The 72,089-nt window shown below is 25.4% G+C and overlaps 3 protein-coding genes across 7 annotated transcripts in view; 2 read left to right on the plus strand and 1 right to left on the minus strand.

The window, feature by feature from the left end:
• Positions 1 to 33,063: 33,063 nt before the first annotated feature.
• LOC112599411 (TATA-binding protein-associated factor 172) lies at positions 33,064 to 50,661 on the plus strand. Of its 4 annotated transcripts, none has more exons than XM_025346315.1 (33): positions 33,087 to 33,417; positions 34,754 to 34,804; positions 35,264 to 35,508; positions 35,579 to 35,725; positions 37,251 to 37,381; positions 38,344 to 38,535; positions 39,505 to 39,666; positions 39,726 to 39,861; positions 39,942 to 40,078; positions 40,428 to 40,693; positions 40,750 to 40,978; positions 41,047 to 41,202; positions 41,303 to 41,438; positions 41,503 to 41,846; positions 42,123 to 42,289; positions 42,364 to 42,481; positions 42,549 to 42,677; positions 43,882 to 43,938; positions 44,009 to 44,113; positions 44,426 to 44,585; positions 44,679 to 44,785; positions 46,113 to 46,380; positions 46,467 to 46,840; positions 46,903 to 47,054; positions 47,182 to 47,531; positions 48,985 to 49,085; positions 49,141 to 49,275; positions 49,343 to 49,491; positions 49,548 to 49,673; positions 49,739 to 49,901; positions 49,970 to 50,106; positions 50,185 to 50,266; positions 50,332 to 50,661. In XM_025346315.1, the coding sequence occupies exons 2-33, from the start codon at positions 34,794 to 34,796 to the stop codon at positions 50,500 to 50,502; spliced, it is 5,343 nt and encodes a 1,780-aa protein (XP_025202100.1). In that variant the 5' UTR covers positions 33,087 to 33,417; positions 34,754 to 34,793; the 3' UTR covers positions 50,503 to 50,661. The 4 variants fall into 4 exon arrangements, with proteins under 4 accessions (XP_025202102.1, XP_025202101.1, XP_025202100.1 ...); XM_025346314.1 differs by having other exon boundaries at positions 33,087 to 33,388; XM_025346316.1 differs by lacking the exons at positions 50,185 to 50,266; positions 50,332 to 50,661 and having other exon boundaries at positions 33,079 to 33,388; positions 49,983 to 50,090.
• A 1,112-nt stretch (positions 50,662 to 51,773) lies between these two features.
• LOC112599314 (zinc finger protein on ecdysone puffs-like) lies at positions 51,774 to 58,377 on the plus strand. The gene is made up of 9 exons (XM_025346162.1): positions 51,774 to 51,951; positions 53,130 to 53,476; positions 53,634 to 53,702; positions 54,146 to 54,249; positions 56,044 to 56,089; positions 56,153 to 56,230; positions 56,292 to 56,543; positions 56,933 to 57,628; positions 57,716 to 58,377. The coding sequence occupies exons 2-9, from the start codon at positions 53,135 to 53,137 to the stop codon at positions 58,193 to 58,195; spliced, it is 2,067 nt and encodes a 688-aa protein (XP_025201947.1). The 5' UTR covers positions 51,774 to 51,951; positions 53,130 to 53,134; the 3' UTR covers positions 58,196 to 58,377.
• Positions 58,378 to 63,267: 4,890 nt separating this feature from the next.
• Positions 63,268 to 72,089, minus strand: part of LOC112599300 (failed axon connections) — a 9,878-nt gene continuing 1,056 nt past the window's right edge. For both annotated transcript variants that reach the window (XM_025346133.1, XM_025346132.1), the window contains exons 3-7: positions 65,110 to 65,312; positions 64,909 to 65,044; positions 64,689 to 64,826; positions 64,309 to 64,599; positions 63,268 to 64,185 (exon numbers count right to left, since the gene is read on the minus strand). In XM_025346133.1, coding sequence (XP_025201918.1) covers positions 64,141 to 64,185; positions 64,309 to 64,599; positions 64,689 to 64,826; positions 64,909 to 65,044; positions 65,110 to 65,312 — 813 coding nt within the window. In that variant the 3' untranslated portion in view covers positions 63,268 to 64,140. The remainder of the gene's footprint in view (positions 64,186 to 64,308; positions 64,600 to 64,688; positions 64,827 to 64,908; positions 65,045 to 65,109; positions 65,313 to 72,089) is intronic.

Here is a 72,089-nt window from a genome sequence, read left to right on the forward strand (position 1 = left end):
ATATATTCGTTTACATCAAAAGTATTATTTATTAATAATGTAATTCACTAACTATTTAATATTTAATTATGTTTTATTCAATTCATATATATGTATATATCAGTTCATTATATTTAACAAAAAATAAGTGAATTTAAAGAGAAAAAAACTACAATAAAATAGAAAAAATGTTGATGATTTTTTTTTTTTAAGCATCCAATAGGATAAATAAACAGGAAAACTATATTAAATCATAATGTAATAAAACTTTGATCGGCTACACAATCATTAGTCGTTATACATTTAAAAAATAACACAATAAATCATTAAATAAAAGCAAATGCGTGAATACGTATAATTTAAAATTATAATTTAATTTATAAAAAATAAATACCTGGGTTGGTTGAGCTATGTAATTAAATTAGTTTTGTTTTATTATATCTTTTCTAAAATATACTTTTTTAACTTAATTAAAATTAGTGTTTCATAAATCGATTTATTTGTACGTTTAATAATATAGAGTTTTATAATTATCTTTTATTTTATTTCTATGAACAATTTTTTTGTATCCAAACAAACATTAATTTAAATAATAATAATAATTATTATTATTATTATTATTATTATAATTCATGTATATTTTAAAAACCATTAAATTTAAGTAAAAATACACGATGATTTTTTTCAACATAAATATTTAATATGTAAGTAATAATAAATTATAATATTATGGTATCTATAATCTATATGTACCTAGGTATACTAAAATTTTCTTTTTTGGCATTTTTCTTTGATTTAGATGGGTATATAAGATTTTATAATTAAAATAATATTTATTTTCTATTATTGCACACCTACAATAAAAAAAAAAAAAAAATTTTAATAGTTTGTATTACCATTCTAGCTTTTGATTTTACAATTTAGCATATTATTAAGAACCTAACATAATGTAAGGAATATTTTTTAAAATTCTTAAAAAAATATTATAAAGTAAAAAAGTCATTACATGGCCACTTTTCGTTCGAGCTTAAAATTATCGTACCCTATAATGAATCTGTGTAACTATACGTATACACGCATGGCCGAGTGTCAACCCAAAAAATAAATACATGTTTATATATATATATATTAAATTACATAAATTCAGTGTAATATTTCCACAGGGAAAAAATAAATAAAATACGCACGGTAACGTACACGCTATACATCGACCGTCAATCAAAATCCTAAATGCATACCTGTATATAGCACTATATAATCTGCATGTTGTTATCGTCATTCGTTCATTTTACGTTTATGGTCCGCTTGTGTGCGCACTGGTACACGATGACATTGGCTTGTTAATTTCAAATGTTGACCTATCCTATAGATGAGAAAGGGACGAAAGGATTTACCTCCGTAATTTTACTATGCTAAACGAAATGTATCCGTAGAGCGTTTTTTTTCCGTATAAGTAGCTGCGGTGGCGGTAATACATGATTCTCAGAATCTACAAATTGAGATGGCATGTACATCGTCACGAATGGCAGAGTTTGGGTCGTGGTACGAGGAGAAGTTAATTGTCCGTTCATTAGAGACCCAATTATAACGCCGCCGCCACAGTCTGCCTAAGTAAACGGACCGTCAGCATTGGAATGGAAATCTCGGGAAAGTTACTTTTACCTTTCGTCCAGTACCACGTGATCATTGGTTAAAGCAAGATAAAACACTAGTTTGTGTTTTATAAGGTGATTTTTTTTTTTTTTACTTAAATGTATGAAACTCATTACCTAGGTCGATTTTTACATATTTTATGAAGAGTGAATGTTTTTAAATAATTTGATTATGAATTATAAAATAAACGGTAGGTACACATATTGCATACACGAGTTTGATAACTTAACATAAGACACTTATAAAATAAATAATATATTATGTACCTTACATTATATTTACTTAGAAATTTTCACCAAACAAATATTTGAGAACACATTTGGTAATGTAGTGTATATCGTATGTGTATCACAAAAGGTTAATTTGTTAATTGGTTAAAAAAAATGTATGATAATATTATAAACGGCGTCATTAAAAATTATTTTAACTACTGAAAACAAAACTATTTTATGGGTAAACAGCATGATTCGCAATTACTTATAAGTTAGTATCAGCAGCATAGCTGTAAATACTGAAATGATACTTAAAATCTTGTAAAAAATTGAATTTAAAATAAAACATAATTTTATTTAGGTATTTATTAACTAAAAACAATTTTCAATTCCTGTATAATATACGTTACCTACAGTAAAAATACAAATACCAGTTCAATCTGTAATAAACCGATTGGTTTTTGTAGTTCGAACTTTTTTAAACGACATTTGATAAATTAATATCATAAGTTTAGCAATCAGTGTTAGTAAAAGTCCAAAACTTTTAACAAATTGTGACAATTTTTTCCGTTGTTTTATACTCGTACATAATTACAATATTATACGTTAATTTTTTTTAAAAAAAAGAAAGAAAAATATACATATAGGAAAAAATCTAACGAATTACGTTTGAAACAGTATCTTATTCTATTATTTTCATTTTTATTATTTTTATGATCAGCTGTTAGGTATAAATGAATATTCGTTTAGATCATGGTGTAATTATTATGATAATATTTCTCAGAGCGAAATTTAATATAATATTACACAAGTAAACTTAAGCTTTTTATTGGTAGGCTTGTGTACAATGTCAGATGAACAACAATATAACCACTGCATAGTCTCTGATGAGGATAAATCGACATAAAACTAACATACTTCAACTAAAATAAATTTTAAGGTTGAATAAATGTTTCCTGATTTAACAATCCCGTAATACTGAATTTGTACAGAATCATCGAGTGTCGTGTGTTTTATATGCCTGTTAAAAATTGAATCGTGTCGTAAACTTATAGTACTGTTATAAACATATGATAATTTCAATTAAAAATATATAATTTTATTATAATACATATAATAAATATATTTTAAATATAATTATAGATGTGTAATGCGCATATTATTATGGTTTTATATACTTTATAGTTAAATTTTTATAAAAACTATGTTATGATAAATTCAATTAATATTATTATACAACAATTGAATACTCCAGTTATTAACAGAAGGGTACATAACTTAAGAAAAAATAACTAAATAGTGAAATGTCATCTGTCTCTCCGCTTTGGCCACGCTGTGTTTACGATAATATAACACTGCATCTCAAAGAATGTGTATGTATACACGATAAGCGAATAGTACACACGCGTGACGTGATGGTGACAAAGAATTTACAGTCCGAAAACCCGACGATCATCGTATATAATAATATTAGCTAGGTACCATCTAAACGACATAAAGGCGTATACTATTATTATTATTATTATTATATATATGTATAAATAGAGAGGGAAATAGTGGTATATGTGACATAGAAAGTCCACGTTCGTAATATTGCGTATCTTCTCCGCAAACAGCACACAAAGGGCACACTCCGCGCAAAGCCACCGAAAACAATATTACGCATTCTGCGCAGACAACTCACTATAACACTCTTTATATATATATATATATATAATAATATACATACGAAACAATATTAATATATAATACGATATAATATACTTGGTGGCGCATGTTTGCTAACCTACCTATAGGCTGCAGTGGTGGTTCTTTGGCAAAGAGCAGTAGGCTATTTTCAGCACGGTCGGGCACACCCAGCTGCGATGATTATTTACACGAGACATACCCGAATACCTCCGCCGCCTCCGCCACCGCCACTACGCCCGGGTTTTGACTTTAACGACACGGATAACCGTCCTGTGCTATAGCGCGCACGCACTACCACAAGAGGTGGAGATTCGGGTCCTCCAGTGGTGGTGACTACTATAGCGGGTGTTACACTTCGCGGTACGTCGACTATATAGGTACGCGTATCGTATAACGAATATAAAGCGAAATTCTGTATAACGATATTATGAACGTTGAATAAAATAAAACATAATATAATATTATGGTGCATCGTGTGAAACTTAATATCGAAAAAATGTACACAAATGGAGAGACGACGCGACGATTTAGAGGCTGTTGTTGTCTACATCATCGGAGACGTCTCGAAAGAGATGCCTTGAGTTTTGCCATTTTTTTCCCCATTCTAGTACAGTATTATTTTCAAATAATTATACTTTAACTTAAATAATGAGATTGAGAAAGTGTAAACAATACATGATCTGATATTTTTAATAAGGTACCTATAATTTGTGAAGAAGTAGTAATGTGTGTGTGCTTTAAACAGTATATATATATCCGTATTAATTGTAAAATATAATTAAGAATAAATTATATAAAAATATATTATGTAGAATGTAATTATTGTTTATTTTATGAAAAATTTTATGAAAGAGAAAAAACTTCTAAATTTAAACTTCTGTGCATTGGAGTAAAAAATACATTCACAATCAAATAATTTATAACTAATAATTAGACAGTAAGCACATATTATATTCATAAAATAGATAAATAATATTAGAAATATGTAAACTTTTAAAAATTCTATAATACTACATAAAATTAACAAATACTTAAATTTTAAATCTTATGTACACGCAAAACATAAAAACTATAAATCAATCATCGTTTTCTATTTCATAAAATGGTAATAAAGAAGAGTTTTCTCTTGAAGTCTGGACACATTTGGGATACATGCGTTAATATTAATTTGAACGTACTATATATTATTTATAAATTAAAAATATTAATAATAACTATACTATAATGTGTTATATATTGTCACAACTATAAACTATATCGATCTATTTAAAAAAATAAATAAGATTTAATTGTTGTAGAACATTATGATATAGGTATAAACTACCTACCTACATCAAAAACAAGACCGGTTTTAGGACTGTCGTGCAATAAACCTACAGATAAAGCAAAAAAACGTTAAAATGACATTCGGGACTTTCCATGATTAAAATGATATTATTATTATTATTATTATTATTATATACGTAAAATATACTAACAAACTGAAAGGAAATAGTTCAACGAAACTACCCAGTACCTACCATGATAGCTGTGAACTAAAATGTCAAAAATAATAATAATACGTCGACGTCGCTAAACCTAGCCACGGGACATTTTTCTTGGACCACGGGTGGCCGCAGGTGAACACGCACAAGAACGTTAAACCGGCAGTGATTGGTGTTTCAGGCACAGCTGGTCTGAACAAATCCAACAACTTCCGAGAAGTCACGATTGCAGTCAAACGCGATACTATCGAACATATCCTACACCGCGATTTATAATAATTTGCGTTGAGCGTCCAAGCGATGTTTCCAATCGGTGCAAAAACGCACTATAGGCCAGGCCTCTACCGTTATAGCAATAGGTGTACGTAATCATGAGGTCTCTGTGCGTCCAATTGACGGTGAACCCTTTTTCTGTTGCCGACGCTCATCCGGCTGTGGTTACGTTACTCGGGAATAATAAGTATTTATTTATTTATTTTCTATCATGAGTTAAAATATCTATTTTGTTTCCGGTTACTTGATATTTTCGCTGAAAAATGACGAGCTTTTGAATATGCTTCTATTCGCCCAGTTTTAATGTATACATAAAATATTATATAACATCAAATTATTATTTTTGTAACGTTCTGTAATATATATTATAATAACAACATTTTACTAAGATAACTATTATTTTATTAAATGTATAAAACTATATTATTTTATTGGTTATTGTTGTTTTGATGTGTATTTGTTAAATTCATTTTATTCTCAAATATTTGAAAATTTGTATGCAGTTATAAAATTATATACTAAATAAATAAATACTCTATATTTTAATTATTTAAAAGCCACGAGATATGTTGAGTGCGATATCTTAGGATGTTTTTTGTCGTTTTAATTGAATGTCCGGTAAGCTTGTGTGCCTATAACACCATAAAATTTTAAAAGGTTTTATCTTATATTTGTAGTTTATTATAACCGATAACCGTAAAACAAAAGAAGAAAAAAAATTATTTTTGCATTTTGTTTACAATATCATCGTTTTTACGATATTTCTAATACTGAAGAACGTTTTTAAATTTTTTTTTTTTTTTATCTCTGTAAAAATTAAATCATAATTTTTTTTCCTCACTATACTATTCCGGTGACTTAGACGTACTATTTAAGTTAAAACGTAGTCGTTGTTTTCTTTTTAATCTTATTTACAAACAATTATAATTTAATAAATAACAAACATAGAAATTATACCTTAACAAATTTTTATACATATAAATTATTTTATAATTCATTTACAATGTTTAAATCCAGTAATGCATTTGAAATATTGTTTTTATTATTATCATTTCTTTAATTATATTTTTTCATCTGCATTAAAAATATTAAAGATTATAAAAAAATTATATTCATTTTTATAACAATTTATAAGGGCCTTCACATAATTAACCAATTAATTTTCTGTTTACTTTAATTATTTCAACTTTCCAGTTATAAATCTAAAAGATTTATTCTAACGCATAATAAAAACTAATTAATTTATAATTTCTTTAATTCAATGGTTAAGAACAAATAAATTTTGTGTTACAGAATATTTTTTTTTTTTTTATGAAACTGATAAATTATTGTCTTTACTTATATAATCTAATAAATCAAAACTATTTTATTGTTTCAATTATATATTATTTACTGTAATTTAAGTCTATATTATTATTACTATTATTATTATTATTATTACTAATAAGCTTTTCGATTATATTTGCATTTTAAATAAACACTAATATTTAATATTATTAATTATTAGTTACGACTTACAATATTTAGTAAATCATTTTCGAAATATAGTTACATGCCTATTCCAAATACGGTGAAAATTACACTAAAAATTCAAAAATATTAAATTTATTTTAATAGAAATGTTAAAAAAAAATTTCAGAATAAAACATGGAGAAGTATCGACCACAAAATATACATATGTTAATTTAAACAATTTTTAGACTTTATTATTTTATTTATAATTATAATAAAAATAAAAAATATTGCGATTTGAGACTTACTTTATTTTAAGTGACATTCTTAATAATAGAATATTATATTATTTATATTTTATATATTCATTCTACATGTTACATACATATATATATATATATATATAATATATATATACAGCATCGGATCTAGACAATCCGAGGCACGTGCCCCGGGCATTAGTCATAAAGAGACGCAAATTTCTAACTATATAATAAGTAAAAAAAAAAAAGGTTATTGATATAAAAGGGCGCCAATTTCATATTTTGCCTTGGGTTAAAAAAATGTTAGATCCGGCACTGTATATATATATATATATATATATAATAAATAAATAATAACTAATCAAAAAAGTTCCAGCAGAATCGAAAGGAGTAAATCATGAAGAACAACAACCGCCTTTAGCGACAAAGGTTGACTCAAGGTGTATTCTTGTGACATTCTCTAGATACGGCAGCGATCGCCGACGACCACAATAAACGTTATCGGTGGTGGATATTTCCATTGGCCGCGGCGCTGGATATTTCCTCAACGATCAAAAATGTCTCTGTACAGTGTTGGATTAGATTAGCTTAGATTTACTTAGGTCAATACGGATACAAAGTGCAAACTCAGTTAGTACACATGTGGTTCTGCAATGACCAACAACTACCACAAACCGAAAATTAATAAACACAATAGTAAAAAATTATAGCCCTCTCAGCATCAAGAGCTCATCGGAAAAATACCCACGTGACACCTGATTGGCTCTAGGTGCCAATTATGTAAATCATAAACTACAAGCTATCGTATTAACGTCACTGTAATCGAGGATTTTTTTCAGCTGAATGCCTATAATGGCACTCAGTCATCGTCAATAAATAGCCATTTTACTCTATTACAATTGTCATAAAATGTCAACAGGTACATTATTATACATAGTTTTAAAATATTTTAATTTATAAAATAACCATTATATACTTAACTGACATTACATTAATTAAATATATATAGCGTTTTATTAAATATTGTATATCATTACAATGTTTAATTTAGTATAAAAGTTCTTAAATGATTATGTTCTAGCAAAATATTTGTAAATCGAGTTTATTGTATTTGCTTAAAAACCTTCAGTAATATGTTGACATATCTATCAACCTATTTTTTAAACGGAGTTTAAAATTCATTTTAAGACAGTAAAAAATATTTTTACTATAGGTATAAAAAAAAGATTATGAATAAAAGGCATATTTAATAATCACTTTTAATTTCTATATATTAAATTTATACGCAGATTAAAAGAGTTAACAGATAATAACTTAGTATCTAATAATAGATACTTGAACGTAAAAAAAAATATTTATTCGTTGATCAAATTTCTTCTATATAAATAATTTTATACATTTAGTAATATGTTTATCGCTAAATTTTTATCAACTTTTTAAAATCTAAAATACTTATAAAACTTACATAATATAATATACTATATTACTATTACAAAATATAAATAGTTTAATAATAATAAAGAACATTTATATTCTAAATCAAATACAAAACATTATTAAAATAATAACAAAAACAATGTATATAAAATATGGTATATAGAAAGCATGCCTTTTGAACTTCTGTTATTCAAACAGGTATCTCCACAATTTTCATGCTAGAAATATTCATGTTTGGATGTAGTCAGATGCTTATGTACTTAGGTATTTAGTTTTATATTATTTTTGAATCTAAAAACTTCATTAATAAATATATACATCAAACAATTATTAACATTGACACAAACTTTAAAACAAATGAACATAGAGTATTATCAATTTTAAACTTTGTTTATTTTTCATTCAACTCCTATAATTATAGATAAAATTAACAAATAATAAAACAAATTAACTAATCAATTGTACAAATTATAAAGACCAAAGTAAATATAAAATATGATATATATATATATATATATATATATCAAAAAAATAATAAATCAATTATTAATTAAACTAAAATAATTTTTAAAAATATAAATTTTAAATGAACATTATTCCCATATAGTTTTTAATCAAGACCATAAATTAAATGATTACCAATAATACCGTAAAATTTAATTAATATTTTATTTTTTTGAAAAATTCTAAAATACTTTTAGTTTAAAATTAAGGCAAAACCATAAGATAGAAATGTGTATTTTTATAAAGGTATCTATTAACCTTATTTTCTGAGGATAGTATTCTGGCTATATAAATGAAACTTGTTTATTTTAAACTTGCACTCAAAACCCAAATTATTAAAATGGTTTTAAATCGTAAATAGCGATGAGAGCAATTGAAAATAAAGTGTAATCTTATTATGTCGTAAGAAAAAAAAATATTCTGTAACCGACACAATTCATCATTTCCATCCAGGCGAGAAAAAGACAAATCAACGGTAAAACATTTTAAGCCTGCAATGTCTTTAGGGAATATAGTTTAGCTAACTTTTTCTATATAAAATATTATTTTTTTTAAATAAAAAGTAAAATAATTCAAAATAAAATTACGTAAAAGTAATGAAATATATAATAATATTATTAATTATCGTTATTTCGTTATGTTTATAATAAAAGTAATAATTAACATTGTTTAAAAAATAACTCCGTTGATTTTTAAACAAACCATCAATATATTCATGATTAAAACATAGCTATAAAATAAAAAGTTACAATTATTTCATTGACTAATAATCATAAAATGTTTAATATTTTAAATGTGCTTATTGTTCTTATATCTATGAACTATAACTATAGTATGTAATCATAAAATCGTACTTAATTCTTGATGTAATTTAATAACTTTTAATTCGTGCAAATGGAAAAAATTAAATCAGTAGGACTAAAACCACATTTTGTTTTGTCAAAACATATTAAAATCTAAACTCTATTTCTCTGCTAGCATTTTATCTAATCATCTGTAAAACTCGACCAAAAGTATTTTCTATATCAAGTATAATAAAAGCTTTAGACAAAAATAATTATGTCAAAAAAAGAAAGAAAAAACACGTCTAGATAGTTTAATATTATAGTTATGAATGTTATGATTTTTTCTCGATCATATAATATGTTATTTTTATTTCCTATTACATAGTCTAAGTTAAATTATTATTTAAATTTGTTATGAATCAAAAAACTGTGAAAATAAAGATTTGTGTTAAGATGACATTTCCATAAGTTCATTTCTGGAAAAACAAAAATATTTATAATGCCTAAGTTGTATAATCAAATTTTCGTGATAAGTAATGACATTTAACAAAATTCATTTCACGACATTGCTGTTATTAAATTTACTTATATCCCAACAATGTGTTGTAACCTGCTAGTAATAGTATAAATAATTATGTTCTAAAGATTAAATATTTAATTAAAGTACATAATAATTCAGTAACTATTTTAAACAGTTTGTTTATTTAACTGTTCTATAAAAAAATATTTTATAATTTTAATATTCTTAGTGGAGCTAAAAAAGATAACTGACGAGGTACACTCGAGAACTACTATACAGCAGTACAACTTAACCGATTTTTATTTATGTACCTTACACATAGACATCAAATTTTTTTTTATCAATCTAAAAAATATTGGTAACTATGCCATGTATTTTTACATTGAACAATCATTTAATTTAAATAATAAAATTCCTAAATAGTAAATATATTATAGAACTCTCAATACTTAAAAAATATTTATCAAATAAATCATTTTTTTAAGTTATACAACGTTCAAACTCATATTAATAAATAATACATATACGATTTGTATCAACACTATAAATGCCTTTAAAATTTTAGTCATAGAAATAAAATCAAAACAATACTTGTTTTGTTGTATTAAATAACATTAAAAAAAAAACCATTTATTTATATTAAATTCATTATAATCTTCTTCGGCAAAAAAAAAAATATATCATTATTATCCATGGGCACTGAACTGTGCAAAGCGAATTCCTATTATATTTGTAATATACAATAAATAAATTGCATTATTTTATCTCTCGTTAATAGTTTGTCATGAATACTTCGTACAACAAGATCAAACGAAGGCATAAGGTATATAAACCTATACTCGTACATATAATTATCATGTACGAACTGTATGTTTCTCTGCTATTCGATTAAATTATACTTTATACTTGCATTTATTATTGTACATCACCTATATTATAATGCGCGTCGAGCCTTCGAGCATCAATGGAGCATCCTATCATGGGGAGGAGGTCCATTAATATAGCTTAGGCTCTAGTAAACGACTTTGCCGCGTTAAAGCCCCATTCGTCTCTCGCGCCCGTGCGCCGGTGTATAGACGCCGCCACTGCTAAGGAGTCACGATGAGCGTACAGACGAACAAGGGTATCCCATTAGACGTTTAAGCGCACTCAGTGATTACGATTAGACACTACAGTATATACTATATTACTTTTCGGCGGCATCGCGCCTTGGCTGCAGCCAGGACGGAAGCGGCAGCGGTGTGTCCTCTTTTAGCACGGAATCGCTATCTATTTGTTTCATTCCACATCGCCGACGTCATCGTCGTCGAACACTTTTTAATAGGATCATCAGCTCAAGTCTACAAATTTTATAGAACAAGAAATTACGTGACAATATTATATTTTGTACGTATAATATCAAAATATATATATATATATCCGTTCTTTGTCTTCTAAGATTTTTTTTTTACGCAAAAATAATTTAATTATTTTTTATGTTACTATATGTATGCGTATACGTACATGTCTTATAATATGTAACACAAACACCATAAACAAATATTTGCCGATACCGAAAACATATTTATCTATAAGCGAATTGAAACTGAGCTAGTATTGAGTTTACCGATGGTTGGGATGATTATGATGATGATTGATGACAATGCATGGCGATATTTATGTGTTTTTTACATATTAATATGTAAACTAGAAAAAATAAATTCGAATAAGTGTCAAATGTGTTAGCGTAGTAAATCCTACCGAGCTGTGAAAAGCTAAAATTCTCCGTTATATTTTAGATTATTCCCCTCCCTTCATCCATAAACGCATTAAATTATACAGTTTCATGTTTAAAAACAAAAAGTTCTATTTAATAGGGTTTTAAGTTTTAGGAGTAAGTTCCATCGTAAAAACATTTCCTTCCGGTGATTAAATGTCCATCAAAACTATTCATAATGTTACAATTTTCTAAAATTACTAAATAATATATTATTCTCGTAATAATTTTTATATTTTGATAGAGGCATTTTAAAATACAGTGAAATTTTCATATAACAAAGTCTCACGAGGTATAAAAACAATTTGTTATATAAAATAATTCGTTAAATAGAATAACATATCTTTGATATTTACATAATTACATATTTTATATTCTATATTGAGTTAAAAATAAATATCAAATATCATATTATAAATTTATGCCATACATATTATTTTTTTTTTTCATCTTAACTTAAAAAAAAAATAATTAATAAATTTTGTTTGCTTATTATTTTTATTAATTGCACTTTTTTCATAAAATTTTTCGATTTTATTAAGTTTAAAAAAATGTTAACAAGAATATTTTCTTGTTGTCAAAAACCATTTCTTACAACAAAAAAAACATTTAGTAATTCTTTTTCTGTGAGCTCGTGTAATTCTTCTATATATTTTCTTTCGTTTTCTTCTTCTTCTTCTTCTTCTTCTTTGTTTTCACCAGAATTTTTTTTTTTAACCTCTTCCACATTACTATTGATGGTCGGTGATTCATAAACAACAATTTCTTCTTCAATATTCAAATAATCTTTTAAAGTAACACCATCACAGTAAACTAACTCCCATTCTTGTTCAAAATTTTGTATTTCTACATCAGTTTCAATAATTTTACTTTTAAATCCAACTTTGGAGAACCATTTTTCTATCGTTTTAGATTTACACGTCACGTCATTGCTTCAAGCTTTCAATACCTCAGAAATACAATCCCTTAGAGTAATTACTGTTTTCTTTTCGATAACTTTGTTCAGTATACCTGTATACGTTTTCGATAATACACTTTTAGATTATTTATTATTCCTTAGTATATAAGTTAGAGCTTACTTATTGTTTTCAGTAGAAAATATGTAAGTTTAACATATTTTAACTTTAAAGAAACTGAAAAAGAATAAATAGTACAATTATCTATAAATAAAATTATTTTTCGTTTATCTTGACTCATTTTGTAATCAGTATCAAATAACAATTTTTTTTAAATATCTGATGTCATCCACGTCTTCTTATTAAAATTATGACTTGATTCAAGTGATTTTATTCCTTAACACTTATAAATATATAACTTATTCTATAACACTTTGGATATTTGCTATTTCTAATGATTAAAAATTTTAATTTTTCTGTTCCAGTCATGTTAGAACACACCATTATAGTAATTCACTCTTTACTATGATTACCAACGAAATATCTTTCATGTTTAACAATTTTATTCAACTAAGATTTTCTACTAACATAAATGGCTATTTAACCGATTCATGTATGCAAATCTATTAATCATAGCACAGTTTTTATTATATATTTGATAAGTATTTATGATATAAAATAACAATTTATAAATATTAAATAACTAAAAAATCAATTAAAAATAATATGTTTTCAAGTCAATCAGTCATAGTTTTTATAATTTGAATAAATACTAAAATATCTTGCTTATACCCAATTATTTAATCATCTGTTTGTTGAATTTTATAATGAAAGCTTTGAAATTTAAATTAAAAAATAGTTATGAATAAATAAAATTAATAGATATAAATTTAAAATAATAATATACAAATTAATTAATTAATTATTTCTATTAGGAAAACAAAAATCGTTTAACATTGCATCATCATCCCATCAGTCATTATACATTGTAAAATGTTCATTTTACAGATTATATTATTAAATATTTCACCGTTTTAAATCAAGACATATATTATAATTGGATGAATACCAAAATGCAAGTAGGTTAAAATTAAAATACTTTTTATTACATAAAAAATGAGGTACTGGCAAAGGAGAACATAATCGCTTCTTGTTTCTTAAACCCATATGCCCTTTCCTCCTCTAAGTTCCGTCACACTAAACAGTACGATTGCTACGATAGAAAACGAACCAAGTGAATAATATTAAAGTTTTACGTTTAACGTAATTAAAACCGCTACGCCAGTTTCAGAAACAGGAAGTGTAATGGAAAGGGAATGTTATGATCAGTACAATGCGTAATATGGTCTGCAAACAGCTCGAAAACATCTGCGAGATTTACCGAACAGTTTTAATGCATTTTGTTAGTAATGAAAAATTCTTAATACGACTGGCTTTCTCAAAACATTTAAAGATATGTATTATTTTTTTTAGACAAACGATTTACGTAAGTTCATTTACGAAATACATTTTATTTTCCATGCACATTTTTCTGTATTTATTTCTGTATATTTTATAAATAAATGCAAAACTATTACACAGTAAATATAAAAAATTAGAGAAGTTACTTTAATGTATATGGTTTATTATGAGTGTATCTCGCCATTAAGAAATAGGTAGGTAACTATAATGAACATGTCAAATTTAAATTTAATGATAAATCATTTTATACGAAAAATTTGGATTACAATATTTACGCCAAAAAAAATAACATATTTGAAAATCAGAACTAAACTTCAATATGATTTACATTGTTATTTATTTTATTTTATAATTTAAAATCTCTATGGTTGTTCATTTTCAAATAAGAAAATCTATTATATCAAAAATTGACGTTAGCTAAATATTGCCACTTTTCGAAATTTTTTTAGTAATTTTAATCTCTCCTCTCCTTAAAATAACAACTAGATCCAATTTTGTACTGTAAACTACTTTCAAAATTAAAGATTAAAGTATTTTATTGCACCGAAAATTGAAAACACACACATCGTAATATAACTAAAACTCTAAAATCTAAAATTGAAAGTATATGTGTAATGATTACACATTAATGTAATGAAAAATATCTATATTTATTTTTCGTTAACGAACACAGGGTAACATACCTATTAAATTTATGATCAAAGACATTTTTAACTGAATCAGAAATCTGATGAAAAATTTAAGTATGATTCAAAGCATCTACACTAGAATGTAAAGACAATCCATTTTTAATTATTATATAATGATATATAAATACACAAATCAAATGCACTTTACCATTAATCATTAATTGATTCGTAATTATAATGGTTCACGCAATATGTTTAAGACAAAGTAGTGTTTTTATATTATAAATAAATACTTTAATATCTGACATACTCATAAATATGGATAACATATTAAATTGAACAACCGATTGTTTATTAAAAACGTATTGGCAATAAATACATTATTCTAACATAATAATAATATTATGTACAATCTAATTCAATGCTACTATTATTTTACATTTTATAAATCTATTTTTTTATTGTATGTGAATTTCTTCATTATGTGTAAAGGTTTTAAAGATATTACATTTACCAATGTCTTACAATACCATAGTACCCTCCCCCTCCAAAAAAAAAAAAAAACAATTAATATTTCTATTACATAAAAAAAATAGATAATTTATTTTCCACATATTATATTATTAATTATTTTAAATTACAGATATTAAATTTTAAAAAGCAAAGAATCGCATGTGAATCCACTGGGACGTTCTTAACTTTCCAGAGGTTTGGTAAAAAAATCAAGCATGCAGCAGAGGAACAAAGCATCCAAGAAATATATAAAAAATAACATCATGAATATTGACATATTTGATTACTATTATTCATATTTTAATATTATAATTTTTTAAATAAGCATTTTAATACAACATCCTAGGGGGTTTATCATTTTATCGTGAATATTATACTATACATTTCCATGACAAAACCTAGGGTAGTTGGTAAGTGGAGCAAACACCAAGATTAGAGTCATCTAGTTATAAAATAAATATTATTTTAAAATGTAATTAGTGTCATTTTAATTAATTAAGAATAACATTAAAAGCTTCTACAATAATTAATTCAACCCTCAAGAAGCTCCTTCACACTTTAAATTAAATATGAAAACTATTAATTTAGTACTTAACTTTAGCAAAAAATTATACGATCCATCATATCATATTATTATATTTATTCATATATATATAAATGTAGTATATATATAAAAACGCAAATCCTAAACAACATAATACACACATGATATACTGATTAACCGAATAATAATTATAAAAATAGGCCAAGTTACGCACTTGTCATTACACTACAATAAAATATTCATATTATATTATAAATATTTTATTAACTATAGAGGCGCATCAAAAAAATATTATAGTTTGAATTTTAAGCCTACATTTTTAATAGAACTAGGGTGTACTGTGCTATTACTACCTCCTCTTGTAAAACCTTAGTGGTAGTATATTTTTAAGACATTTTTTTTTTTAGCCAAATTTAATTATTTTTAATAATATAATAAAATATTATGTAAATACTTTTTTGATTTATATTAAATTGTCGATTTTTAAGTGGAAATAAAAAATGTTAATAGCAGAAATTTTCTATGAGGTATTCACTCAAATCAATTTTTATACCAACGATTTCTTGGAAAACTGATTATGGCATTACGCAGAATGTACCCCACAGCTGACGTAGTTAGTAATAGTTGAAACTTGTTATAATATTACAAATTATGATAAAATACCACCACCGTGACACCCATGTTTAATGCAATAAAATATATTATGAGAATTTCAAAATATTTAACTTTTAAGTAATTTTGTTTTCGTTTTTTTTTTTTAAACTACTGATCTAAATTTTAAATACAAAAATTAGATAAAAAAATTTTTTGATAAGTTTACCAAATTTATAGTAAAAAAAAATGGTAAAATCGATCGATTTTAATTCTAAATTATTTATTTTTAATGAAGTTTTATCATAATTTTCATATTACTTACTTTTTTTCATTAGTAGATTATTCGTATCATTAATAAGTTTATTAGTTGAAACGTACAGACCTAATAATAATTGAACAAAAACTTACAACAATTTTTTCAAACAATATCAACAGTATATTTTTAAATAGCTATTCAAAATAATATATTTATATAGTTGAGAAATAATAAGCCATCATATTTATCACATTAGATTAATAAGTTTATCATTTTTATTTTTCACTAAAAATCTCGATTTATATTATCAAACTTTTATAGTAATGCATATTACACAGAAATTAAATGGTCAATATTTACTCGATTTTTAGAATGGTAAATAAATGTAATGTGTAGGTACATTTTATTTGGATAATTTACCTTATTACTAAAATATTACGTAGCGAATTCATAAAAGTCACATTGCCGATTTAAACAATGAATAAGTCTAATACATTTATATTACTTAAAATCAATTAATGTTCATATTACAAATACATAGGTACCTAAATAAGTATATTTTTATAAAAATAATAAATAATTTATAAAAGTTAATTAAATTATAATATTTGTTATATTTTTTAATTTCTTTCACAAATTGATCATTTAAAATAAAAACTATTGTTAATTTTACAATTTTTATCATTCAACTTATTAATTAGTCACGTATAGACAAAATTGAATAATTTTATCTCACTTATTTTAATATTTTACTCTTGTGTTTTATACTATATACGCTATATTCTATTCTTAACAAACCATACTTATGAAATTATTAATAATAAAGCACCAAGAAAACTACTGCAGTAGTGTAGCTGAAATGCCTACTCATTGTGCCGTGTTACCATAACTAATATTAATAAAAACATAATCATATTATTAACAATTTCATCCTAATAATATTCGGAAAAAACGAATTACATGATAGCGATAATTATAGCTATTATATTATTTTAAATTAAATAATACATAATATTTGTATATCATATTATATTATTAAATAATGATATAAATTTTTATAAAATTAATCAGATAAAATAACATTAGCTATATGGTCTTAAATATTGGTATCTGTAACACTTATATGGATAATATAATTTACAGCTCTTTTGGTATCACCTTAATTATTACATCAAAAAAAAATGTAAATTATCTGATTTTTGTTCAAAATATCACTACGAGGCTCAAAAATAATATTCTCATAGTCTCATATAAACAAGTACTTGTATTAAATGTATATAAATGTATTTATAGGAAAAGCAATAAACCATCGAGTAGATGCTCTTTATATATCTACATAGTACATATATTTATATATATACATATATTTAAGCATACATCTGATGTTACTATTATCCCACTATGAGCATAAACCACGGTTATTAATATTCACAGCGCTAAACTGTCTACGGTATACGGATATAGACTCTACACGCTATACTATAATACTGAAGCCTTAATTATTTAAGCTAAGTAGAAACAGTTGCAGCCACTAAGTTAAGACTATATTAATTTGTTGAAGGTTGTCATTATCAAAATATTTCAAAAACTGTAGTTTAATATATTTACGTAGTATGAATATAATATGCAAATATAAAAAAAAGTCTAACATAAGTTTATATATTATAACAATAAAATTATAAGATATGTAAATAAGAAACCAATATTATATTTGTACAATTTGTTCATTACAATCTAGCTAACTAATTTAATATTTTATCTGACTATGTATATACATCAAATTATTTTTAATTTTATATGCAATTTAAAACAAAATTTACAGTACAGTGTTATTTTTTAAGAAATTTTTAACAGTAAAAAAATTTCCTTTTTACATTAAAAATTGATACTAATTTTTGAGGTTATTTTGCAAATTATAAATAATCTCAGATGTTAAGAAACTTGTTTAATTAAATTTAAAAGTTATGATCTTTGAAACTTTTTGATTGTGGATTTAAGTGTTATTTACAAAATTTTTAAAAAACAACTGAAACATATTGTATTTAAACTTTGATCGATTATTTATATATATTATATAAATTATAAAAGTAAAATATTTTATTTTTCAATCGTTTTATAAGAGTAAACAAATTTAATTACTGTATGCTAAGCAAAAATCTATTTTTATATAAACCTCGACAATTCATGGTTAAATATCGATCTCAACTCTAAATTGTTTAACAGATACATTTATTAATTCTTTCAATTGATATAAAAGGTTCTAGAGACTCCAAAATCTTACTGAACCTAAATTCACACATGAACACGGTTTTTAACAGTGTATTGCTTAAATACAAAACATGGTTCTAAAAGTTATTTACCACAACATTTCAAATAATACAATGTTTAGACCTAATTTTTCAATATAAATTAGTATTTAAATATTTAATTTTTATTAAACGAATCGTTAACTATGCTGGCCAAAATATTTAGTTGCATTTAAAATGTACATGCATGTAGCATCATTAATAATAATGTTAATTCGTGACTTTTATATTCATCACTATAACTAAAATTATTTTAATATATCATACCCTTATATTATAATATATGAAACCATCGAAACAAATTATAAAGATATTCATTTAATAACTAAAACATGTCTAATCAAAAATTCTTCGTGAAATTACTGAAGCACTTTTTACGCCTATCTCAATTTACACATTACACTCTCTATAAATAACACTTGATTCCAATCTTATAAAATGTAGTGAAAACTTTCTACAAATATTTTGTTTAACTAAAAAATAAATGCAATAAATACAAATATAATTACTTAAGTAATAAACTAAATACTCTAATCACCAGCATACATAAGTCAATATTACTTCAATATAAAAATTACTAATACACCTATGCTGATGAATTTTACAAAAGAAAAATAACCACTAAAGCATGATGTAACTAAAGCTATTAATTAGCTTATTTAACTATCTTTATTAAGTTATGAAAATTTAATTTTTTAAATCAAGAATCAGTATTTGTCAGTTGTATTTAGATCAAACAAAGTCAATTGAAAACTTTTTCTTTAAATTTTCTTTTAAAATTTTAAAATGATTTGTTTTTAATTGTAAATATTAAATTAAAATAGATCCTTAAAAGGAACAAATTCTAATCAATATTCAAAACTGATAGTAAAATTAAAATGTATACACTTAATAACATAAATACATCGTTATCCCTATAAAAATTAATTTATAATTATGACAACAGCAGCATGATTGATAGCATTTTTATCTTTAAGAACCAGTAGACAATGACGATGGTTTTTTCTTTTAAAAATCATTAAACATAAACATTAAACATATTTAAAATATAATACATACTTTTAGTAAATAACACATAAATTTTAAATCAACGCAATTTATAATAAAGTTATAAAAAAAATTGAACAGTTTAGTTTTAATAAAAAAAACTAAAATAATAAGACAGTGTAATACAAAAAAAAAATTATTTTTAAATTTTACTAGTTTTTGTAGATAAAATTTCATATAAAAAATAAACTTCATATTCAAATTTTATTTTACTACTTTTTATCAGTAATAAAAAAAACAATCATGATTTATTTATTTTTAATAATTGTTCTTAACAAAATATTCGTAGATTTATACTTAATACTAATGACTTCATCCATTAACTGAAATTTCAATAATGAATTTAAAAATAATTAGTTTAACAGTTATATTTAGATATGATTTTATAACTTATACATGAGTATATAACGAATCAATTAATAATAGTGTATTATTGTAATTATTCTACATTTTCCGAAATTGCACACGCAGTTCTTGCAAAAAAATAATAAAATCACATATAGGTCTCCACATTAATTTAATATTACATTACAAATATTTTTTACTCATTAGCATATAACATAAATGGTTATTTTTTATTTTAAAATTTTTAAAGTAATTAATATTTTACTCTATTAGATTTCTCAAATTTTTTCTCTTAATTTTAAGTTGCTCATACATACAATTGTATAGTATTTATGTATTTCTTAGTTTAATAATATTAACTTTTAAATTAATTTTGATAATATCATTAACTTTATTTTGAAATAACGATGATCAACTGCGACCCGCAATAATTTATTAACTGGCCCACCACCAAAGTATTAAAATTAAATTTAGAAAAATAACTTCCAATTTTAAAAATTTAAAAAAAAATTAATTCAGATTAACCAAAAAAGTAACGTTTGTAAAATTTAATATAAATTAATATTTTTTATTTTTCATCGTGAATTATATTTAGTTAATCAGACAACATTTTGTCGCAGCCTTATCGTTTTACATTATCTAAATATAAACAACATTGTATTTATCGTTTTGCATGTTTATCTATATATAATTTTATACGCTATGAGAGAAAATTCTTTATTCCCAGATATTTTAACTTTCATTTGGAATTGTTTTACTGGTGGTAAAAAATATTTGAGGATAAGTATTATTAACTTATGACACTAACAATGTGTAAGAAACCATCATCATTCATCGTCAATAGTTCATAGTTTTAAAAACGGTATTGACCATTAACCACTAGTACAAATACACAATAATTAAAACACGGTGGACTTAAAAAATTGACTGTTGTGAAATTAACCAGAAGATCATATGAAAATATAAAAGTAGATAAATAATAATTAATTTAGTTTTAATATGTAACTTTATGAATAAATCACAAAAATTGAATGATGATTAATAATAATAATTCCTAACAAATGCATACCTCATAATATTAGACATCTTTTAGATAGATTTTTTTTTAATTTAATTATGCTAGTTCCTTATCTTATTTAAATATTTGTTTCAGAAATAATTGGTAGATAACATAATTTGTATTTAAATTTAATTTAGATTTCTATATAGCTAATTTAAATAATTTATTTCTGATGTCAATAATATCGTTGCAAAAACACAAATTAAATAATCATTTTGTTTTATAAACTACGGTAATAATTACTAATTAGATAAACACCTACAATTCACCAACAATCAACATGTTATATTATGTCAAAAAAAAGTCATTTTTTAAATAATGTTTTAAGCTAGACAATCGTCTTATAATTTTTTTCTTTTACTAAAAATTATTTGTACTTCAATATTGATAAAATAATTGTTGACAATTTTTTTTTTAAACAATATAGTGAATTTATAGTTTTATTAAAACCCAAATACAATTATAGATATATCAATATCATTATAGACATTTTTCTTCCTATACCTCTGTATTAATCAGAACACTAAATGAATGTCTAATAAAAGTTCCATCGACAAACACAATGTTCCCCGGAAAATACCTTGTTAATAATTTCTTGTCATGTGCCAGTTAGTTTTTGCACGGTATCTAAAACATGTTGTGTAACTTTACTTTGATGTCTACAAAGTATAGTACAGTAGAACAACATTATGCTTTAAATGAAAACCCCATTGAAAATACAACGTGTAGAAGAGAAAGGGATAAGCATTAAATTTACATGTATGTATAATAACTCATATTATGTTGTTTATGTTTAAGTTTAAACTTTACATTTGTACAATTTATAGCCACATACAGGTAGTCCTCAAAATATAAATACAATTTATAAAACTACTTCTTTTTGTATAGGTATATTTTGATATAATTTTGTGAAATTACCAATTACATTTTTTTTTTTTATATTTATATGATTTATTTATGCGTGTTGAAAATATCAATTAGATACATTATACAATATTTTATTAATGCTAAATATCATAATTTTGAATAGCATAATTTTATACGTTGTGTGCTATGAAAATTATAGATTATTTTTTCTAATCGTTGTAATATATGAAAACTCTACAATTACGTATCGTTTTAGTAAAATAATAAAATAATTTTAAAGATAGGTCTATATATAATATTATAGATACATATATAATCTATATAATATTACGTAAATATAAATGTTTTATAAATTATAATAATGTGATCTTAGATAAGTACACATAACTATGTATACATTATTACGAGAAAAAACTCACAATTAAGTAATGAGGTGCTCTACATCAATATATGAACAAATTTTGAATGACATGCTTGTATTCAAAGTGCCACAAATTGTATATCAATAATTAATTTAATCCAAATGAAAATAAAAATGAAAATACAAAAATGTAATATACCATTGAATAAACTTTACACAATAGTTGTGTATAGACGTATAGTTGATTCTATAAAAAAGTATTTAATTTTCATTGATACGTTTGCTGAAAATGACAACAATTCAAAAGGTTTTTATTAAAATTATCGATCATAAAATAAACTATTATTAAGAGCATATTTATTTTTTTCACTTCCATCAGTAAAACTTAGTGTTACCCATAAATACAATATCAACAATAATGTAGTATTTTAGAGCTTATTTTTATTTTTAATAACCGCTATTATTATTCTGTTTTAACATCAGGTGTAACTAATTTTCGGAAATAAACACAACTATGTTGTCTGTAAAACGTATAAAATGTTTATATACTTAAACAATACGAAACGTTCTAAATAAATGAATATGCAAAATCACATATAATTATAAATGAAGAGAAATGACCTTATTTAGAAATAAGTGTTTAAACGTAGAACACATTTCTTTCATTTCTTGTAACTACACGAATAAAATAAACGACTTAACTATACGATTTATACGATAATAAATGTCATCCATAATATATAGTTTACACAAGAAAAAAGATGATAGGTGATGCAGTCCCGAGATCAATATCCAGAGGTGAACTCGATACATAATATAAGCTACTATTATTTATAGCTATATAAAAAAAAGATCATTGAACCCACTCTTCCTGAAATGGACGAATTAGTTCCTTAATTTCATTCCTAAGACCCCTGAATAGAAGAAAAAAGCTCAGTTATTACTACATAAATAATTGACACATAATAAGACGTATACCTACGTATACCTATTAAAATCATACGTATAATGTAATTATTTATAGAAAGACTAGTACTATGTATGTATTATATACAACGCATTAAAGTACAATTTCGTTGCACACCCTGTGTGCAAAATATAATCTCTGAGACGTTACATAGTCCTCTCACTAAGCAGTGAGATGTTCAAATTTAGAGCCTAGAGATGTCTCAGAGACTCTTATGTGATGCTTAATGTCCAGACACGCGAAGTTACTGCATGCGATGTCGCAAAACAATGGTCTATGTGTGGTCACACTAACTTCCATAGGTCATCTTGTTGAGATACATTGAACAACCCAATTTCATCGCATCGACTTCATATAGAACTCACAAAATTGATGTTCATGAAAAAAAAAACCAATGTCGGGCGCGCGCGTTCGCGGATGGTTTTTGTTATTTTTTGCATCCGGACGGATTCGAAACCTAGACCCCTGACACTTCTAACCTACGCCTAACCTACTGGGACACCTTAACACGATTTATCGGTGCTAACATTTTAGTGTATTTAATACCTATCATTTATAATTGTAAATATTTCTGTAGTTTATACTTGGTGTAAATAAGTACTTAAACATTAAAATAGAAATACATTTTACTATTTACGTGCGAAAAGCATTACCCCCTAATATAAATGAATAAATTGTTTCATTTCATATTACCTATTCATATTAATTGTCAACTAGGTATACATACTAATTAATAATTAATATACAATCATACTTATTACCTACTTAATCAATACCTAGGTATTTTAAAAATAAAATCGTTAATTACAAATTTTCATAAAAATATTAATTTTACTTCAATGAGTAGGTAATAATGGTTGAACATAATAAAACTGACACAGAGTTTTTAAAGCATTTTAAGTAAGTTAATACCTAATTACTGTTTACAAAATATAGGTAATTATTAGGTAGGTACTATACCTACTACCTAGGTATATTATATATGTTATATTATATTATATATTTATATAACCATTTTAATGGGACCTATAAGTCCCATAACTATTATACCTAACTATATGTAAATAAATAAAATAAAACAAATCATGAACAATTTAATTTGGACTCAAATATTAATATATTTACATACTTATAATAATATAGGTGGTAGTATACCTACTTACTAATTAAACACAATAAATATCATAATACAATAAAATACATTTTGTTTGATAAGTAAATAATTTATTAGATATACCTACTAATTATTAAAAAATTCAAGCACCTATTTAAATGTACCTATAGTTATAAATAAGATACCTTCTTGAAATTTAAAACATTTTGTCATATTTATGTATTAAAATTAATATTGGTAGGTATGTAATAAATTATATTTGATAATATAGGTAGGTACCTATAGCTAACTATATTATTATAAAAAAAAAAAATAGACAACAAATTATTTGGATAATTGTATTATAGGTAATATATTATAAGAACATGTTATTATATATATAATAAAATAGAAGTAGACAATACCTTTTATGTAGGTATACAATGCAAATACAATTGATCATAAAAAAAAAATACATTTAAATGTACCTAATTATAATATATATAATATATATGTTATAATTATTTAAGTATATTATACTATTTTAAGTTATAACTTATACCTTCAACTTGGGTAAAATAATTAATGAGACTATGATTCTATTAGTTGATAGGTATGTAGGTATGACAATTTTTTTTTGATTTTTAAGTTATAATTATATAAAATATATTATGATGAGTGTAGTAATGCGATAGCTATATATTTACAATTACCTATTGGTGTCACAAAGCATTTATGTTTTAAACTGTTTATGTTGATTAAAACTGGTTGAATTTTTGGAATAATTTCTTTGATATAAAATATTTTTGTAATATCTGAGGTAAATGGATAATCAAACATGGGTGAATAATCAAATTTAGTTGCTTCAATTTTAATCTGACCATTATAATATTTTATTATTTTGGTAACTTCGACTATATCATTATTTTGCAACATAAAATATTTATCTTTAGCATTTTTTGAACTCACCAAAAATTTTTCTAATACAACTTCTTCATACATAGTTTCAGTTAATGAATTATTTGAATTAGTATTAAATGTTGACTCTCGTTTCAATGTAGGATATATTATTGGAGATATAATTTTATTAATTTGAATTTCAATATTTTCCATGATGCGGTTATATGCATCTTGGAGAGGAAATCTATCATTTTTACAACTTTTTTTTAAAAACTGTAAATAGTTTTCATACTTGAATGCGCTAAATAAATCCAAATGGCCATGTATCAAAACAAAATCAGCTAGATGTATCAGACCATGAACATTATATCTCTACAATATCTCAGAGACCTCGCATTGAATCAATTTAAAATTATAATATTGTTACATCTATAAGTAATCGCATAGTACAACTATCCCAGTAATTGCATGACAACAATTTCTTTGTAATATTACAAATGACAGTCACATGGAATTCTATTTGCGACGTCGCTCAGTTTAAACTATACAACTAATATTTTTATATAGTCTCATAAACATATCATAGAAGTATAATTGTAATATCACACTTGAGATTACTAAAATACAATCGCATAGAAGTCAAAATCACATTATTGCACACAGGGCAACTATGAGCGTAATATATTATGTGACAATATTAAACAAATTTCCTCACTAAGTATAGTAACTACGCAGCCGGGTATCCGCTCCAAAAATATCGTGAACAGTTGAACGATCCTTCTAAACCTACACACTACCTAGCACCAAAATTTATAACAGATATAAAATTAAGCGACTTTCGAACACGATTTTTTACATATTTGAAACTATTAAAAAATTTTAATAATATATACTTACGTATATTTTATGTGATCATTGTGATAATAACAAAATTAAATGTCAAAGAAATTTCGTATTTTTCAAAATAATTTTATTTTTTTTATTTAAATAGTGCTACTACCCTGTTTATAGTTAGAAAAAATTAACAATATATTTTATAAATAAAATAATAATAATAGATTACTAAATAAATGCACAGCATTAATTTAAATATTTTAACTTCTACCATACCAAAGTACAATATGATTAATATATATGCTTAAACATTCGTTTAGTTAATCATATGAATTATCACACACTAATGAATACTACTCTATCTATGTATTATGAAATTGAAGTTTCTGATAACTTTAATATTTTTTTTCTACTTGATTTTTAGTTACTAAGATTTTATATTTTCAACATAAATAAAAATGTCAAATCCTATTTTTAAATTACAACAAAATAATTCATTATTTTTTTTCTTTAAATATATTTAATTTTGTCTAAATTTGAACTTGAAATATCTCTACAAAAATTATAAATTATTTTAGATTTTTGATAATAATATATTAAATTAATTATCAATAAGGAACCTAGTATTATATTTTCAAGCTTTTTGACAAAGCAAAAAAATTTGTAACACTATTTATAAAAAAAAAAAATTGAAAACTATAAATAATACAACTAAGAGTTGAAAAATAAATCAAATATTACTACTAAATTAATACCTATAGGTATACTTATAAGCATTTGAAACTCTAATATTCTGAATTTTTAATGAATGTCGGTGGGTGTAATAATACCGCAGTTAATGATGTCCTCGTTCATTTTGCAAATTCAAAATATTGAATTATTTTAATTTTATTTGAACTCGCTTACCATATTCATAAAATAATAACTTTTAAGCTTTTAATTTCACTGAGATATTCTGTTTTCAATTTGAACCACTAGTATAACGCATAAAACCCCTAATCCCGACCCAACTTTAATTTAATTCATTATATTCATGAATTCCAAATATAAATCGAATGTGCTTCAATATGAATTAAAAATTACAATTTTAGTTTTCATTCCAATGGAGACAAGAATAAATATATATAACAGTATATTTTTTGTATATTTTTTTTTTTTTACTTGTATCAAAATAATAACAAATTAATTTAATTAATATTAATACAATGTGCAATCATTGTCAGATATAGCTTGGCATCTGTACGATGCTTTAACGTCACATTGTTTTTCAAACGTTACGTTAATAATTGCTTAGGCTAATGTATCATAATTTATTTTCTAGTGTATTTTTAGATTTATCATTAATTTATAAATTATAGTTATTTCAATGTCATTTGCTATGAATAGCTATTAGGAAGCATGACTCCCAGCTTTAATTGTCCATGTTTGTATGACGTTAACAATTCTACCAATTTATAGGTAGATTGTTTGAAACAATACCAGTTAATAAACATTTACTGAAAACGCTAAGTACCAGACAGAACCAACAAATTTACTGAAAACTGTGGTAAGTTTAAATTCAATGAAACAACAATCAACACTTTAGTAATAGATGTAGAAATATTGATTTGTTTAAAATATGAAAAAAAGTATAAATTTAATAAATAAATAAAAATATATATATTTAATTAAAGGACAATCTATAATCTAATACATTTAGTATATTAAGTAGGTAGACAGTATATAAAAGAATAAAAATAGCATGAAGAGAAATTCTAATATATTATTTATAATTCACCTATTCAACATGTATGCATAGATACATCATGTATAATAATCTAAGTATAGTTCTATATCTATAAATGAAAATGATAAAAATAGTGCAGTTTAAAATTCATTTGAATGAAACTCAATTTTTATGGCGGTATAATGGAGTTTTTATTGTCCACGCCAACTGATCGACATTATTATTAAAACCATTTAATACTTAAATAATATATTATATTAATCAGATCATATTAAAAAATTTTAATTACCTGCCAACAACAAAAATGTAATTAATATTTTAAAATTGTCCAGATATTAAACGAATATAGCTATATTCTTTATTAATATGCTAAAATATTAATTTTACTATTGCAATCGATATTGATACAAAAAAAAAATTATTTCGATATTATATAAGACTTGATATAGATACTAGGTGTTCAATGTTCATATTTATTATTTTGTAACATTTATATTCAGGTACCTACCTATTTAATAATATTTCATTGATTTGCTCATTTTTAATTTGACAGTTATTAGATACATACATTTGTTTTTAGGAAACAGTTTTACAAAAAGAGAATACTTACTTTATGAATATATCAAAATTTACAGAGGTAATAGATTCAAATCTTGGTAAAATATAATCAGCTGCCTTGGGTGACAAATTACAACAACTAAATGATGACAGAAAAAAAAGTATATACAAACTTAAAGTACCAAAAACCAACCGCTACAAAAATTGTTTGGTTAATTGTACAAAAAAAGGCCACTGTAATGATAATTTTTAAAAAACCAAGTATCGTGGATCCTATGTTGCGTATAAATATAAAGATAAAAGAATTCTCATTTTAATTTTTAATAAATAGTTATTGTTAACATGTATATACTAAGTTGAATTTTACCGTTGCAGTGTTTTGTATATTTTTAATGTCCAACAAGAATTGTATGCTAACTAAATCTATAAAATTCAGTAGTTAACATTTTCAGGTAGACCGCAGCTATGGTGAGCAGTGGGCTGTAATTCATCATATATTAGAGGTGTTCTTGTTTTATGGCTGTAAAAAAAATAAAATAAAATATTGATGTTGAAGACATTATTGATATTTTTTTTAAATAAAAGTGATTTATTAAATTTAAAAAAAACAATGTACATTTTTTTATTTTTTGTCATAGAAATTCTGTTTTTATATAATTTATATTTATGTGATGAGTTAAGGACATCAAATCAAACATAATATGTTAATATGTTTTTATTCAAACATAATAACGGTCTATATGACTATCCACTATAATAAGTAAATTTCATGATACGTTTTTTAATATTTCTATAAAAGTAATTTACTTAACTATTAGAATAAAATACTACTATTAGTAGTAAAAATTGATTCAATTTCGCCGAAAACATTAATTTTTTTATTGTATTAATATTTAATTATTAACTTTTGAGTCAATATCACCTTACCCAAAGGTGGATTTAAGAGGGGGCCAGAGGGGCCTGGTCCCTCCCCTGGCTCATAAGATATGTAAGAATATAACTGTGACGTAAAACTTATAATCACAAATCACGAAAAATTCAGGTTTGGCTCCCCCCCCCCCAAAAAAAAAAAAAAAAAAAAACAAAACAAAATCCTAGGTCCGCCACTGACTTTACCGTAAAATCGTGTGAATATGTTGATAGTATAAAAATAAGTAATACTTGAAGACTAGTCTATTTGTATTAAAAATCTCATTGCATTTATCAAAATTCATAATATACACATTATGTAAGAGTTTAAAGTCCCCACAAATAATTTTTTAAATTAAAACAAAATAATTAGCACAGTTGTTCATCAATTAATTATGTAGGTAATTGCATTCCAAATTTAAACTTCAAATATCTATGAAAAAAATTTCAAATATAGAACATAGGTATCTAAAAAAATTATATCAATACATTGTTAATATTTTTATACAGAAATTATAATAACTTATGTGGGATCAGGTGTTCAATTTTTAAGAATTTTTACCCAGCAAACATATTTATTTATTTTTTGACATTTATGGAAAATAAATAAAAATGTCTATGCTTATAAATAACTCAATAACTCAAAAATATCACCACAAAAAATGATAACACACACAAAAAAAAATACACTTATATTCCCAAGGAATCTAAAACGAATGAAAATTGCACATGAAATTAATTTTTAAAATGCCATATCCAGTATCCACAAGATAATTGCTATCTCTTTTATTAACGATAATTACAACGCTATCTAGTGGTGTATGTTTAATAAAATAAAATTTTGTACCAAGGACAGATTAACATCATACAACAGACATGTCAAACACCCGGCCTTTAACTCATTTTTTATGGCTCACGGCTACCAATATTAATAGACAAAATAAAAAAATTAATAATAAAATATTAATGCCATGTCACAACTATCATAGATTCTTAGAGAATAGTTTATTGGGTATTCATTATTATACTGTCTTAGCTTCTGATAAGCTAACCTTTTTTAATTTAGTTGTATCTGCTGTGTTCGTAAACGAAAAGAAGAAAATTGAAAAATTTATATGAAATATTTATTGTTTTTATTGAATTTTTACGTGCGGCCCACATAGTAATCTGTTCAATATATTTGGCCCACTTGATACTTTGAATTTGACATGCCTGCTATACAAGTAATAAAAATAGATTAACTATTACAAATTATAACAATAACATTTATATTTTATAATATTATTATTTAGAAAATATTTTAATTGTTTTAAGTTATTATAGCTATTTAAACTAATGAATAATAATAATCAATTAAACCATTATATAATTAATCAAATTAACTACAACAAGATAGGCAAGCACCACACAGCACTTTACTATACAATAGAAAAAATTTTATCTACATATAAAAAAACTAAAAAAAAAAATGTTAATTTCTATAAATTGCTTAGAAAGAGTCAAAATATTTTAAAAATTATTTTATACTAAAAAATGTTAAAACATTAAACAATTGAAGTATCTACGGTTATTCATTTTTTAATTATCAAAAACTGGTTAAGCAAAAAATTCCCATTTTTCTTTGATAATTTGTTTGTTTTGTAATGATATTATGCTCACACATCATTGTATATTACATAATCATAAAATTCAAACGAATAAATTAATGGTCAAGTGTTCGCACGCAGATTAAAACCTCATAAACATCCTTTTACCACTGATGAAAGAAACTACTTATATTATATGCTCACAAAGGGATTAACACATGATTTGTGGCAATATGCTACAAAGCGTGTAACCCAGTTTCGTGTGCCGCCAGAGATAAGGGATGGTCCAATGAGGGTCTCTGTCACCTAGGAGAAATCCTATTTCTTTAGAAAACGCGGAGACCTTTGATGGTGCTGCCTGTGACTCTGGCTGGCTTAACTAGATCGCCTTCTCTCATCAGTGCATGAGCACCAGCCAAGCTATCGAGTGCGTGAGCACCGACTAGCTATCAGTGCAGGCGCACCAGACAAGCGAGCAAGAGCTCTACCCAAAAACCACCACACGCCATACACACAAGATTCTGCGAGCAACAGCTGGACTTCTTTTTTATAAGTTAAATCAGAGTTGTTTTTCTTATTTAAATCTTTTATTTTATTTAAAACGGTGTGCTTGATTACATTCTCAAATACAAGACCTCAAGAACCCTCCGAAGAAAAGGAGGAAGGTAATAACATGAGAACAAGTATATTCAATAATTATTAACACCGGATTTACATCCAAGACTTGTGTCTTTTGTATCAGTCTGGGAATATTTTTATTCGCAACTCCAAATATATTTCTAATACCGGACTTACATACAAGGCTTGTGTCCCTTGTGTTTGTCCAACCACTACTTTTTTTCCTATTTTTTTTAGTTTTATATTTTTTTATTCTATCTTATATTTTCTCGTTATTACAGTTTTTCACGATTATTTTGAAAAACATAGGGAATTTTTAATTTTGACTACTTCAAAGCACAAATTATATCTATTTTACTTCAAAAACCACCCTCAAAGTTGAAAACTTAGGCTTTTTTCAACCATTTACTTATCAGTTATCATGTATATAATACAAAAAAAAATAAAAGAAATACTATACATAATAAAATCAATTCATTCTGTAAGTAAGATGTGTCTATTATTATATTTTATTATTTTATTTAAATATACTTTAATCGTAACTCCTATGAGATAATACAATAGACAAGAAATTTGTGTTATCTTCGACGCCGATGTTTTTCCTACGGTTGTATTATGATTGTAACTCATATTTTAACCGCTGTAGCAAACGCTACATTTTTTCCTTGGAAAAAAATAATGAAATACATACAATTCATGATAAAAACGAACGTGTTGTCAACGGGGAATTTAAAGCAAATTAAAACATTCGATTATATCATGCAATAGTATTAGTTTTATATTATACGTAGGTTGTATCCAACGTCCAACGTCCAACGTACATAAGTAGGGAAGTCGCAACTGTGCAAGTAACAAAAATTAGTGGCGACGACAATCACTAATCAGCAACTGAAGATTTAAAAAGAATATTTCAATAAAAAATTCACAATCACCAGTCGTGGTCAGCTGATCGGCTGTTCGCCAAACGCGTCCGTGTACCGCCGCCCACCGGTGCAGTCGTTAAAGCGGCGTTCCCCGTGGAAATGGCCGCCAGTATAAATGTGACTTTCATTTGGTCGTCATGGCTGTTGTTCGTGTCCGTAATCGCTGTTCACGAATTGTAGTTCGCCACGGAGGTGAAGTTTTGCGGTCACTGTTATCCCGTTCACCGCCCTCCACAAAAGGTGATGGAACGCAGTTTTTTCGTCATCGATTCACCCTGACTTCGGTAACACGCAAGACGAACTATAAAATAGATCACGCGGACGGAAAAACAACTGTCGTCAAGTCGAAACGTGTCCTCACGGATACCAGCGATAAAATGACGTAAACGTATGTGGTCATCGGCTAACTACAGCTATGTAATACATTCATTACTCACCTACTATAGTACTATACAACTGCATTAGACGTCATACCATTAATTTTACAAATTAACCGCTTATCCACCAATGCATTATCGATTAGATAAAATGCCCAAAACACCGGGAACTTTAGTATTAAATAATACACGATTTTATTTTACCTGGACGTTTAAAATTTATTATTATTTAATTATTTATAAGTTACGAAGGCTGTATTTGTATAGTTTTGATGTTAGCAACGTTACATTACCGTTTTTGTTTATTTATATTTGTTTTTACTTTTTACCATTTACGGCAGTGTGCACCGCACCACGATCCCGTCACCCGATAACTGTCTCTGGAAGGTAGGTAACCGCGAATAGTGAGAACTGACTAGGGAGTACCATGTATGTCATAAAAAAAAAAGGTACACCTCGAATGACCTAATTACTATTTATTATGTAATAACAATACGTGGTATTACTTGTTACCAATACATTATACAACATTCAACAGAGAAACAGCATTTGCCTAGCTGTGTTTACCTTTAGAATTTCGAATCTCATAAATCTTCCAAATTTTAAAAATATTCGGTTACCTCTTCTCCCCTCGCGATCTCCCCTCTTGATTGGTAGTTGTGCATTTTAAGGCTGCTAAACGGCTACGGTGGCCGATGGATGGGTATGCCACCCACCGACTTTTGAGCATTACCAATTAAATTCCGTTAACACGCGTGACGCGTATTCGATAGTCGAAGGACACGGCCTCCAATCACACGTTACCATTGCAAAATATTTTTCACGATGAAATTTATTTTTAAAACTCGTTTGATATACGGAGTGATTATATTGTGTTCAAAATATTCAGAAACGTTTCTTTATAGACCTCTAGTGTAATATATTAGTATGACACTAAGACAAAGTATAAAATAATATATTGACAACTTACCATAAATATATCATTTGAATAAATTAGGTTTATCCAAATTTTCTTATAATTGAAAATTTGACACTGTTTTAAAACAAATAGATGAATTTCTAACTGAATGACAAATAATGAATAATATATTATATAAGCTATTAATATATACCATACATGGTCAATTAACCAAGTACCTATTTAATGTTTTAAGAAATCAAATATTGCATTGAAAACATTATTTTATAATAGTTAACATTTTTAATTAAAATGCCTATTTGAATCTTTATCTGAAATGTGACTATTTTACAATTTCTAGTCTTTTAGCATTAAAAAAATTAATATTTGTAGGTACCCAATAAAACCTTTATTTATAACCATAGTATGTAACAATATTGTAATTAAATAATTTTATTCCAGCTTTAATTTTTTTCAGGTTTATGGATAATAACGTTAAAATTTATCAATAAAAGAAAATGACTTCAAGGTAATTTACTTATTTATTTTAATTCTGTTAATATTTTTATTTTTTTCTTAATTGATCTTAAATTTTGCAATTGAGGCCATTAGTTATAAGAAGATATGGTAAGTTTGGGTTTGTGTAGGATTTTAGGATTTTTACATGTCATACATATACATGAACGTATTATGAATACGTTCATGTATATGTATGACATGTATTCGTCACTAAAAAACCGAGTGGTCACCCATCAGCTAATAACACCGGCCAATGCTTGACCTCAGAACACCATAGTGACTGAAGCCAACCAACGCACCACATCAGGCCTTAATCTATGTATAATATGATCAACATTATTACAACCTATAAATAATGTATTCATTATCAAATTTTTAAATATTTGTATAGATATTAGATACCATACTATTTTATTTTAAATTTATATTTTTAAAACATTTATCACTTAAAAATTATTATTTTTTACAGATTAGATAGACTGTTTATATTATTAGAAACAGGAAGTAGTTCCGTTACAAGAAAAGCAGCAGCAAATCAACTGGGACAAGTGGTGAGGCTACATCCTCATGAACTTGAACCTTTATTAGAGCGTATATCTACATATTTACGACATTCATCATGGGAAACTCGTATAGCAGCTTCACAAGCTGTTGAAGCTATAATTAAACAAATTCCCCAATGGTGTCCTAGTGGTTTACCTCCCATAAAATTAGGTATGCAGGATGATGTTTGTTGTTAAAATACTTATTTATTTTGATATTAATATAATATTATATTTTATAGAACCTTATAATGATTTACAAGTTGACGAGAAAGAAAATAATGGGAAATTATGTTTTGATACATTTGATTTAACTGCTATTATGAGCTGTTCTGCTTTGATGGCTTCCCCAGATATTGAGCAAGATGATCCAATAACAACAGAAAATGGTAATTACTGATTTTTGCATTTTAATCAAATTTTAATGATGTACATTAGTTATATTGGTATCTTAGTAAGTATCATTGTATCTGATAATTCTTTAATAATCGTTTATCTTATCTATACATGTTTTCAAATCATCATTCATTAAATAATCGATTCTATTTTAATTGCTTATTATTCATATTAATTTTTTAAAATTTGTGTTAGAATATTTAATCTAAACTTCAAAATTACTTTATTAGTCACAATTGTCTAAGATGATTAGATGATTAATTTATTGATAAAATTAATGTATATTTATCATATTATTGTTTTTTTAATTAAATTATTTTTATAATGTTTAATTATAGATAAGTTTATTTTTATATTACATAAAACATTTTGAGAACTAAAGTTGAGCAAATAATTAGGTTTATTTTTTTTGTGTGTTTAATAAGTTAGCAAATTGTAATCATAAACAATCAAAAACAGTTATGATTGCTTCAAATAATAATAAGCCCTACCATGATTAAAGATTTTATAAAAAAAAAATATTTGAGTTTAAAGGAACATAAAATAAAAATACTATTGTATTACAATTATAGCACTGTTTATTTTTTAAAAAATCACCATTTATTACTTTATGAGTTAGGATACAGCCATAATTTATACACTGTTTATGATAAAAAGTAATCTGCAAGGCCTCGAGAATTTTCTATTTGATCTAAAATTATATTCATGGTTTGATTACCAAAAACAAGAAGTTAAAGTTTTTTATTGTGTTATGCTATGAATTCTTTATTTTGGTTTTTTTTTTCATAATATTTTCATGGTAAATTACATTTTAAGAGTGTTTTTTTTTATATATATATATATTGTAGATAACACCTTAAAACGTCATTTCTACAATTGTTTTCTATTAGTTTTATTTTGATGAGCATTGTTTATAACCATTTTCCTTTTTTATCTGCATTATTTAGTATATATTACTGTATAAATGTATGAAATTGGATACCAAATGTTTTTTTCTTCTAGCCCTACCAATAACACATAAATAGGGAATACTTTTTTATTGTTATTTTATTTAAAATCTGAATCATGAATCTTGTTTCAAAAATATCAACTCAATAACATAAACACTTAAAAGTGTACAACAACATAAATATTTTAATACCTTTGTAAATTATTAATAAAGTTAAAATATAATAAAATGTGTAAAGCTATACAAAATTGATTCAAAAATAATATTTAACAAAATATTAAAGTATCTGAGTAGTAATATTATTATTTACATATTTATATCATGACACCAAAAATTGCTTACAGTATCCAACTAAAAAATAATTCAATAACTTTAATGAAGTCAATAGTTAAAAACAATAGTTTATAAACTGTCAACGTATAAGATGAACTTTAAACAGTTTATTAAAGTTCAAATTAAATTTTTTAAGCTTTTTTTGTACGTCCAATCTCTTATACAACATCTTAAATGTATTAAGATCATTATGTAAATACTATAAATAATAATGATGTATTTATTTTATTTTATAGATACAGAAAAAATTATTAAAGATCAACAAAAAATTATTAACAAAACTTTGGGACTTGAAATTATTGGTTCAAATATTATTACATCAGATGATATAATGATTTCATCAATTCCTAGTCAACCCAATTTAAAAGTTAGTATTTAGTTTTTACTAAATAATATATTATATCATGATGATTAAAATTCAGAAATCTATATTTGTATTTATTAACAATCCCGCTATGACCTTGTTAAATAAATTCCACCATATATTTCATACAATATTTTGTACTACATAACAAATACATTTTAAATTTCTTAATTACTATTTTATTATTGAATTGTATTCATTACTTAACATAACAAATTAATACATAGTATTATTGTGTTTCTCGAAGTAAAAACCTTTAATATATTTAAAATTATGTTTAAGTAGTAAATCAGTGGCACAAAAAACGTATTCAAGGTAGTGCATTTACACTATCTAAAATAGGAAATTGGCTATATAATATAGATATAGATGTATCAATGTATGTATAGGGTGTTTCATTAAGAACGCCGGATTTAATTTCGTTATTACTTATTACTTTATTAATATTAAATATTAAGAACAAAAAAATTATATCAGAATGAAGTATACACACTCCGATTTATGTATGGAATATAATATCTGGCATATGTCCACCTCTGCTTCGCTAGCAAGCTTCAGTTTTGGCCACAAAAAAATATCCTTAAGTTCTTCAATGGTTCGCGGTTTTTTTTTTTTTTTAAATATCCTTAAATTCTTCAATGGTTCGTGGTTTATTTTCATAGACGTGAGCTTTAACGTAACCTAGCGTAGAGATAACCGATGATATTTACAAAAAAAAACAGGTCAGCCAACTCGCAATTTAAATCCGGCGTTCTTAATGAAACACCCTATATAAAACAATATTTTATTAATGTTTTATTTGAAATTTTAACCTTAGACCTAAATGGAAATGATATTTTTGAGGGTGTCCAAGTTGGGATAAGCGGTTTAAATTTGTGTTTATCCACTATTGTAGATAATTATATCCAGTTTAATATAATGTCAATAAGGTTATTAATTTTTTATTATATGTTTTTATTTTTTAGAGACAATTGAGTGATGTAGTAAAAATAGATACTGATTTAGATAAAAGTTCCAGAGAAACTAATTGTGATAGACGAAAAGCCCGCCAAATTGAACTGAATAACAAAATAGTGAGATCAGTATCTTTAGATGGTGGTTATACTGAAGCTTCAAATTCATACAAAAAAATTAAATTAATTGATAATAATGAAGAGGTAATCCTAGAATTGTAATATATTAACTAAATGTTAAAAAAAAAAAAAATGATTATTTTTTTTTAAGCATGAAATTGATTTTGCAATTTTTTTTAAACAGTTCAAGTATTGAATTTAATTTTTTTTAATTATTCATAATACAATTTATTAGCTAGCTATCTTTATGCACTTCATTGCCTGTAAAAAAAATGTCAACCCTTATTAAAACTTATTTCATTATTAACTGACTTTTTGAACATTATCAATCTCCGACCCACTATATTGCAATTGCCCACTCATTTTATTACCTACTTAACATTCTTTTTACTCAACTTTTCTTAAAAAATTGTAAAAGTCTTAGCTGACCAGGCAAATATTGCTCATGGTTGTGAGTTTTTACTAAAATCCTTATGAATAAATTGCATTCAGTTTTTCTTCTAATTTTTATTTAAATAAAATCTCATTTAGACTATGTATATAAACATAATAATATATTATATACTTGAACATTTTTTTTTTAAAAATAATTAGCTCAATTGATCCATTTGTTTTCAAGTTATGCACTTATCAACAAACATAATTTATTTTTTATATTTTACTAAGATCAATTATATCAATTTAATTTTAAAAAAATAAGCTAAATTTGTCCATATTTTAGATCAATTTATAATTTATTTTAGTATTTTGACTGCCACATGACAGCTGGTGGTTGTTCAATAGGTATTTGTTAAACACCCAGCATATTTTTCAGTGTTTTCCAAATTTGTATATACAATATATATAAAAAAAAATAATGTATTATAGGTACCTATATCGAAAAAATGATAATAATTCCTGCTATGCCATGATCCTTATTTTGGTGCATTATTATAGCACCACAGAAAAGTTAACAATATAAAACTAATTTCATTTAAAATGCATAAAATTGTACTTACTTATATACTTATATACTTATATATCTCATCTTTTTCTTTTTTTCTTTTTATAAAGGTTGAAAATGATTGGCCTTTTAACGATTTTGTGAGTACTTTACTTAAAGATTTATTCAATACTAAATGGGAAATACGTCATGGTGCTGCAACCGCTATTCGTGAAATTATTAAACACCATGGTCGAGGCGCTGGAAAAGCTTGTAATTTACCTTCAGACCAAGTAAGTATGTTAAATTAATGTTTATGTTTCCATCATTGTAATTTTTAATTTATTTTTAGATGGAAAATCATCATCAAGCATGGTTAGAAGATGTGGGACTAAGACTTTTATGTGTTCTCGCATTGGACCATTTTGGAGATTTTCTTGGTGATCAAGTTGTAGCCCCTGTTAGAGAAACATGTGCTCAAGCTTTAGGTATATACTTTCTTAAGTACTTAATTATTTCAAAAAAAAAAATTAATAACACTAAAATATTATATTAATATAAATTACAGGTTTTGTTGTTAAACTAATGTCAGAAGAAAATGTTTTAAACATAATTCATGTACTGATACAACTTATTCAACACACTGATTGGACAACCAGACATGGTGGGTTATTAGGACTGAAGTATTTACTAATTGTTAGAAAAGTAAGTTATCAAATATTGATACTATTATTGTATTTTACACATTAATTTCTATTTCCTTATAATTAAATTTAAAAAATGTTCATATTTATAACAATGTATGTTCATTATATTACTTGGTAAAGAAATCATTCAGAAACGGGAATTCAATTTCTCATTCAAGTATTTGTTTTTGAAAGAGAAAATTACAAACGTTATTATTAATATTTTTTTTAATTATTTAAAATAAATTATGAATTAAATATTTTTGATTTTTAGCTTCAATCCTAATTGTCTGTTAAAATAAACTAACATACATACATATTAAATATTTATGTATATTCATGATTTATTTAACATTTTATTTTTTCAGGATATTATTGAAAAAATATTACATTTGTCTTTTCCATATATTTCTAAAGCTCTTATGGATACGGTTGATGATGTTAGTGCTGTAGCTGCATCTGCTTTATTACCAATAGTTGATTTTATGATTAAATGTGATGAAAATTGGGCATCTGATGTAATATCTATTTTGTGGCAAATGTTGGCTGTTCAAGATGATTTAACTGCATCTTGTTATAACTTTATGACTTTATTAGCTGCATTGTTTAGTCTTCCAACTGGAAAACTATTAACGTAAGTTAAATAATTATTTTTCTTAATTTATTAATAAAAAAAAACTAATAATTTAGAAATGAACCAATTCTTCATGTTTTACCTCGACTTTGGTCATTTTTAACTCATAATGCAACTCAAGTACGATTAGCTACTATGAAGTCCTTAATGACATTAACTTCAACTCCACAATTATCATATGCTGATAATATTGAAGATATTAAATTACTTCAAGATGCTATGAGGCATATTTTTCAAAGGGCAATGACTGAACCAGATATAGAAATACAACAAATTATAAAAAAAGTATGTTTTCTATTAATTGTTGAACTATTTGGATAATCTTTTAATTATTTAATTTATTTTTAATCTAGGTTTGGACTAATTTAATAATAAACAGTAGCCTGACAGCTCTTTTAAATGCTGCTTGCCCATACATAGGATTGTGGTTGGCAATGACCATGCAATCGGAAAAAATACCTTATGACGCTTCTAGTATTATTCAACATATTCCAACTGGACCTAATAAAGTAATAATTGTATCCCTAATGTGTACCTAAATCCTTAATGTTGTTTTTTCTTAATATAAATAATAGATGTTCTAACTTTACATTGGGTTTTATATTCAAGGTAGATAACGTATCTAGCCTTGCAAATGAGACAAGTATAGATGTCAAATACTATATTGGTGGAAGTGAGGCAATCCCTACTGAACAAAGAGAAAAAAATGCAATTAGAGCAAGACATCTAGGTGCAGAAATGTTGGGTATGTTTCTGATTATCAATAAATTTATAAATAATATTAATATAAATGTAAATTTAATTTTTAGGCTTATTATCTTGTTATATAATAAAACCTGCGCCTAATATTTGTTACACAAATGAAGATGAATCACCTATAACATGCTATACAAAATTATTAATCAGTAATTTGGAATCTAATGTAGCTATGCAACAAAAAATGACTTCTATGGTAATATCAGAATGGTGTAAATTACAAAAATTAGATAGCTTAGCTTCAAAAATATTAGCTGAAAAAGTAACAAACTGTATGAATCGTATGATTTACTACGATGAAATGTCATTTTCAATAACAAAGCTTATACAAGATGCTCATGATTTTCTTTCATCATTGAAACATTATAAATTGACAACTCCAGAACATTTAAACCAGGTAAATTTCAAATAAATATTGATTATGTGTTTTCAAACAGAGGGTCATTGATATTATTGTGGGTTGCCAACAGTTAAATAATTTCCAAAATGGGTCATGTCATAAAAAGTTTATTAACCTTTGATTTAATACATTGTAAAAAAAATGTTCTCTCCCCAAAAATATGTAAAATACCAATACCAATAGTGTGTTTTGCATTGTCACCACACAATTAATAATAGTTATTTCACCTTATTAGTATAAATTATAATTAAATATACAAATATTTTATTCAAGATTGTAACTTTGGAACATATTGAGCTTCTTACTGGACCAGAAACTAAAATATTAATTTCATCACAAAAACTCAAACCAAAAATATTAGATCAACTTGAAGATAGGCGTCTTTCATTGAATCAGGCGCACAAGCACATAAATTCTGAACTCATATCTTTAACCACATCGTAAATAATACATTTTTATACATATATATATATAAACCATTATATTTATAGATTTATATTATTATTCAATTTAGGACTAAAGCATCATTAGCCGGTGCATTAACAATGCTTCAATGTTTACCAGAAAAAATTCGACCTATTGTTAAACCATTAATAGAATCTATCAAAAAAGAATCAAATGAAATGTTACAAGTAATATATTAAATATTTATTTTAATTTAATTAATTAATAATACATTTTTTTAAATATCTATTTTAGCGTTGGTCAGCTGATCATTTAGCTATTTTAATGGATTTATGTACTGATCGTTCATCATGCCCCAACACAACAATAATTAACAACTTATGTTCTTTTTTATGTGTTGATCCAGAATTTACACCTAAAATAGTAAGTCAAATGTCAATACAAAAAGAATTCTATTAAATCTCAGTAACATTGAACTTAAAACTTCTCAATGCTAAATTATGTGTTAAAGTTTGTTTAATGATTTGTATATTTGTTTTTATAACATACTGTTGTACCACTATGCACTAAGACATTTTTATACTACAGAAATATTCTTTACATTTTCTTATATAAATGTTAACACTTAATGGTAATATATAATTTAATTTTTAACCTCACATTGGACGGAATTTCTACTTAAGATAATACTCACAAAATAAATTTAAAAAATATTAAAGATGTAATATCTCTACATTGCTTAGGTAATTTAAAGTAGGTGTTTTGCTAATTTATAGTTATATAACACAGCCAAAACTATATGACAATTCAAATTGCATATAAAATTACAAAACATAATATAGTACTATATACTTTTAAGTTAAATATATTTTTTACTTGAGGGATACAATAAAGTGTAAAAGTTATTTTTATTATTTCTCAATTGACAATTTTTTTACTAACACTTTTCTATTTTCTTACTTACAATTGTCTTAATTTTCAGCAAATTTTCTCACAGCCATAACATTAAATAGTAATACAATATAATATATATTATACGTTTTTCTTACCACTAATCAGTCATTTTATTTTTTTATGTATGAAATATATAATAATATTACTTAAATGAATGAATTGGGCACTAATATTTGTTGTCCCTGCTTTTCACATTTACAGCATAGCAAAAACTACATTTTGTGTATTTTAATATAATCAATATGAAGCGTTAAATATCATAAAAATTAAATTAAACTTAAGTGTATAGTATAATGGTACTTTGTAGTGGTATACAACTTTAATTTTTATATCATAGGTTTAGTTTTATTGTATAAATATCTATACTAGTAGTTTAATTTAATTACCTATTTCCTGGATAAAAAAAGATTACTTATTAGTTATTTTGTATACATCATTCTAAACATGAAACGAATTTCTAATTTGGATTGATTAATGTGCTATCAATGTTTATTGTGTTTAATAAAATCTAGAATTACTTTATATAATATATATTGTTATTAATTTTTGCCTGAGCATCTTAATCTAAAACTTACTATTTTTATTTTATTGCACAATATTTTATGTGATTGGATTTTTACTATACAATGGTTAAATGTATTTACAATTAATATAACTATACTGTTTATTTTAGGGTACTGATGACAGAGTAAAATATCAATTAATTCTCATGCACCAGAAATTATTACAAGTAAAAAAAAATATTTTAATTTACTATTTTAAGTTATTAAATATTCATTAAAGAAATTATTTTATTACAGAATGCAGAAAAGTTATTAATGAAACGTATTGGACAGCGAGGATCAGGAAGACCACCAATACACTGTGATATAAATGTAGAAATTGTGCTAAGCGATACAGATCAGGTTAGTTTTAAATTTCCTAAATTTAAAGTAATACAATGCCATTTAGTTTTAATATCTCTTTAACTGCACAATTGAATCTAAATCTGAAATAGAAATAATAGAATGACTCAATTATCATATCTATGTTTAACACAGAGTTAAATATATTTTTATCTTATAATTTTTAATACATTTCTCTGACTTTTTCTATGTAACCTTATAAAATTCATTAAATATAAATCAATAAGCAATTGTGTAAAAAAAAAAAAAAACTGTTATTTTCTAAAATTATTTAAACATTTTATATTTATTATATGTATTTAAATGTTACAGGAACAAAAACTTATCAACAGTATACAAAAAAGAGGAGCATTATATGCTTTACAAACTATTTGTTCATATTTTAGTGAAAATTTAGAAAGTAAATTGCCAAGACTAATTGAAATAGTTTATAATAGCATAAAAAATATAAAATTCTCCATAAATGATTCAAGTGAGTTTTATAAATAAAAAATAAAAATAAATCGAATATATTGAGCAAAAGTGTAAAAGTAATTTTTTTTGTTCTTTAATTTTAATGTTTTAGATATGAATACCTTGAAAGGAAAAGATGAAGAAGCGCAAGAATTAATTAAAAATTTACAAGTGTTTGAAGTTGTATGTTCAAAAATGCACAAATGTTTTGTTCCAAAGGTATTTATAATTTAACTTAAGTTATTATTAGTATTTAGTTAATCATAGACAATGAACAATATGAACTTATCTGTACATAAGTAAATACTATCAATATTGAAAAATCAAAATTAATAAATTTAGTTTTTCTAAATTTAAATTTGTTTTTGATGTGTTATACAAGTGTAAGACAGAAACAATATGAAGATAATGATATCATCTTAAATATTTTTAACAAATTTATCTATTTATTAAATTATTTTCAACATACTATAAACAAATAAGTTGCTCTAAATTTTGATGTATCATAACATTGATTATAGAATAGACAGATAAGCAATGATATGGAGACATTTTTGGCAACTAAAATTGTATTCATAATAGCTGTTGATATGTAGTATTATATGAATAAATATTATATTATTATTATTATTATTATTATTATTATAGTCAAATAAAAGATAAAACCTAGATTGGTTTGTGACAGTGACTGGAACAACAATGAGCCAATATTTTCTTAGTATCGCTAATCGCTATTGATTATAGAATAGTTTATTCTATAAATCACTTTAATGGATGTGTAAGATTTGATAAATTATTGCACATGAAAAACAATCTTTATTGAAGAATATTTTATATTTTATTTATATAAATTTAATGATTTTTATTTCTATTAGTAGTGCAGTTTTATAAATAAATATTTATATACTTCATATATTTCTATTATTAATTTATAAATCAATATGTCATATAGCAGAATCATATAAATAACACAAATAAGTTTAAACGTTTAATATTTTTAGAATAAATTACTACATAATAATTAAATAACTATTTTTCATTTAAAGTTTTAAACATCCAATTTTTTAAAATTAGAACTTAAAATGCCTACAAAAATATCATTGTGTTTAATATTTGTAAATTATCATAAAACTTATGAGGAACATAGTATTTAATTTTCAAAGTTTTTAATTGTAAAATATAATTTTATGATATTAAAATGAAAATAAAATTAATAAAGTCATATAACCAAAAATATTTGTTGATGATTGTTTATTTTTGAATTATAACAAAAACCAAAATCAATTTTATAAAAAACTAATATTAACTCTCCCCTTCAAATAATAATTAGATCCAATTTTCCACCAGATACCAATAGTAAAGTCAAAAATTGAAATATTTTTATTCCTTTAAAAAGTAAAAACACATTCACATTGTTGTAAAACTATTACATTCATCACTTTTATCAGAATCAAAGTACTTCTAAAATAATATTTAATCTTTAGTAACTCATTAAATCATGTTACTTTAATATTAAATGTATAAAATAATTATTTCTATTTTCTAGCTTTTAGAGTTGTTACCAATTTTCTCCAAACTTCTCATTCATCCGTATTCTGCTGTTAGACATTTAAGTGCCCGCTGTTTAGCTGCATCTGTCGAGTTAGATTCTGTAATTACAATGACAACTATTATAAATGATGTCTTGCCTCTTCTTGATGCTCCTGACAGTGATGTTAAACGAAAAGGAGCTATTGAAGCAGTGGTGTGTATTGTCGACAAATTACAATTTGACATTGTTCCTTACATTGTCTTATTAATCATTCCTCTTTTAGGTAAATTAAATTAATTATATTATACTTATTACTTATTTATTAATAACAAAAAGTTTTATCTTTTGATATTGGTGTTATTATATTAGGTCGATTATGTGATCAAGAAGAAAGTGTTCGTAAAATGTCTTCACAATGCTTTGCAACTCTTATTCAGTTAATGCCACTTGATGGCAGTGTACCCATCCCTCCAAAATTAAGTGATGAAACAAATAAATTAATTCAGTCACAAAGACAATTTTTAGATCAACTTTTTAATCCTAATCAAATAAGTGATTTCAAAGTGCCAATTATGATAAATGCTAAATTAAGATCTTATCAACAGACAGGAGTAAATTGGTTAGCTTTTTTGAATAAATATAAATTACATGGAATTTTATGTGATGATATGGGCTTAGGCAAAACTATACAATCACTATGTATACTTGCTAGTGATCATTACAATAAAAATCAAAAACATAAGGTAATAAATGAACGATTTATTATTTAATTTTATCTTATTGTTATACTAAAAAAATATTTCAGGAAACCGGTAGTTCAGATTCAGTTCCTTTACAATCTATAGTTGTATGTCCTCCTACATTGATTGGACATTGGACTCATGAAGTACAAAAATTTATTCCTAAAAACATATTGAGGCCATTACAATATTCTGGATTACCTGTAGAAAGACAAAAGTACAATAAATATATTATTTTTATTTAGTTATTATTATACAATATATAATTCTAATGCTAATGTATTATATTAAATAAAGTATTCAAGTATATTCTTTTTTTAATAAACTTAAAAATCTTATTTCAGATTAAGAACTTATGCAGATGATTATAATTTATTTATAGTATCTTATGATATTGTACGTAAAGACATAGACTTTTTTTCAAAAATAAAATTCAACTATTGCATATTAGATGAATGTCATATAATAAAAAATGGAAAGACTAAAGCAAGTCAAGCCATTAAACAATTAAAATCAAACCATCGTTTAATATTATCTGGCACTCCAATTCAGAATAGTGTTTTAGAATTATGGTCATTATTTGATTTTTTAATGCCTGGATTTTTGGGAACAGAAAAACAGTTTGCTGCCAAATATAGCAAACCAATTTTAGCAAGTCGTGATGCAAAATGTTCATCAAAGGAACAAGAAACTGGTGAGTAAAATTTTCATTTTTAAAATCAAAGATTTCATGTTGTTTATTTAGGTAATTAATTTTATTATAAAGCAGTATTTAAATAATTTCATTAGCTGTTTAATGAATTATTAGTCAGAAAAATAGTCCTTTAAACTGGATTTAGTGACCTATGATTTGTACATTAAATCAATAAAAAATGTAAACAGCCATCTTTTATTAATTTTTAATATTAAGTACATACAAATGTACCTATTTTATTTCTTATAGACATTAAATTGAATTTATAACTTTTAAATGACTAAGGATTAAAATTTAATTTAAAAAATGCATCTTTTTTTATTACTATTTAAGTATAAGAGAATGCTATCCTCACATTTGGTGTCTCACTCTAACAAACATTAATTTAATGTACAAATCATAGGCCACTAAATTTAGTTTAAAGGACTATTTTGCTGACTATTAATATTACAAATTTAGTAGAACCAATTGTGTGTTGTTAGCATTGATAGTTAGAGTAAATTGACCTATTATTAAAGTCAAAGGTAAGAACATTATTTTTCCTTAAGTGTTGGCTTTTCTGATGTTTTAAATTTTAAGCAAGATATGAGTATTGAAAAAAATACAAGTTAAAAATTTTCATTCATAGCTTAAAAATTAAAATAAGAAAAAAGCCAACATTTAAAGACACTTAACCTTTTACTTAAATATATTGTTTATTAGTAAGATAAAGTCAACACATGTAAGAACATCATATTAAGTAAAAAATTGTACCAACAATAAAATCAAGTTTAATTTTTAAATTTTAATATTGTATAAACTATTGCAGTGACACTTTAACGACTTATAATTAAATAATCATAAATCATCTCTTTCAAGAGAAAACAATGATTGTTTTGAGTAACCTCAGTTACCTTAAAGTTAAACTATCTTCACTCAGAATATTTTTCTTTATAGTGACCTACTCAATGATAAGATACAATTGTCACTATCTGTTCAACATATCAGTTACCAACAGTTAGTTGATAAATTTTTTATTAATATTTTATTTTAATACAATTTTTTAAACAAATGTATACATTGGTCTATCAGAATTTAAAATAAATTGATTTTTAAAATTGATGGTTACATAATAAATATTCATTCCGTAAAATTGTATTTAAAACTATTGATAGACTGATTAAACATTATAGAACCATCAGGTTCATATAGCTATTATCTAAAATTGATGATTTGATCACAAATAATTTTATAAACATATCATTACTAGAATCCATTTAAAATAATATAGTTGATTTTATTATTTATACATTATTTTTAATGAATTGTAAATTTTCATAAAAATACCACTATTAACAAAGAAACATAAGTATAATTTTATCTATCTAAAATCATTAAAAAAAAAAAAAAACCATGCTGTATAAACATGAAATAAGTTATGTATATTTTTATAATATATCAATTCATTTATTAGGTGTTTTAGCAATGGAAGCTTTGCATCGTCAAGTTTTACCATTTGTTTTGCGTAGAATGAAAGAAGACGTTTTAAGTGATTTGCCAGCTAAAATTACTCAGGTAAACAAAAAATTTAAAGTAAAGAAAGGTCTTAAAAATTATATTTTTTGTGTAGGATTACTATTGTGATTTGAGTCCTATCCAACAACAACTTTATGAAGATTTTTCAAAGATACATATACATAAACATTTATCAGATACTGAAACTGATGAAAAATCTCATCCTCCTAATAAAAATAATATTCTTCAAGTTAGTAATTTTGCTATCTTAGACTTATATTTATGAAACAATTTAATATTTATTATTTTTTTTATAGGCGCTACGTTATTTACAAAATGTATGTAATCATCCAAAATTAGTACTTACTCCACAACATCCTCAGTATTCTAAGATAACTAAACAAATTTTAGAATCTAATTCTAGTCTAACTGATATTCAACATGCTGCTAAATTACCAGCTTTAAAGTAGGTAATTAATTTTTTTGTTTGTATATTCTCTATTCTATAAAATATTATTTTAGACAACTTTTAATGGACTGTGGTATTGGATTAGTAAGTAATGATGAAACTGTCATAAGTCAACACAGAGCTCTAATATTTTGTCAACTTAAATCCATGTTAGATATCATTGAAAATGATCTCTTTAAGTGAGTTAAATTTTTTAAATTTATTTAATCATAAAATTATTAAAATAAATGTTGTATATTATTAGGGCCCATATGCCAAATGTAAGTTACCTTCGTCTTGATGGTAGTGTGCCTGTGTCACAACGATATTCACTTGTTAATCGTTTTAATGTTGATCCATCCATTGATACTCTTATAATGACCACTCAAGTGGGAGGATTGGGTCTAAATTTAACTGGAGCAGATACTGTATAATATATTTACTACCTATTTTAAAAATAAACTAATTTACTAAATAAAATAATTATTTACTATAGGTAATTTTTGTAGAACATGATTGGAGTCCTATGAAAGATTTACAAGCAATGGATCGAGCGCATCGTATTGGTCAGAAAAAAGTAGTTAATGTATACCGTTTAATCACAAGATCAACACTAGAAGAAAAAATAATGAAGTATACATTGTGATCAATAAAATAAAATTAAAACCAATGACTAATATATTATTTAATACTTTATGTTTATCATTTTAGCTTTCAAAAGTTTAAACTGAAGACTGCCAACACAGTAATATCTTCTGAAAATTCAAGTCTTCAAACAATGGGAACTGATAAAGTAATGGTCAACTTTTTGTTAGAAAATACTAAAATATATTAATTGACACTCTTTATTTTCCTTAGTTATTAGATTTATTCTCATTGGATGATCCTTCGAAAGAAAAAAATAAAACCAATTCTCCATGTGGTTCTATAAAATCTGTTCTTGAAACTTTGCCAGAACTCTGGGATGCAAAAATTTATGATGATGAATATGATTTAAATGGTTTTATTCAGTCTTTAAACAATGCTTAATCCTATTATGAATTTGATTTTATAATGTTATTTAACGTTATTTTTCTTTTTTTTATAATGATGATAATAATTTATACCTAGTGAAAACAAACCAAAAATTAGGCTTTTAAATTTCTAATTATTGGATGTAACTATAATTATTTAATATCTTAATTGCTTATAGTATTTTATACTCATAATTTAATAAATATTTTGTATTGTAAACATTTTGATTACAAACAATCTTTGTGTACTAATGTAATAAATTCATATTTTACTTTAAAGTAACAAGTGGTGTATAAATTATTTCAATGAAAAAAATTTAACCCATGATAAAAATAGAATATCAAATCAAATGTCTTAATTAAAATTATATATTTTGTTCACCATCATGAGCTCATCAACGATTGCTTTACATTTCTATAACTTTATTTAAAACAAGACATTCATTTTATTTTGAATTCTGAGTAAAACAATGATTGCATTCATTTTACAAAGTATGTGTGTTGTATTTTATTTATTTACACCTTTAATAAAAACTTAAATTTTCAATTTTGAGAGTGATTTCAAGTAGTAAATTAGATCTAGTTGGTACTTAGTGGGGTTAAGAATAAAAAATTCCTAGTACTTTTAATTTTCAAAAATAAAGAAAAACTCAAATTTTATGCAAAATAATTTTTACTTTTTAGTAAAATAAAAATTTAAGTTTTTATTATGTGACAAAAAAGAAATACTTTTAAATACTTAAATTATCACCAAATGTTTATATTAATGTTTTCAATGCTTAGTAAAATGTTCAAATTATTTTAACTGAGCTATTAATATAGCCATATAGGTATATAATCAACCAAGTTTTATTATTGCTGTATTCCCGTGTATTAAATTCGATATCAGATTTGTTCACTGTTTTCAATAACATAAGAAATTCTTTTTGTTTTTCTAAAAAAATGTCTAGTAACAAATCATCATCTATCCCATAATTTTCAACAGGTTACAGGTCCATTTACTGAATAATGCATATGATTTCTGCGTTCTGGAAATTTAGTCGTCGTCTTTTCGCGGTTTTAGAAAGTTTTTGGCTGGGATTATTTAAATAATTTTTCTCCAAATTTTCCTACATAAAAAATTAAAAACCTAGCCAGTAGCCACTATCCGAGGATTATTTACACGTATAACCACAGTATGACGCATATTATGGTCGTATAATTATTATTAAACTTTATATTTACAAAATACGACCCTGGTCGACCGTTGGTCACACTGGTACGCGACCACTTCGAGTTTCGGCGTCGGTTTCCGCCATTTTAGTTGCAGTTTTCGTATACTGTTCTTGTGCCGCTGTTCTTGTTTAATCTGTTTGTCCGTATCCTTACGTTTTGTGATCTACACGACTAAAATTTTTGTAAAAGCTCAATCTTCATTGAACTTCTGCTGCAGCTGGATATTGTTGTCGTTGTTCTACGAATTACGGTGAGTATTGCAACACTCGGTTGCCGTCGTCAACTACAGCTACTATATACATACAGGGCGCGCGCCGGATACCGACACACGTCGTGAATCTTTAAATACGAGTACTGTTTATATACGATAATATAATAGTATAATATTTGTAAACGACACATCCGTCAATCTAATTTAAGAAATCTAGTGTAGTGAACTATCTTAGCACGCGCCGACGCCGTTCCCCTGACAGTTCCCATCGCGTTGGTAGGTAAATAGTAAACCTATTGACTATGATTTGATTGTTTATCGTACCAACTATTATTAATTTATCATTATCATGTTAATAAGAATTTGTACGCTCCACCATTAACTGATATAATTGGTATATGATTGATAGATGTCAATTTGATGTGATTCTATTCTTCATCGATTTTCGGATAATCCTGATCGACCGGCACGGCGTCATATATTGTCGTACACTCATACGTGTTGATACACGTGAGAGGTGACTGGCCTACTTACGCCCGGCTTAAGCTACGCGGTTCATATTTTGGCTCACACAAAAACGTTTTCGAGTTTGCTACTAGACCGTACTTAATACACCAACTTGTAATTTTTTCGCGTTCTAAATAATATTAATAATCGGGTTTCCAGAGTGACTAATTTTTTAATTATTTGTGTATGTTTTATGCGGTGAGGGGAGGGGGTACTTTCGATCCGGATTTATTGGTCTGATACATGTTAAAATCAACGGATATTTCTATTTACTGATGCAGGTAAAACATAATTGCATCCTCATTTGTGGGATCTTGGATAATTTACATATGTTAAGCTATATTATATCATGATTAGGTATAAAAGGAGAAAAATAATTAAAATATTTTACCTAAAAACAAATAACTGTTATTGTTGAGTATTGTATTATATATTCAAAATATTTTTTTTTACTTTAAATTTTATAATGGATGAATAATAATTGTAATTGAATAGTGTGTTAGCATTTCAATAAAATTAAATAAATAATTGCTCCCTTTTATTGATTGTAAAAAAAAATATTCTGCTATACTTGCTGGTAATTTCTCAAAAATAATAAACCATTATTATTCTGGTTACTTGATTTTAATAACTATTATTTATAAAAAAAAATTAAGCATTTTTAGTACTTGTTTGTAATTAATCTTAACTTATGTATAATTGATTGATAGGAAAAATGTCTTACAATCGTCGAAGTGGTGGTGGTGGTGGTGGTGGTAACTACGGCATTGGAAATAATGGCAACTATGGAAGTTCTTATGGGCAAACTCCTAGCAACAATTTTAGCAACTCTGGCAATTATGGAAGTGGAGGAGTTGGTGGCGGCGGCGGTGGCACTGGAAATTTCAATGGAGCTGGCACCAGTCGTTTCAATAACTTCAATAATTATGGTAGAAGCCCCAAGATGAGTCCTTGGGAGTCTGGTGTTTCCCCAGGCGGTGGGATGATGCCAAATGTTCATCCAAATCAAATGGCTCTAGCTAGTGATTTATTATCTAAGCTTTTAGCCCCTAACCAGGTAATAAATACATTTTTATTTAATAATTTATAAAAGTGTATAAATTATTTGTATGTTAACTTCTCATAAAAAATTAATTAATGAAAAAAAATAAAGAATAATTCAAATTACTATAATTCATTTGCTTATTTACAATTAAAAATATTTAATATTGTAGGGTGGATATGGAAATAGTCAAAATTGGGGTCCAAACCCTGGAATGGTGAGAAGACAGGAATCGTTCAAGGTAAAACAAAATTAAATTTCAAAAAAAAATAGTTCTTAAGCTGTTATAGATTCTTAAAATTTTAAATTGCAAATTTAATAAAAAAAAAAAAAAAAAAAAAAAGGTTAAGACCTAGGTTTTTAAAATATTCCTAATAGTACCTATTAGGGAATTATTTAAGTTAGGTTTTTGTACAGTAATTAATCATATTTAAAGTATATCTAAATTTTCTATTATAATTATTTCGATTTGCCAATTATTTATTGCTGAGCGTTTTAGCTAATCTGAGTTTGGCCTGTTGCCGTTGGCAATTTGAATTCTGGAGCTGGCTGATTCGTTTCGCTGGCAATCGAATTATCGAACAAATTTCATAATCTCATCTGAGTTTGTTTTTCATTTGTTGTGCTCTATCGAATCTCTCTGTTCCTGGCACAATAATTGATCGGTTGTTTGATAACCGCCAGAACCAAAACCGGCGCAGGCCTGATAATCGCAATCGTAGACCTCCTCCAAAAAAGGACGATAAGAAAAAGGATACTAAACCTGAAGCGGATAAAAATGATAAGAGGTAAGGAATCATTTCATAAAATCTATTATTCCGGATTTATATAAAATATATTTATATAATTCTTCGCTGCTATTTTAAAAGCATTTGGCAACCTCTTCAATTAAATTATTTTATCCGCCCATATATATTCCATTGCATTTATTGAAATATAAGAAGAATTAGGAATTATTATTTTCTACTCCATTAACCCTTATTATTTGTTTCTCTTTATACATAATTTTGTATTCTTAATAGAAATATTTTATGGATTCAAAGACCTATTTTATAACTTGTATAAATAATTCCTTAAGCATAAAAATGTCAAGTAAGTATTTTGTTAGTAAGCTAAAAGTTGGTTTGTATTGCCATTTATTTTATTTAAGTACTAATTTTTATAGTTTTAGTTATTTATATTAGGGATATATATAATTTAAATTATAATATATACTAAAAAAGTTAGAATTAAGCTTAAAATATTTTATATTTTTATAAATTAATTTAATTTAACTGTTTTTAATACTTAAGATAATTATGTACTACTTAAAAAAGTTATTATTTTATTAATATCTTAGTGCACAATATTTATCACAGTCTTGTTGAAAAGAAAAATTTTTTATTCATGTTTTTTGTGCTTGTGTATATTTATTATTTTACGTTTTTATATTTTTGAATTCCAAAGAAGCTGTTTAAATTATAAAATATTAAATTGAGTAAATGATGTGCAAGATTCTGTTTAAGTATGTTGTTTATTATAATTAATTAAAAGTACTATGTCTTTATGCTTACAAACTTGAATGTCACATCATTTCAACATTAGTGGTTGTTATATAACAACTCATTATATTCATTATTTTAAATTTTATCTAGGTATTCAATGGTTAATAAATAAATCTAAAATAGTTGAAAATATTATTTTTATTTATAATTTTCATTACATTTATAGTTAAATATACTGAGGGTTCGATTTCTGAAACAAATGCATAGTTCTTTATGATTTTTAAGTATTTAAAAACACTTCAAATTTTTTAACAGCTAAAAATTTGTTATACATGTTCAACTTTAATTAACTATGATGAAAAATGTCTATTATTTTTTTTATGATTAGGTAATCTAAAAATAAATTTTAGTTATACATTTTTATTAAAAATATGTCAATATTCTATTAACTTATTTAAGTATAATTATATTTTTATCATTACTATCAATACCTATTATTAGCTCTTCTACAAATTTTACTTTTAATTTATTCTTAGTAGTATTGATTTTAACCTGATATCTTCAATATGTTACTTAATGTTTAAATCTTCTAATAATGTGTTTGTTGCTCAGAAGAATTGTCCAAGTAATATTTACGTATTATACAATTATTTATAAAATATAAAAGAAATTTTATCATTTAAGGAAATAATACCTGTTATTTATTTAACAATGTTACCAAATTCTTATTTTTTCTACCGAGTACATTGTATTTTATTTTTAAAAAACAAGATTTTATGATTTTAAGTTTGTTATTCAATTATATATACAACATAATTCAATATTGTTGTATAATATACTCTCTTTCTTTTTGGAAACAACTAATATTTTAAGTAATTATAGTTGATATTATTTTTATGGGGTAAATAATCATATTTAAACTGAACTGCCATTCAATTGTATAATTTTTTTGCTCTAATCATCTATAAATTAAGGTTTTATTTCAACTTCAAAAATATTTTTTTTGAATATTTCCCGAAGAGCCTAATTTTTATATCCTATATTAATATATTGATTAATTTTATTAACATAATCTTTTTCTATTTTACTTTTGTATAGTTCTAGTAATGAAACCAATGGTATCAAGAAAGAAACAACTGATCAAGTAAATACATTTTTATTTTAAAGTTATATCATTTAATTAATACATTTTATGTCTTTACTTTAGGAACATGTAGATTATGATGGTATTCCAACAGCTGTATTATTTTGTCATGTTTGTCAAAAACACATGTGGGACGGAGCTGTAAGTAGTTTAATTAAAAAATATATCTAGACACAATTAAGTCAAAAATTTATTATTTTAGTCTTTTGAAAAACATGTACGTGGTCGTCCTCATGAATTGATGATGACATATTTGGATGAAGGGTACAAGATGCAAGTAGAGTTAATGCGTCATCAGATTAAAGCAGCTGAAAATCAAAGAGAAATTGATTTAGAACGTATGCAAGCTCAAAATAAGGGAAAAGCAAAACCATTGTTCCGTAATTATTGTCCTATGTGCAATATTAATTTCTATGGACCTTTGACTGGACATCGTAAAAGTGATCGTCATCGCGTAAGTATCTATATAAATTAATAGTAAAGCACTCTTCATAAATTAAATTATATATTTGTTGCATAATATAAGTCTTCGATTTCAGCAAATTGATATTAATTTACATAGCTTAATTATGAAATAATTTGATCTATTAATTAATTTTGTTTATAATAAACTGAATGAATTCAACATTAAAATAAAATTATATATTCATCAGTACGAACAATAGATTTATATCAATAATAATACTTTAATGTTTCTTATTTAAAAATTCGTAAAATTCTCACAAATTAAAATGTGTATTCTCATATCTTCTATTTTAAATATATTTGTATCTAAATCTTAGACATTTTCCCATTCCTCTTAAATACATTTTTGTATGAACTAAGATTATTTTATTGTTTTAGAAATTGAAACAATTTCTTCATCCAGAATGCAAAATGTGTGATACATTATTCCATACTCGCTTAGAATGGGATGATCATAAATTATCTTCAGATCATTTACGCAAAGTCGGTGAACAGCGCCGTCAATTTAATCCGGATCTTAAAGACGATGAATTTGAATTGCTTGATGTGATAGTGATTGAAGATGATGGACCTTCAGAAGAAATACCTGTTGCGTCAAAATTAGATATGCTTGATGATCAAGACTTGAAAGATGAAGAAGAAGAAGAAGAAGAACAGGAACAAGAACAGGAACAGGAACAAGAAGACATTACAAAGGAATCTGATAATAAAAATGATGAAGTAGTAGCTAATACCAATGTTGATAAGGAAAATAAAGAGGATATTTCTAAAGATGAGAATGATACTTCCAAGACAGACAATGATACTTCCATAATGGAGATTGATGTTTCCAAAGATGAAAATAACATTGATAAAGAATTGAATGATAGTACTAAAACAGATGCATTGGCTATCAAAAAAGAAAAAGAAGAAAAATATAATCCCACTAATGTTGTTGGTCGTGAACTTGTAGTTAAGACTGGAGGATATGTATGTCGTATTTGTTCAATGTTTATGAAGAATGATGAAGAAGCAGATTTACATTGTCAAACTGCTTCACATTACATTAACTTTACTACTATCACAAAATTACATGTGAGTATAAATTATTTTGCAAAATAAAAAAAAAGTATTTGTATGGGTATGTTCTATTCTAAAATATTTTTAATAAACAATTTTTAGGCTAAGATCAATAACCGAAAACGCAAAATGAAAGAAGATAAGAAAGAAGGCGATGACAATGATTTGGACGATGTGGACGATGATGTAAACGCAGAAGAAACTGAATCTGAAACGCCTGAGAAAAAAGCTCGTTTGGATGAAGCTGAAGATCAACCGATAGTTGAGCAAAATGGCATAGTTGAACCAGAATCTGAACCTATGGATGATGATGATGATATGCAAGATATAAAATCAAATGAACCCACTAATGAGATTTGCAATGAAGAGTCGAATGCAATTAACTCTGAAGATTCAGTAGTTCCAGATCCAGACCCTGTAGTTAAAGACACAGTAGTTGGGGATACTGTTGTTGAAACTAAAGAAGTTGTTGCTGAACCAGTTAAAGAATCTCCAGCTCCAGCTGTCAAAACTACTCCAACACGTGGTAGAGGTGGTGGTCGTGGTCGAGGAGTAGCAAGAAGGGGTCGATCAAGTCGCTAAAATCACATTTGAGTAAATAAGTTTTAAAAAAAAAAATGGAGGATATATAACTTTAGAAAAAATAATTGAGTATCCAATAATTTGTAATTCGTAAAAGTTATTTGTTTTTAAACATTCTTCATTTATGTGTATTCAAATATCATTTGATTTTAAATAAAGAATAATCATTTAAATTATTAACAGTATACTTAAATATTTTGAATTGTGTTCAGTATAGTTCTCTTACAAGTGCGTTTTTATTTAAAATATGTAATTTGTTTTTAACTATGGAATCAAATTCATATTAATATTATGTGTGTAATTTGGTATTAGAAATTATGTATTTCTAGCTTTAAAAAAAATATTTGATAATACATTATTTTATTTAAAAAAAAAAAAGGTAAACTAAAAAACTTGAAATTTTTTTATTTGTTAATACTTACAAATAATATAAATATATAAAATAGCTAAATTAGTGTAATCACTTATGTAATAATTTCTATGCATAAATTGAATATTTTATTGGTATTTTGCTAAGTAAAATTGGTTTTTAAAACATAATATAGTTAATAATTAAATTTAATATTAAATAATCTAATTTTTAGTTTTAGTTAAAAAAAAATAGGAATCTTCAAAATAATTGAATATACCTATTATATGTTTGTAAAACTGTTTCATTAAAAAAGAAAAAAATTAGATCATCTATAATATTATAATTTGTATAAGTTATTATTTTTTATGTTCCAACAAATTAATCATAACACAATCGAGTGCATGTATTCAACATCTCAGCTATGTAAGACAAGTGTACTTAACATGTTAACATAATACATTAATGATTATATTGGAAATTTGTATGTTTAACCTAATTATCATACTCATAACTACATTTTCATGTATTACTCGCTACAATATTTGCCAATTTTGTTTTTAAGCGAATTGTACTTTTATACTGCATATATATATTTATATACAATTAATAATAAATTATATCTAATACCTCACATATCTGCATAGTTTTACTGTTTTTGTTCATACGCAGGATATCTATACTATATAATTGAGCGAAAGATTAATAAGATGTTCCAAGATGTGATGATTTTTGGCTTAGTCGGTGCCTGACAGTAAGTAGTTAAATACAAAACTTCTCGTGAGATAATTGGGGTTAATTATAATTATGTTTTGAATCACTCTTACTTAAAGCAATTGGCAATGATTGGACATAACTATGGAAGCTAATAAATAGAATGAAGAAGTGAAGCATAATGTTATTAGATCTTTTGGCTTTCATAATAATCTTAAATAATGTGTTGATAATGATAATTTTCAATAATTTCGAGTGACTTTAAAAACTCGCTTGGTATGTGTTCAAATATTTTGCAGAAGAATTAATTTTTTACTGTGCATTAAATTATTGAAATATGAATGTCTCAAAAATAGATAAGATCTATTAAATTTATTTCGGTTAGCAAAAGTGTTACAAAATTTATTGTTTGTAATTCTAATAATAGTACTTTTTGCTTTGATGAGTGCAAACTGCAAATAGTACATTTTGACTAAAAACTTGACAAAATAATGTTCTATATTTTTCATTGATTATATCATGAACATTTTTTAAATAAAAAAAAAATTACATATTTTTATTGAAATATTTATTAGATATTTCAATTTCAATATTATCACTTATAAAGAACTTTGTTTTAAATTTTTAAGCTTTTGAACTACCAAATCATATTATTTTGATATTTGTATAAAAAAAAAAAAGCCTGAAAATGAAAATGCCTATATAAATTGTTTTTAAAACATTCTAGTATATCTACGGTTACCGAGTATTTAATGACATAAAAATTAGTATAGTTTGTATAATCACAATTCATTACGTAATTTGTATGTATATACCTCCTACTTCACATTAACCAATTGTGTATAGGTACTCTAAGTAGACTATTGAAAAATACGATAAATACAAATGTTATAAATCGAAAATTTAACTCATTCTCAATCAGTCAATTTTGAAGATAGAGCAAAACTTTAAAGGTCAAAGTTGCTTGAAAAAATTCATTTAATTCAAATTTGAACTCAAAAAAGGGAGGTGCCATTTAAAAAAAATATTATTTTGTTGCGCATGCGCAGAATATTTTTTTTAAAAATTAAGATTTATCAAAAATAAATGTAATTTTATGCCCTTTATACATTACTAAAAACCCGAATTGCATACAAGGTCATGCGTTCGAAATATTTCGTGTTACCTTTATCGTTGAACACACTGTATATACAAATGAGATTAAAAAGCCCGAAAATCGTTTTTAATTTAAATTTAAATTTTAAACTGATTTTTTATTTAAACGAAATGTATCTAATATTATAAGTAAAAAATAATAAAAAGGTTGTGTGATTAGAATTATTTGTTTTTATTTAAAACGTGTATCAACTAATTATGCTAATAAATAATAATATACATCTATAATATAAATAAAATATAATATATATATATATATGTATATTACAAATATATTTTAAGTTTTTTAATTATTTAAATTTAAAAATGATTATTAATTATACATAAAATTTTCAATTTTGGTTACCGATAAAACGCACAGTATGATCGATCGTTCCGATTGCTGTTAATCGGGATAGTATTTTTCGGTTGCCGACAAAACGCATAGTGGATCCTAGCCTAATGTTACTAAATACTAATAGATCACAAGCCACCGCGATTTCGATAACGTTTGTATAATCCCTAATTTCCAGAAACCGGTCGACGCACACACACGCACACGTAAACGCACCAATGACGTCATGGTAACATTCTAGGTGTCCGCCAAATTAACAGAATGACCCCCAGCCATAAGACATATACATGTCAAAAAATAAAATTAATAATTAATAGTAGAATCGGAGGAATACTCAACAAATCAGTGCCGTGGTAAGAAATTGTTTTATCATGGGGAAGAAGAACAATTCATTTTTTAACACATATACCTATGTTTTTAGGTTGGATAATTTTCTGACTAGCCAATTTTGGGTAATGCTAAATATCACTATTCACTTACTTACAGGGGGGGAGGGGGGAGCTGGATACCATCAGTGTTAGTAATTTATATAGCTCATTAAAGATTTAAAAACGAAATATGTAATAATTCCTTGTATAATTTTATCAATATGCAATAATAAAAATAGAACTTTGATTATTAAAAACATACAATGATATTTTAAAATAGGACTGCATAAAATTTGAGCAGGTCATGATCATGATCATGATTAAGCTTAAGCTAAAAGCTTTTATTTTTAAAATAAAGGTCGTTGCTTGTCATATATAATACAATCAAATCTACACTTATGAATGGGCCGATAGAAATTTAAAATCTCAGTTAGGTCTCAATCCGACGATGAATTCAGATACAATGATTCAAATATTCTATAGTAGTGTATGTGTAGTTATATATCATAAATATAGTAATAATAATTTATATCTTTGCCGTATAAATTGTTATACAATTGCTAAGCAAATTTTTAGATTTACGTACATACATGAGTGTCGAAAAAATGTATTATTAGCTACCTTTAAATTTTATAAAAAGTCAATTCACTCCATATTCACTTAAATATTAAGTATAACAAGTGACAACAGAAAATTAAACAATTAAAAACAAAAATAAAATTACCTAAAGCTTACAAATTAAGTACAAAACTTTTATTTGGAAAAAAAATAGAGCAGCTAAAAAACTCCCATTGTATATTTTTCTTTGTCCAGGAGATATTTGCTGTTATGTTTAGATGTCCGTCAAGTTACGATTAAAATACCAAATTTTCATTATTATTATAGTTAGATAATTTTCATAATAATTATATTCTCATAAACAAAAATCATTTTTTTAGTTCTTCTTTAAAACAATTAATAATACAGTCATTGCCCTGGTTCTGGTGTGATGAAAATAATTAATATTTTTTTTTTTTAGTTGACTATGGAAATAACGAAAACAAATTTATGGTGTGAACCATGACGAATCAAAATATTTTTGTTCGTGGTCTGAACAACAAATAGTAAATACCCAATAACTCGATTTTTAAGTAGGTAGGTACTTACCTAATTACGTCGGCTTATTATAATAGTTAATTGTGATTAACAAAATATACGACTATGATTGTGAATAACATCATAGGCTTGCTTTTTATTTAATAATTCCTACTAAATAGGTATCACAGATTATGTTTGTATAATTTTTAATTTTGACTTGTTTAATCAACAAAAACCAGAATATAACTAATTTGTCTATCCAAAATAACCCCTTTCTAAATGTAAGTCGAAGCACAGGATTGACTCTAGTTATCGTGAAAAGTAACACAATGTAAAACCAATAAATTCATCGTTTTGCTTAGAAACTTGGCTAGTTATTTAGTAGCCGCTGGTCATTATTTATTTTTAATTTAATGTAATTACATTTTTATTTGAGAGTAGGTACATCATACCTATTATATATGCATAAAAAATTCAAAATGATTCTTACATCATGAACCACTCATAATTTCAAAAACTTCTTTCTCTTTTCATATGACTTACAATTAAAATACTTATTTCTTATCGTTCTACACTATTGAAGCTTTTTAACTTAGCTAATAAATACATACATTTTTATCATATTTTAAAGCAGAGTTCACAAAAATTGAACTTCAGGCGAATAGTAGTAAGACCAGTATAGGTATACCTTGAAAAATGTTGATCTACTTCTTCATTTACCAAACATTATATTGAGTATATTTCATTGGCCTATCTAATGGGTCAATAGAAGAAAATCTATGATATAACCAAAAATTATCACATACAACTACAAAAGGAGTAAATAATCTCACACTCCCAACTAAGGGATTAACACAATTTTTTTTAAATATTTTGCAGTTTTGTTTTATTCTTAAAGGCTTAATAAAATTATATATAAAAAAAATCATACAAACGAGATTCTTCCCATTACATTTGAATGATAGTAGTAAAAGTATAAAATAAATTATAAAAAAAAATTCAATATTAATAATATAGTTATTGTATATATGTATATGTGTGTGTATATGAACACATATATATAATTATAAGTGAGTAGTTTATTTTTTGAACATGAATATGCTATGAGAATTAGATATTATTACTAGTTAGGTTAGCGTTTCGATACCTGCCGAAAAGCCAAAAGAGGGAGAGGAAGAAAGTACGTATTGTTTTTAAACAAATACAAAAAAGGTGTTAACAGAATTTCGTTCTTGTTCGTTTTTTACTTAAATAATAAATTAATTTATACACTTAAAAACATAAAATATATATAATAATATGTATAAAATTATATAAATGGTAGAAAAATTTACATCATACAGAGAGGATATTGTCACCGAAATAGGAAATAATGGATTTTCAACGTTTTCATTAATTAAAAAAATAATAATAAAATGTTATATAATATGTATAGCTAAGCGGAATTTTATCGAGGTCCTATTTGTCTGGTCCCCATTTAAATTAAAGCGTAGGCCCAAACAAACAAACAAGTCTTAACACATAAATAAAATGGATAATTAATTATTATTATACTTAAGAGTAATGCATTAGGTTAATACCTGAGCTTCAGATTTGTCTCCCAATAAATAAATTGTAGTTTTTTTGTTTTTTTTGTTATATAGATTTTCAAAGAATTTTATATTATTAATTTAATGGAGTCAATCTTATGAAACATATTTGCTCGACAACACAAGTATTTAAAATTTATTGTTGACGAACATAAAAATTCAGTTCATAAAAAAAATTGGATTGTGGGTATTAATTATATATGTTTTCATATAACATTTACGTAACTTATAATTACATCATGTATGATTTTTTTCATTTTAAGTCAATAGTATAATGATGGGTCAAAAGTGTTGGTGAAATCGCTTAATTTAAAATGATGGTGATGAGTCTGCTTTATTGTAACCAGTGCAAATATTGCTCATTTGTCTTCTGGTTCTTTCTCTCCTTCTTTTTTTCCATCAGCCTATAAAACATATTTGATCAGTCATTAAGTTTTACAAGTGTGTTTAATATTAAATTAATAATCAACAATTTAAGTATTACGTTTTTATCCATAAAGGAGTGTAAACAAACAAATTTAACTTACTTTTTCATCAGATGGTTCCTTAGCTTCCTTTTCAGTATTTTTGTTCTCTGCGGCCTTCTTGTCTCCATCTTCTTTAGGTTTTTCTTCGACTGGTGGTGGTTTTGGCAAGTGGCTGTTTAAGTCTAGATTCTTACACATGTCTTCCCAATCAGGGAAACACCGTTCCTTGATGCGGTTTGTGTGCTCTACTAAATTTCCGAAGTTGTCCACTAAATAGTCTCGTAATTGGCATTCAACATCTTTGTCTAAAAAGAACAATTGTGCCAAGTTTGCAAAAGCCACTACATCCAGCTGAAACAATAAGTGAATTTATTGTTATAGAAACCTCAATGGTTAAAGTTTTTTTGATAAATTATTATAATATTAATAAAAAAATTTACAGTTGAAGGCTCATTTCCAAAGAAATACAATTTGTCGCCTAAAACATCTGATAAAACTTTAAGATCGTTTTGTCCGAATTCCAAAATCTCTTCAGGCTTATGTACTCCAATTCCTTGAGCTTTAACTTTTTTTAATCCCTGTGAACAAGAAAACAATTTGATCCAATATTGATTTTAAATAACATATATAGAAACATAATTTTATTTTTAGCACACTCACCTTTCGACTATAACTGTGCTTGAATAAGAAATTGAGAACTCCATTTGGTACCCATGTACCAAGCGCATGTTGCAAATTCACTTTGTATCCTTTGATAACATTTTCTGGAGTTTTTGTCTTCCACCATGTTATCACCCTAAAACCATAAAATTTCAGTAAATTTAAAAGTAAAAAATATCTAAAAATGCAGAAATAACGTACCAAAGAAGTTTATTCTCAATCATCGATATCATAGCGTGTGATATGTTACGTTGATCTTGGTTCAATGCGGCGTCAATGTCTTTGCCAAATTTCTGACTTAGCTCTTTAATAATTAGAGTGCTATCAGCAATTTCTTCACCATTCAATTCAATAAATGGTAATTGTCCTTTTTTTGAACGATGCTTCATTTTGTGGTCAACATTCTAAACATAACATAAAATTTGAAATTCATTAAATTAAAGTAAATTTTATTTTTGTCTAGTCAATACATTAATTCTACAAATTAAAACTGATTGTAACAGTAAAATGATAATCTAATACTTATATTGTACAAGGAGAAATCATGAAAATCATTATGATAGAGATGCTTATCAGTTAAGAAGTCTAGGGCAACGACCTGCCATTGGAAAATAAATGAGTTTTCTAGGTTCATAAATTAAGGTCAAAAGAACCACAGTTTAATCCCAGTGGACCTTGACAAAATAGTGAACATAAGATACAGACAAATTAAAAACATAGAAAACTGAAATTAAACACTCGACATCATAATGTATAAATACCTACAGTTGAGGTAGTGTTGAAAGTGACACATTAAGTAGCAATATTACGAATTTGAAATAACAATAATTATTCAATTTGCTTTCGTCGGAAGCTTATTCTTTTTTGTTATTTGATAATTCATCATCAAAAATTATACTGTATAACTATGTTAAATAACATTATGTGATAAAATTATTTTAAATTACAATATGAAAGTTTGACCGGGGAAGAGAATCATTATAAGTCAATACATCTCAACCCCTCCAGTTGTAAAAATTGTGTCAATTTTGGTACAACATGTAATAGTAATTTTGGCTTTATTTTTTCTATTAATGACTCAGTTTAAAGTTTCATTAAAAAAAAAAAAAACTTTATTAAGAATATAACAACGGTGGTTGTGGTGGCGAAGGAGACATAATTTTGAAAAATAAAGCACACCCTGTTGCATAAATAAGCGAGTCGGTTAGGTAGACGACGCCCAAATAATATGGTTGGTGATGGCAGTTATATGAGAAAATCCCTTACATACTACTACCGCTGAGTTTATTGAACTCCCGAGCCGAGAAATACTACAGGCGGTCGTCATGGAAACGGCAGTTAGTGGAGTAGGGGTGAGGTCGAGGAGTTTATGGTTCAGACGGCGACAACTGTGTTATTGATCTCTTCACCATTAACGCACATACACTACCCCCTCGTGCAGAAAAAACTCGACTAGAAACACGTTTTTAAAAATTATAAAAATAAACCTAATATAAAATTGTTACACTCTATATTTTAGTATTTTGATTAAGTTGAAAAACTGCACACATACCCAACTTCGTTTCGAAGTCAAATTACCGCCGTTTGATGACATGGGTGTGTGTGTGAAAGGGGGGGTTGGGGGGTCATCACTAGGCACCAGCAAGTACTTAACCATCATGGTGAAAAATCGTATACTAGAAAAAAACGCAGGTTTCACCTAACCTGTCTCCTTCCTGCGATAAATTCTGCAATTTTTTTACCAATCATTTTTTTTATTTTATCGATACAACCGGTTTGTAAATATCACATTTTATAATACTGAATATTGCAGTCGCGCATGTGCACTACTGCAGCGGTAAATCTACTTTCGATGAGTCGGAAATCATCGAATTCACCCTAAGCATCACTGTAAGTCATCGCTTTAACGACTAACCACTGACTGGTATATTTTCAAAGTTTAGTTAAGCACTCAATTAAATAATAATCGGTTATCGGATTCAAATCATTAACAATTTACACGCGCGCGTGGTGTGTCATAATTATTGTGCTATACTACTTTGTATGGCAGCAAATGCATATTAATATTTAATATAAAGGTCAAAGTTTCGTGTGATTCTCACAGCCAAGTAAAATAGTCAATAGAATGGAATGCGGTTGCATTCCACGCGACACGCGTATTCATCATATTATATATTTTATAGTCGCCCGTATAAAAAGTCCTGCCATCATATTATTGGTTATATTACACAGCAGACCATCTGTATTGTGCTTCCGTCAATCAAGACCTATGCAAGACACTATAATTAATAATATAATTGTGTGCGCTTCCCAGAAGTAACAAACAAGAATGTTAAATACACATTAACTCGAATCGACATACCAAAATAAATACGTCGTAAGACTAGCTATTTGAATGGTAATAAATAATAATTGTTATCAGTAATCATTATTTGATAGTCGATAAATTCATGATTCGATATCATCCAGCGAAAAATTTAATGGTTTTCTTTCTTTATCGTGAGTCACGGGACAACCGCCAAATATTCGTTTCACAAAAGTCAAAAACTCGGGATATGATAATTCGTTTTCTTAAAATACCACGGAATGTCGTTGTAAAAGAGAGCAACGCTAACAACAAAAAATGTTGTTTAATTGATCAATAAATAATAGAGAGTTAAACCGAAGGGTGACAAACGAAGGACAACGAGAGGCGTAGAAGAGGTCCACGATAACGAAGCGAAGATTATTAACGGTGGGGCCTTCTCTTTCCTCAGTCCTTTCACACACACAATAAATGAACATAATGTTATATCAAAATTGCGTACATGATATTATTATCGTTATAATCGACAAACAACGGCAAAGAATACCATTAATTTTTGTCGGTTGCGACGAAAGTGTCGTCGCCTTAATAAGGATGTACGCAAAGTGAACTGGAATTGATATACTTGGAGTGTGCATGGTACACGTCGTTTATAAAAGTGAGCATGATGATGATAATTACATTTAACAAAAACGCTCATGAAACGATCATTTTAAAAATATCAACTTCCAAAGGCTGACATTTATTGATTAAACGTTTCTACTTGAGATCCGCAAGGCCACAATACATAAAATATTAATATAATAATGACATCATAACATTAGCTATTTATATATATATATACTAAACACAATTTGAATATAAAAATCCCGATACAACGCGAGATGACAAATCAAACATATCGCATTCTGATCAGCGCAAAAGAGGAGTAATTTTTACCTTTCATAACTAAGATTTTAATAACATAAAAGTATATTATACATCAAGTGTGTACATTCATTGTAATTATATATCGAAGAAACACGCACAAACAATGCCATAAGAATATTTAAACGTTTTATCATAAACCAATATAATTAAAAGGTATGCAGCGGTGGTGGCGCGGAAATAGGAGTCTCGTACACCGCGAGTCCGTGCCAGTTACCACCGTCGCCAACAGGTTTCGCACTATCCGGACGAGCGAAGCGGAGGAATGCGAATTTACAATTCGCAGCCACCTTAATAAAAATTAAAAACCCGACATTTATAAAGCTGCATGCGTAATCGTTTATATTATTAATATTAAGTAACAACTACACAGTACAGTAGTAACCAGTTATTATAGTAAAATGTTTTAATAATACGCAAAATATCCACGAATTGCTACATTATATCCGGTCACAAGATAACAAATGGATAATTATTATGCACACAATGCACTATTGTGGTGCAACGAGTGCTATAACACACGTCCACATATTATGATACGCGCAAGGAATAATATCTACGGGAGAGGAGGGGTCATTATTATGACGCGCGTCTGGATTTTACAGCTATATAATTTTAAAAATACTATATGATAGTGTTACGGACACAATATTTTATTCAATATAATAAACGTTCAAACGCGGAAGAGTGAAAAAAATAAATAAGACACCTAACGCGTAAGGGATGTTTTCCAAATACCCTATGGTCTGAATAATATTTAACATACTTGTTTTTATTACAATTTATAGGGGTTCCCAAGATTTAAAATACAAAAAAAGTTACGATGATATAATATTTTTCTTTTTGTATATAAAGATGTACTACTATAATATTCTCCGTTGAAATAAAAAAGGTGTGGTACATGTGTTTTGGTATATTTGTATAATGTATAATAATATATTATAATATAATATCGTATAGTAGGCTATTTACAGCGATAAGGAATGTGGAGTACAAATTCTATATGTAATAGTTAATAGAATAATATTTGTATTATATTAAATAATATGCTTATGAGGCATTTTATTTAAACAATAAACACTGAAGGACTACAACAGACTACGTCAAAACTCAAATAAAATAAATCATGATCGAACACAAATGGAACATTTCACAGTTAATTATTGCGATGACGACAACGTTTATCGGTCGCAACAGATTTTTTGTAGCAATAAAATTTGATTTCCTGTTTCTTCTACACAGACGGAGATTCTCCAAGGAAAATGAGTAATGTAGTAACACGCCATAATGATTTCACCGGATTTCTACTAGTTAAAACGTTTCCAGTACTTATAGTGAAAGCGTATAATACATCGTAAATATAAATTTATAAATATTTGTAAACCCAACTTATTTTATTCTTTTAAAAATAGAGTTCAAAATGTCAATTTTCATTATAAATTATACATCTTCTGCCACTAATATATTGGAAGTTTTTATGACGCACAAAATATGAACATTACAGAAATCCTCTTGTTTAATCATATTGATAATTATTATTATACGTGTATTGGATTACCAACTCAACAACTCCGATTTGGACAAGAAAATTATTTATAATACATTTTAATTACTTAGCAAGCCACCCGTATTTATTCCCAGCCGTTACAAGTTTTATCACTAACCAATACCGAACAATTATAGCGGCGGTTTTTATTGGACATTAGGAATTCAACAATCGTAAAAGATAAAAATTATATAGAAGTAGCGAAAAAGTTCCCAGCAACGTCGTTCTTAACGTAAATACTAAATGATGCTAATAATAAATCTTAAGACAATATTATTATGGCCGTTTAATGAACGTCCATGAGCTCGGTTTAACATAATATATATGAAATATAAATGAATAAAAATAGTATATAATAAATATATCATAACGGTGATCATAGACTGAATAGTACTAATAGTAGTCACTAGTTGATTTACGATACACTTAAAATTGTACGTTTATTATCAAAGTAGTGAATACAGAAAGCCAGAAAGGTCAAAAATAAATTGATAAGCAATTTTCTTGTCAATGAATTTTAAATACCTAATCTATCTATCTACATGATTATACACAGCATACATTCACAGGTTAATATATCTATAATAAATATTTATTGTTATACGCTATTTTCAATTCAAAACATCAAACAAAATTATTATTTTCAACAATAATATTAAAAAACAGATAACACATATTATGCACATATGACAAATTATTTCAACTTAGAAAAAAACACGTGCAACCGTGTGCACATGTGGAGAATTATAGTTCCCAAGCATTTATGTATAAAGAAGATATTTTATGATCTACGATCACAATTGATGTCTTACATAGAATAAAATAATATATTGTATTATCATATGTATTATAATACAATATGGAACCAAGAAGTTTTATAATTAAGAATAATAAAATAAATAGGTGTAACCGAAAATAATTTTTAACGAACTCGGTAATCTTCAGTAAGCAACACCTACATAAAATACATTTAAATATAAATTAATAAAAAAATGTCCTCTTTTAATACTAAAAAAGTATAAACCGTTAAAAGCAAATTATAGTCTATTAAAATAACCACTAACATTGAATGTGTAATTAAAATATATAGTAGGTATAATCAATTTTTAATAATTTTAAATTAATAAATTAATTGAAATTTTACAGATAATAAATTAATCAAATTCTAAAATTGATACTACATTTTTTAAACCCATTATATTTTTGAAAAGTTTAAACCTAAGTCAAGTGACTAACAGTTGAATTAGTTATTAAATAAAAAAAGTACATAATAATTTATTAATAATCATTAAGTGGACAGATGTACAATTTAGATAGAGGGGATTTTTTTGTTGATAAAAACATTTGTTTTAAGACAAGATAGTTAACTATTAAAGAAAATATTTAACAATCAATAAGTTATGCTTGTTATGTATGCCCATTAATAATTAAAAACTTGATTTATCACTTTATAAAATCACTTTGTTCTATCTTAATTTTTAACTAGATTATTAGATTTGTGTAACATGTCAAATAATATATGGCTGTTCCACTTGTATCATTAAATTTTTATTATCTAAGGTGATAGTTCAATTTCTTACCAATTAAATTTTTTTGCTTTTTTTTTTTTATCTAGTTCATATTTAATTAGTTCTACCAAAAAACTAAATAGTACACAAAAATATGTATACAATATATTGTTTAATTAGTATATCTAATGAAAACTTGACGTTTTTACATAGATTTCACAATATTAAAAAATAAATAATTTAATACAAAAATATGATAAGTAAAATAATTTATCATAAATAAATATTAAATATACTAAAAATAGTTTATTAGAAGTTATAGAATCAATTATCATTTATGTTTGCTTCTATACACAGGATATGGATGATCTCAGATAATTAAATATTGTTCAGTAAATTACTATATAATATAATATATTATGTTTTATTATTTATCTACTGAATCATATAATATATGTTAGCTTTAAATAAAAAAAATTTCTAAAATATAATTTGAACTTAAATCCATTTCTAATGTAATAACACATAATTTTAATCTTGACAGTGCCTATCAGTGACATATTTTAATAGGTATATAATGAAAAATGAAAATATAAAACATTAATTATTAGAGAATTATTGAAAATAATTTTTACTATTTTTTATTAAAAATTTAACTTTTTAGAAGTGTTACAATATTTTTTAAATAAGTAAAATTGACACTTGTTAGTGATAGAATTTGAAAATATATATATATACAAATTTTAAAATACCAAGTATACGTGCATTCAAATCATTAAATATAAAATGAAATTAGATTTAGGTTGACTTAATAATAAACTAAATGGTGGTTCATCTATCAAATTGCTCATCATCAACAACTTTAAAGTGAAAAAGTTAATATTATGATCTGACC

The sequence above is a fragment of the Melanaphis sacchari genome, unplaced genomic scaffold (genome assembly GCF_002803265.2).
Source record: "Melanaphis sacchari strain LSU unplaced genomic scaffold, SCAv2.0 Contig50_pilon_pilon, whole genome shotgun sequence".
Lineage (NCBI taxonomy): Eukaryota > Metazoa > Arthropoda > Insecta > Hemiptera > Aphididae > Melanaphis > Melanaphis sacchari.

Coding starts and splice junctions, on each gene's coding strand:
- LOC112599411 (XM_025346315.1), top strand. Junction 46,381..46,466: donor ATTAATCATTCCTCTTTTAG/GTAAATTAAATT, acceptor TTATTATATTAG/GTCGATTATGTGATCAAGAA. Junction 46,841..46,902: donor ATAAAAATCAAAAACATAAG/GTAATAAATGAA, acceptor AAAATATTTCAG/GAAACCGGTAGTTCAGATTC.
- LOC112599314 (XM_025346162.1), top strand. CDS start 53,135: ATGTCTTACAATCGTCGAAGTGGTGGTGGTGGTGGTGGTGGTAACTAC. Junction 54,250..56,043: donor GCGGATAAAAATGATAAGAG/GTAAGGAATCAT, acceptor ACTTTTGTATAG/TTCTAGTAATGAAACCAATG. Junction 57,629..57,715: donor CTACTATCACAAAATTACAT/GTGAGTATAAAT, acceptor AACAATTTTTAG/GCTAAGATCAATAACCGAAA.